Genomic DNA, 72,089 nt, shown 5'->3' with positions numbered 1-72,089 from the left:
AGATCACTATCATGGTGTTTTATGTAGACTCCCTATCAATGACTTAAGGAAGGTTGTATGTAGGGAGTTGCACATGGATAGTTGATAGAATTGCCCATGAATTCTATTTGCCAGTATTTTTCCTTACATCTATTACTTTACTGGATGAATTAATCAATTAATTTATCTCTTTCAATTGCTATCTTGCAGAACAATAATATTGTCTGAACAATTCGATTTCTTTTAAAATACATTTCATTACGTGAATCCTGTGTTTAAAAAATACCCCACCAGCTTATAACACATGAACCCCATTGCCCTGCATGTTATGTCAATGGGAGGTCAGGTGGGGAATCTGAAACCCCAATTTCAGATTTTGGGAGAGCTTCAATTCTCTCGTTTAAACTGGGGTGGGGTTCATTTGACTGCTGATAAGGCCTTGCGTGTAAGTCAATGGGAACTCAAGTGGGGTATCGACACCCCATTTTCAGTTTTTGGGGAAAGTTAAGTTTTTTCTCGTTTAAACTGGGGTGGGGTCAACTGCAGCTGCTGATAAGAGCTGAACAAACACCGCGCTGAAAACCACAACATCTCTCTCTCCCTCTCTCTCTCTCTGCCTGGCCGTATGAAGGTCACTTAATCTCCTTGGGGGAAGGTGGATTATCTGGGAGAGTGTGTGGATGTTTACTTAAGGATTACCATTCCTGCTGATATAGGGGATGGGGGGGGGGGCAGTGAGAGAAGCTTGGAATTTGAAATTGGGGTGTCGGAGGAGATCTGTTTTTAAACACAAATTTTCGTAATGTCATTTAATACTTTCAGTTTATTTGAAACAAATGCTATGTATATTAGTACTACTTCATATTCCATACCTGGTCGGACACAAACAACAGAAGTTCATGAAGAAACTGTGGATAAGGCTTAAAGTCCACATCAAAGAACCCTTCCACCCATACATGAAGAATGTCTATAAAGCATGTTCTGGCGATGATTGACAATGCCAAATCATCTTCTTCATTCCGCAACTTTTGCCTGAAAATAAAAACCAAAACATTTTAATAGTAATAGTGGTGGCCATGTCTGATATGACACTCCTAACACTCCATAGTTAATACCCAAGCTTAAGCATAGTATACAAATAATGAATGTTTATGAGTGCAATAGACAGAATACTTCTCATGATGTATTCTGTCCATTGCACGAATGAAGAAAACTTTCATTATTTGGTTTATATGACACCTAAAAAAAAATTTTTTCATGTGAAATTCATGAATTTTGATGCAAAACATGCTCATGTAGTGCGAGTTCGGTCTGTTGATTGTTACGTCATTACAACATGCGCACTGCTGGTGCATGAGCTGCAGTTTCGGTGCGCGAGTGCAATGGACAAAATCGTATGGGTCCAAAATTGCACAATGAATGGATCAAAAAGTGCACGGTTGATGACGTCATTGCAAAATGGGCTGAATGAACGATATCAAACAACCAATCAATTCACAAGGATCTAACTAGGTGTCATATAACAATAATTTCCTACAGGGGAATTCATTTCTGCCATATACCCAGTTACCTTAGTCTGGCAAATGTATATTGACACCTTACAAAAGATGGTAGTGCCGCAGCAGGATTCAAACCCAAAACCTTGGGGTCAAGAGCCTGGACACATTAACACTAAACCACAACACCTCTAACAGAGCACAGAACCCCCAGAATTTGCTTTGTTTTTTAATAATGACTTGATTTTATTCTGTAATAAATTAGCAAAACAAAAAATATTTTGACAATATACTGTGTATTAGCAGTGATTAATTCATAACAATTATCAGTACTCATACTTACTTGGAAGCGAACAAAAAGCGACTGGTGATGAAGTCTAGCAGCTGTTGTGATGTGGCAAAATAGTGATAAGTGTAGAAGAAATGAGGCAAGTATCCATCTAACAATGCTTGTCTGAAAATTGAATAAAAAGAACAGATATGATAAGTGAAAATAGAAAATAATAATTTTGTTTATCTTGCATGGGTTTATTGGTCAGAAAGCAATGACAATTACATACAAAACATGTGTTACATAATATTGTAGAAAAATTAGTATTGCCTTACAATTACTTACAGTCGTGAAAAGAAATGAATCATCATACTGTTCTACAATGGTACAAATTGATATGACAATGTTCCAGAGTTTTTTTAATAAACTTTATCACTAAACAGGATAAGAATTCCAACATAATGGTTAAGGTATTTATCAGTTTTAGAGAGAAAATATGATTAATACATCATACTGCAATTTTGCAGTGCTTTTTTTAAAACATTGAAATAAATAGCATGGGATAGGTTCCAATGAGAGGAACCAATCGAGTCGAAATTTTTCTTTCCAAATAAAAATGGTGTCTGCCACCTCAACATCTGATATTCCAATGAATAAACTTTGGTACCACTACCCTTAATGGTGGAACCAGTAAAAATGTTAAGCACTTTATTGACAGGTATCAAAGAGTCACTTTGGTACCCCTACCCTCATGATGGCACCAGCAGGAATGTAAACTTCCTTCCAGAATGGTATTAAAGAGTCACTTTCGTACCTCTAATCTCATGGTGGCACCAGCAGGAATGTAAATTACCTTTCAAAATGGTTAAAGAGCCACTTGGTACCCCTACCCTCATGGTGGCACCAACAAGATTTATAAGTATCTTCTTTAATGGTACCAAAGAGCCATTCTTTTACCCCTGTCATCATGGTGGTACTAGCAAGGATGTCTATTACATTGCATAGGAGTATGAGAAATGCACATTTGGTACCACAGCCTTTGTAGTAGTACTAGCAAGGATGTTTATCACACTGCATAGACACACAAGACGGACTCTGTTGGTACTGCTGCCTTTACAGTGGTACCAGTAAGAAGGTTTATATTCTTCCATAATGGTATGTAAAAGAGCTAATTTTATTTGTTATTGCCTTTAAGGTGGTACAATAACAAACATATAACTTGTATTGAAATATGAAAAGGGTTCCTCCGGTTCCCCTGCTTTATGGTAGTACCAGTTAGAGTCTTCACTACCTTGCATATAGAGGTACAAAAGGAACCCTTTTATGCCACTGCCCTTATGATGGTGCTCGCAAAAATATTTCTTACCTTGCATAAAGGTATGAGAAGAGCCCTGTTGGTTCTCCTGCCTGAAGAGTTGTATTAGTTCTCACTGTATGCATCGTGAGTAGTGGATTCTCCATTTGCCTGACAAGGTTTCCATCACCAGAGCTGAGGGCATATGAAAAAAAATATATTTTTCATGTTTGAATGGAATGATCTTTGTGACTTATGCATGCAAAGAAAGACGAATAAATACCTTAAATTGTCTCCACTCCATATAATGACCCATACTACCTTGTAATTGAATTCGAATCATAAAACACCCAAAATAATCAGATCATCTAAATGTACTGGACCAAGTATGGATCTGAAAATGGAAAAGACTGGACAGACAAACTGATAGACGATTCAATAACATAAGGACTCTAGCACAACATCGGGGATCAGAGGCATGAAAATATTACAGGGGGGATCGACCATGAGTTCTTCTCTAAATAATTCTTGTAATCGCTCATCACAGAAACTTAAGATACGAAAAGCAAAACTGAATTTAGTACATTCACAATGCTTACATGGTCGCAAATGAATATAGCAAGGCAAAGTCCAGTCCCCACTGTTCAGCATACAACATCTCAAGATGCCTCTTGGCTGATTCTAAGAACTCAATCTTTTGGTTGGTTTCTGCAAGCTCTTGCTTGACCTTGGACGCGATCCCCTTGTTCTCAGAAGTAACCTTCTCCTGAAGCTTACGGTAGAACTTTGCTGTCTTCTTCTGAGATCGCTTCTCTAGAGTCAGCTGTTGATCTACTTCCTGTCAGTCATAAACAAAAGAAACAGAGAGCGAATGAATGCTTACAGATTAATCCCAGATGCGGTAATGATCTCAAAATGAGTTTTGGCAGAATCCAATAAAATTACCATCCAAGTGTTTGTATGTACAAATATTTAAAAAATATGTGCCAAGTGGCTCTAGAAGACAATGCATAATTGCTGAGAAATTAGCAAAATAAATACAAGATTCCAGCAAATGTCAGGTATATTTTCAGGCAACACTGTCCCATTTGCTTTTCTGTTTTAGTGATCATCGGAATTATCAGTTTGGAGCTAAGATTTCATGATTTCACAAAGATATGTTCACTTTAATGTACCAGATCTAGATATATCATAATATAGTGGTAATTAACCTTGTTTTAAGTCTTTCTCATGAAAGAATTGTTTGCTGCAACTACTTACTTTTACCTTAAATACCAGCTGGTCATCAATAATACAAGCAAGCGGAATAACAATGATTATGCCAAATGTAACCCATCATTTTGGTTCAAAGTTCACAGCCCTCTGAAAAGTTCATCTTGTCTTCTCTGTGCTTAAAGCCACATACATCAACATAAAGCTAACCAGACTCTATTCTATGGCAAAAAGACTTAAAGCACATTTTCATTTAATTTCAGACATTTCAACAAACTCACTTATCTGGTTCATTTCTGTAATATTATTCAAATTTTTAAAACTGCAAAATATGAAATTTTATTTGCACACCATATCCAGTATCTTCTTCCAACTGAAATTGAAAGGCACGCGTTTACAGGTTTATACATACGACTGTACATAAGGTTAATTTCTTTTTGGCTGCTACCCTTTCAGCATAATACTTTATTTATGTCTCTGTTTGATTTATGTCATGTTTGTAATATTTATATTGTTGTTTTTATACAAAGAAATATAAAATGAATTGAATTCACAAGACACTTACAGATATTTTGCTCTCTATTGAGTTCTGGGTTTCTCCACATCCAGTCAGGTTTTGTGCATACTCCGCAACCGATGGATCCACTTTATCCCCACTGAATAACACGCCGCTGGGCATGACTAGCCTGTTTTCCTCAATGGAACTCTCCAGCATGGAGTCTGCTAATGAGCCGGTTGCAAAGCTCTGGTGCGTACGTGAAGATGTTCCCGATGACGTGCTACTGAACGAGGCAATGCTATCACGTCGGGAAGAACCAAGAGGGCCTTGAATGCCACCTGGGGAGTGTCTACCAACTGGGGTAAGCCTAGATTGGATCACTTCTGTTTTGGTTACAGGGAGAGTCTTACTAAGCAATGGTGTTGATTGTTGCTTTGGCAAGGGGAGGCTAGAGGATAGATCACTGGTACTGGAAAGGTAGGAACTATCGTTCAGATGATCTAGCAATGAGTCGTGACTGTCATGGTCTCCATGAGATGAGTCTTTAAATGAGGACAGCAGAGACTCTTGAGATTTCGTATTTCCGTTCTCATCATTTATTTCTTGCAGCTTCCCTATGCGTGGCTTTACACTTGTTTTACTGGTATTCGAAGGTGAAAGCATTTGGATATCCTCTTCTTCTGTAGTATCAAACTTTCTTCTCTGCACACTATCTTCTCTCCTTTCGTGATTTACTCTTCCGGCTCTTCTTTCCCTCCCATCTCTGCTATTCCTACTTTCCCTCCCATCTCTACTATTTCTACTTTCCCTTCCATCTTTGCTGTTTCTACTCTCTCTACCATCCTTGCTATCAGCGCTAACTTTACGGGACCGACTAGCCGAAGCCTCTTCGCTACGAGTTCTCCTGCTTTCCTTTCCACCCTCACTACCATTCTGGACATGTCCACCAATATGTTCTTGCTTCTTCTCAGATTCATCCTTCTGGGTAACCCTGGTCTCCTTCTTTTCCCCAGAGGATTTATCTCTAGCCTGTCCTTGCCTTTGTACCCGTTTTGAATCTGCCTTGATATCCTCTGTGGACTTCTTACGTCTTGTTTCACTGGACCGACCTTGTCCTTGTTGACTACCTTTCTCACCATCACCTTCACTCAACAGCTTCTTTGAGGATGTTGGTCTCGGTGGTTCCGGAGACAAGGTCTTCCTTTCTCTACTTCCCTCTGTCTTTGACCCTGTCCTGTGGCTCTTGGCATCTTTACTTGCTGCAGACTTCCTTTCTGCTACCTTTTCTCTACTCTTTCCTTCTCCTTCTTCATGTTTTCCTCTTGGCTCATTGGATTTGGAAGCCATCTTTCTTGCACTCTCTCCAGATGTCTTCTCGGAGGAGCTTCTCTTTGTTTCATTCCTTCCTCTAGATTGATCTCTTCCTATCTTCAAGTCCTTTGCTGCTAAAGCGGTTTCTTTTGACTTCCTATTGACCTCACTGGACTTCTGTGATGTTGGTGTACTCCTGCAATTCCAAATGGATTTTAATTCATCAAGCACACAATACTCATCAAGCATTACAACTGCCATTTTCCAATTTTCAACAATGGATATTACATAAATTACAGAGATATTACAGTCTGGAAATTAGAAAGATGATGAAATAAAAAGAGATATCAACATACCTTCATTTTTTCCCCAAAAAAAATTATGGGTATTACATAATATTTTGAAAATGTAATTATTCCTATTTGTAAATGATGTAAAATCATGAAATGATCCTTTGTTCCATAAATGCCTAACCCTTTTCTTCTTTTCATTCTTCTAAGCACAATGGGACTTAAATTCTCTATTTTGTGGTATGAGTTATGCACAAAAGTTTTTAAATTATCATTACATAGTTATACGACCCAGTGCCTTTCCAATATATTCTTAATTCTTCCTTGTTTTTACTTAATTTTTCTAACAAATAAAGAAAATAGGATGGCAGAGTTCAGTACAAATTATTTAAAAAATAGGAAATAGCAACAAGGAAATAGCATCAACAAATATATTGACGATTCAATTACTTGGTAGTAGGCTGAGCAGGTTTCTTTCCGTTGACTGCTTCATATAATCCTTCAAGGAGTTCTTCTTCCCAATATAGATCACAAAATTTCTCAGTAACTGCACTGGAGAAGGTTGTATATGTCACGCTGGCCAGGGATGAGATGTATTCAGCTGAACACAAACAAAATATAATAATACACAAATTAATATGTATGATTTTAAATCCCTATTCAGAACAATTAAGAAGTCTAAATGTGAGCACATTTGTATTAAGATTTTGTCAAAATTAGGAAGTTAGTTCATTTGTATGGAGCAAAAAAAATAAGATAATAGAATTACATGATCTGAATGATTCCATGCACAGAATGATTAGAATATCAAGGAAAATTTTAAGAGGAATCTTCAGAAGCAAGTGTAATGACAATAAAAGTATGGAATACATTAAACAAACGGCAGCCAGAATAAGGTGGTGTCGTAAACAGGTACAAGGACAGAATGAGGAAAAGTGTAACAGGAAACGTAGGCCAACAATAGAGAGAATTGGAGTGAAATGAAAATGCAAGGGGACACCATGATGTAAAAACACAGAGATTCATAGGGAAATGTTGAAAGCAATCCCTACAAGTAAACAGACTGATTGATAGAATGAAAGATAGATAGATAGATAAATAGACAGACAGACAGACAGACAGCTAGACAGACAGACAGACAGATAGATAGATAGATAGATAGATAGGTTGATAGATGAGTAGATGACTAAGGATTTGAGAAGACTTTAAACTCACCCATCTGGAGATCTTCCACACCATTTTCAAGATATCCGTCAAAGGCAAAGGCTTGTCTGATCTGCTTGATGACTTTCTTGAGATGAGAGTTACCCTGAAGAGCATCCGCAAGATGAGCCTCCTGGATCAATGGAAGGTCTTCACCGCTCGACGTCGCATAGCGTAGGTGAACACCACTATCCCTCGACGGCGACGACATCGATACCGATACTGGCGAGCTAAGCATCAAGGTATGGTCCACTGGTCGGGTATCATCCATGTCGTCGGTGGTGAGGCGAGCTTGAGTGGACCTTAGGCGGTTGTGGTGAGATAGTTTCATCTGTGATTTGTGGTCCCCTGTTGGGGTAGAACTGTTGGAAGGTGGGGTAGGGCAGCTCTTTTCTCTTGGCTTACTCTGAGACCGGTGACCATGCTCCCGATAAATCTTCTCAACTTGAGGCGATCTCATGGCATTCACTGAAAGGTTTCAAAATAAATTAAAAAGCAATAGATGGATTCTCAGCAGCTGCATGCAATCAATTCACGCCTCTGTCATAATGCCAGATCAGACATATATCACATACCTAGCTTCTAAAATTTCAAATGATGACCTTTGTGATTCTGTTATCTATGACCTTGAGACCAAAATCTAATCAGAAGATCATTCCCATATGCATAAAGTTTATCCCTTAAACAGTTATTTGGTCATTGTGAGAACCAGAAGTTTTCATGTTCACTAGGACCTCTAGGCTGTATGACCCTCGACCTTTGACCTCATGACCCAAATGTTAAATCCATATGCATAATTTGAGTCGAATTTGAAGTTGATCACCAATACTGTCCTTTTGTTATGGTGAGAAACGAGATAATTCAATATATATCATGAACTCTCCAACATTTTACCATTGACTTTGTAACCAAAAATATTTGAAAGTGATCCCTCAAATAATTCTTCAGTTATCACAAGAAAAGGATGTTATTATTGATGAAGTTGTTCATGTTTAACATAAAACATCTTGGATGCATTGCTAATAGTAAAGCTAGTAATCTCAATATTCAAATGCTTTGATTATTATTTCATATACAATGCAATAGTGTCAAGGGTTTAATCCTTATTTAAAGCTTAAGAAAATACTTTAGGAACTTTTAGGATCAATGTAATAAGTTTGAAAAAAGAAAATCTTTACAGTTTGATACCGTTTTCTGAAGGAGAAAGAGATTAAGATCTATGTAAACAAATGCTCACCCTGATCTTTGTGTCTCTCCTTTCTGTGATCCGAATCTCCATGAGAGGAACTAGCCGGTGACCTGGTGGGTTTCTTCCGATGCGGACGGATGTGCGCCTGGCTCTTCTCATGACCCAGGACGGGAACAGGACTGGAGAAAGAGGACTCGCTGCTCTCGGAATCCGTTATCAAGTTGGACAGTTTATTCAACGACTTCTTGTGAGGAGACACGGAGTACTTTGACCGTTCAGTCCTCTTCTTGGTGTGTTCTTTCCTGCGCTCTGGAGGATTTCTATGTTGATACCGATGGGAAAGCGCTGAAGAGTCTGGATCGCTGCTGGTGTCCACAAACTTTTTCTTTCTTGGGGTGAGCTTGTTTCCACCCGGTGAAGTTGATACCAAAGAACTAGGGCTGGGGGTGTGCGTCGTACCCGGAGAAATAATTGCAGTAGTGCTATTTGTAACGGATTGCACAGGAGATGTTGGAGTAGACGAGGATGGAGTAATATGCATGGGTAGCCCTTGCAAGGGAGCTCCCACTGGTAGAACTCTGTAGAGCCCAGTTTCAGGATCTTGCTGGAGTTGAACCTGAATTGGAATGTTCTTATTGGCAAGTTGATTTGGTGTATCTCGTTTCTCCAATGCATTCAAAGTCACTGTAGCTGGATCTGATATTTCAGAAGTCCCTTGAGACAAGATGGATCCTGTCTTAACAAGTTCTGTTGCTGTTTTCTCCTGAGAACCTGATTCACTAGATATGTTGCCCGCTTGTGGTGTTGAAACCACTTTCATGGCCGATTTATTTGACCTCCTTGCTTTGAGATCAGTTGTTCTATCAATATCGGTAGGTTCTTCCTTTAATCTAATGTCTTCCACACTTTTCACTGGATGTTCTACTTCATTCTTTACTTCCTCTATTCTCCCCCTTTCATTTATTCCATATTTAGAAGGATCACTTGCATTGTCACATACCGGCGTAGTCTTCTGTGGTTCATTACTTTCCAAGGAGGACCGGTGTAGGAATACTAAAGGACTCTTCCTCGCTGATACTTCAGCTACTGATAAATTACTAGACAAGCCATCTGATGCAGATTTTTCTTCAGGTTTGAATATGGGAGCAAAACCTACTTCCTTCATCAACGGAGAATGTTGGACCACCGTGACAGGTTCCCTTTTGAAGATTGGGGAAGAAACATTTTGGCTACCTGAAATTTTTCTCTTTGCTCTCAAATCCACTACTGGATCAATTTCTTTAGTTACTTCCTGTTTGTCCATGGTGTCTCTTCCCGAATGTTTAACCGGCACTTCTCCTGCATCACTTGATTGCTTCTCATTCTCTTCAAGAAGTGGTGTGATCCTAGAAACCCTTGAAAGTCTTGATGATCCTGCTGGATTTGGCGACGAGCAAGGAGATGGATTGGGGGATGCAAGGCCGTGTTTTTCAAATAACAACTTTAATTTCTGATCAGTAGTAAGCTCTGATTTAGACTGACTTTCCACATTTTCTGAAATTTGTTTTTCACTTTTGCTTTTTCCACTCATCCCCTCTAGCTCAGCCATTTCTTTAACAGGTTGCAAACTGTTTCCTTGATCTACTGGAACAAAATCAGCTGCATCATTTTCAAGATCTTGTAGCATTGATGGTGGTGGCTTTTCTTTCCTGGACACCTTAAGGTCTGATTTGATGAGCTCCATTGCTTTCTTTGCTTTTACTTTTGCTATATCCATAATAGGTGAACTAACAGATCCTTCAGGTTTTGTAGAACTTAGTACAATTGGCGTGAAATGGGTTGTAGTACTAGAAAATAGATCATGAGATTCAGGAGGTCGGATCTCACTTGCTCTCTTATATCGAAGCTGTGCAAGATCTTTGATATTTGAATAAGCTGAAGTATCATTCTCCACAGTATGTGATGTTATACCTGATGAAGGCTTATTTTCCTCTTCTTGGATTTCAGATAGATGTGACAGACTTGTAGTTGACTTTCTGGCAGTTTTTAACTGGGTTGCCCTAAATGCTGATGGCTTAGAGTTGAATAGGTTGCAAGTCGCGATACTATTTGAGCGTATTCTATTTGAAAGCAGTGTGTCTCCCTCAGGTTCTGACTCTGTTTCCGCAAAAGGATCATCCAGCATAAACCAATCACCATCTGTTTTGTGTCCACTGGAGCATTCATCGTCCGTTCCTCCAAGGGAACTTGAGTAGTCCACGCTGTCTCTACAGAGTCTTTCTGACACTTTTTGAGAATCCTGCGATGCATCTGTTGATTTCTCAAGAGGTTTAGAAACACCACTAATTTTCCTAGACTTGATGAACTTTGTTAATGCACTGGACACCTGAGCGGTTACAGCCGAGTCCAGAGATCGTGCCCTTGGTTTGTCATTTGACATTTGCAGGGGAGGTGTTTCAGATTCAGGCCTTGACACTGTGATGATTGGAACAGGCGACACATTTAACGGTGATGATACAGTCCCAGATCCAATACCCGATATTTTAGAATCAGTATCACTGTATCTTCTTGAAAGACTATGTTCCCTTGGACTTCCACTTAGCGGGCTTAAGAGAGAGTCACTCATTGACACTAACGAGTTCCGTTTTGAAGCTGGATTTGAATGAGCCAACCTCCCTTCACTATCAAATCCAAAATGTTTTACTTCATTGCTGGAAATATTGGAATCAGAACCTACTTTGGATATTCCACTAGTCTCTGATTTAGATGAGCTCTCTGATGAGTAGATTTTCTTCAGGATTTCTTGAGCTCTTGTAGATAAATTCCCAAATGCCTCAAGGCTTGGGGGACCAAGATTGCCGCCTGATGCCATCTTGCCTTGTGAAGGAACAGGTTTGACAAGAATTATGTCTTCCTGAGGTTGCTGAATAAGCTCATTCAAGGTGAGAGGACAGGATGAGTCTCCGGTGCTATCTTTGGTTGACTGGTTTAAGGGCTCATCTCCTGATGAAACTCTTTCTTGCCTACTACTAGTAGCATCCTGTGTGTTTGGTACAATGTGCCATCCATAGTGTTTATCTGCATAAGAAACAATCAAAACAAATACCTCGACATATACTTAAAAATTTCATGGAGATAATTATACTTGTCTCAGACAAGCTGGGAATAAAACCAGTGAGTATTTGACCAAAAGTTATCCCCCAAAAAATTGTCATCCTTAAGGTGGTGGCAGCTGTGGGATGCCTAACATCTAACAGATTTAATTTAGCCATCACCCACTACGAATCTAGTCCCACTTCTTTAATGCCAATTTCATCTCATCTAGGCCAGGGGAGACTTTCATAAACATTTTTTGTCCAATGAGTTGTCAAACCTGACAATTTCCTAGATTTTGATTGGCTGAGCACTGTTCACTGTCGGACATCCAACAAGTCCTTTCATGAAATGCTCTCCTGCTGGTCTCATCTCAAATGGTCTGTCTCTTATCCCCGATCACCTGAGTGTTTGACCTAAATACCACTTAGCCAAGTTACTATTTAGTCTATTTTCTTCTTACACAGAATATTGTTTCATCAAAAACTAGCAATATACATGTACCATAATGACAATATAAAGGATTGCCTTACAAAAAGTGACATTAGACTTTGATGTATGTACATGTAGACCAATGGGATTTGATCTTGTGACAGATTTTCATTTTGAGTAATCATTGAGGCGGTGGCAGTAGCAGGAAGTATATTTTCTACCAGGTAGGAATTTGACCAGTTACACTTTTTTTCAATCACGACCACTCCAAAGTCTTCTAATATTTTGTATGATGGGCATTTTGTCCCATCCTTAATGGGTCTTATCACAGTTCATCTCATACTGCTTGGCCTAATTTCACTTTAGCTGATTCACCATTTGTTATGTCCTTAAAGGTCAAGTCCACCCCAGAGTCCACGCACTATTTCTTTTGTTTTTTATTGTTTTAATCATACAATATCTATTTTTTACAGATTTGACAATAAGGACCAAGTCGACTGAACCATATATTAGTAAACAATGCTAATACCACATGTTCAGGGAGGAATTAATCATTGTTTCACTTGAAAATGGGGAGAAAATTAGAATATTTCATATAAAATACAAAAGAAATAGTGAGTGGATGATGTCATCAGTCTCCTCATCTGCATACCAACCAGGATGTGCATATAACTGTATTGTGAAATTAAGCGAAAGTTTAAAATACCATAACTTTCTTATTCTACATTCTCTTTTTATTCAAATCAATTTATTGTTTGGGGTGGACTTGTCCTTTAAATACTTACTTTCGCCTGAGGGACTATCTCAATAAGACAAGCTGTTAATAAAGTAAACTGACACATGTATGTAAACAAAATACAGTGCTCAAACACTAGAGTGAACCCCACCAGAAAATGAACATATTAAAAGTGTTCATGTTTTAGATATTTAATTGTAAAGTCAAGTGATAACCTATTACATTCAATAAAGTTTGTTTCTCTGTGCTCGCTAAACATTTTAGTTTTGTTTTTTACATTCAACACTCAGCAAGAAATAGTGCATTTTGTGGTGGGGTTCATTAACCTTTGAGCACAACTGTAGATATTTATAGGCACAGTGTTCTTATAGTGCTGTTGGTCTAAAGATTAGACCAACTGGCTAGAAACCATAGTTTTATCATTCTTCTCGTTTTTCATTCATTTTACCAAAATTCTTCCCAATAAAATTTAAATAAGCACACTTGTTAAAGAGTTGTAGATGGGATACCTACCTCCTTCCTTATATTGCCCCGAGAGTCTGTGAAGTGAGTGTTTGCAGATTAGGTCAACTTCTGCCAATGCAAGTCTTTGGTTAGGATCATCCAATGTTAGATTCTGAAGCAGGTGATATAAGGTACTATCTTCAGGCCAGTTGTTCTTCAGATTCAGCAGTGTCTCCCCAAGAGAATATACACAAGACTGGAAGATATAAGAGAAAAAAAACATGATTGAGGTTTTTCAAGAGATATTCAACTTCTGTCAAATTGCAAGTCTTTGGCTAGGATCATCCAATGTTAGGTTCTGAAGCAGATTACATTCAGGTACTATATGCTGGTCAGTTGTTTTTCAGATCTTCAGTAGTGCCTTCCCAAGAGAATATTTACAGGACTGGAAGATATAGAGAAACAAATCATGATTGAGTTTTTCAAGAGATATTCAACTTCTGCAAATGTGATTCTTTGGCAAGGATCTTCTCATGTTAGATTCTGAAGCAGATTGATACATGTATATATGAAGGTACTATATGCTGACCAGTTGTTCTTCCGATTCAGTAGTGTCTTCCCAAGAGAATATATACAGGACTGAAAGGAATAAGAGATAAAATACAAGTGAGTTTTCAAGAGAATTTCAACTTCTGCCAATGCAAGTCTTTGACAAGGATCTTCTGATGTTAGATTCTGAAGAAGATTATACATGTATCTATATGCTGATCCGTTGTTTGTCACATTCAGCTGAGTCTTCCCAAGAGAATATACACAGGACTGGAAGATATATAATACGAGAAAATTCAAAATATAAGCGAGTTTTTCAAAAGTACAATGTAGTTCAACTTCTATCAATGCAGATCTTTGCCGGTAATCTTCTGAGGCTAAATGCTGAAGACTGAAAAAAAGCAGACGATACTACATGTATCTGCAGGCTAGTAGTTCTTAAGATTCAGGAGCGTCTTATCAAAAGAATATACACACTACTGAAAAATATTGATATGAGACCAAAAAAATAACTTACAACCAAAACTTAGCTCTATTTCAAAAATTTACCATAAATTGAAAAAAAAATGAATTAATTGAGCTCTCTGTTGAGTGGAATTATGCACTCAATAAAAATACACTACTATCATTATCATTACCAGCATTGTTTTCACAAATTCTGTAATATATTGGTCCATGCAATTGCATTACATGATCATCATTTCATATGCATAAATTATTGATGCTAAACACTTTCATTACATTTGGTATTCACATAACTCTTGTACCTTTCTGACCATAAAGTTTCCTCAAATTTTATTATTATGGATATGTTCTATATTGGAGTTTTGAGGGGTAGTTTGGAAAGCTAAACAAGACTGACCTGGCTAAGTTGAGTCAGTAGTGAAAATGGGTACCACTGTGGCTTCATTCATACAAAATATGCACATAGTCTCATTAAATATATATAGCTACTTCATAATTCCCACTACCTCTCATTTACATAGTATTTTGCTTGTGCGGAAGAGGGAAGAAGGAAAGAGGTCAACTTTGTTGTTATAAACACTTTCTTCAACTAGTTTAAAAGACTGATGCCCCCCTCCCTCCTGACTCAATTCAATGTATTTTGATAAATTATTCTTTTTCACCTTTTGAGCAGTTTTAAGTGACTATGAAAGTGAATAACATGTAATTCTCCCATTCTTATCTTTCCTTTCTTTCCCTTTTTTATATACTCAAATTTCAAGTCGTTGTTTTTTTTTCTAAAGAAGTTACTAGTTAATCATAATTTGTATTATTTTAGTAAAATATATATGTACCTGTACATTTGAATTCAAATCTGTTTATTTACACGTGGCCATTGGGCTTGGTTGCAGTTTTTATCATTTTTTTAATTGTATTTAATGGAGAGAAAAAAAAGATAAGTACATACAAAGTGATTAAACTGCATTATGTGCATTGGAAATATGGCACACCAATATCCAATGTACGGAGTTGAGGAAAATCAATTTTTATTTCAAAATAGCACTTCATCAATTAATCAATAGACTGCAAATAGGAATATTGCCTTGTTAGAATAACACTATGTTTTTGTGTACCAAACTTCTTACAGAATACTACTGAGTTTACTTTAAATTCCATTTTCTTTTGTATTTTTCTCATTTTTCCTGGTGAGCACGATGATTTTGATATTGACTCAAAATTTATAAAATAAGTAGTACATGTAAGTAATCACTATCAAAAACTGTCATTTAATGAATACAAATCTTCATAATTTGGTAATGATTTGTAATTTGTACTTTATTCAATAACTTCACATAGGTTTATGAGCATTACATGTATGTAAATAAACAAATAAAGTTATCAACATGGATATCAACATCAATATAATAACATAGATAACATATGAAATATACAATTGTTGTTTATACCTGTACTTACTACTTTTGTGACCAGTAAGACTATAACTTACCTTAATCAAGTGGTTATTCCAAGGTATTGATTATATGAACACTCTTTTACCAGCACCTTATTCCAACATAATTCCAATCCAATATGATATCAATCCTTGGTTACATAATCAGATAAAAACATTACCAGTGTCCTGGCATCCTGCTTCATATAACTTTCCAATGCTGTTTAGTTTTTTTTTTTCAATTATACCATGAGTTGAGAGGTATGGAATCCGCTAATGATTGTTATAGCAGTGTACCAATCCATATTTCATCAAAGCCCCTTGTACATTGTAACAATAGTTGCGGTACGCTACCACCACAGAGAGAGGGGGTCTTTCTTATAGCTGTTTACTGAACTGGTTCTTCCCCTGCCATTAAAACACGGATGAAAGGATGAAGATGGGACAGTCAGGTGGTGCACCGAGGCGTGAAGCCGGTGATAACCTGCCGGGGTAATGCGTTCATTGTGTGTTTGCTTGTCTCATTTGCATAACTGTGACACCGCGGTGGACATGTTTTCATCAACTTTCCATATCAGATGCAGGTGTGTGAATACTCAGGTTAAGCGACTGATTTTACACCTTAAATATCCACCCCCCCCCCAAAAAAAAAAAAAATTGTTGGGAGGTACTCCCTGCTTTTACATTTAGCAATAATTATATCTGTCTTCCTGGTTTGTATGTGCATCTGACAGTGCCATTGAAAAGCCGGTCAATGCACCTTTTATGATGACACCACTTACATATTGATTATGTAATCATTTAATGTGGTCCCCCATCTAACATGTATACAGGTCATTCACATATACAATCGATTCACATCAGTTTCAAATTGGGATTAGAGTGGCTCGATCCTGTCTTTTCTGATCTGAATTTAGAATGATCTCAATTGAGGGATTGATTTCAATGTATGTTAAGGCCACCACACACCTTATGACCCGACTGGTCGCTGACTGGCTTGCGACCGAGTGAGGGGAGATGAATCGCAAGGCAGTCATAAGCCTCGACACCGCACACCTTGCGATCCGATCTGCGACTCACGTATGCGCTTTTTGCTTTTTGGCATAGCATCTGAGAAATTACGCTTACTACTGCATATGCGCGTTGTTTATCATAATACGCATTATGCAACTCTGCTGTCTGATTGGCTGGAGGTTGGATTGAGCTTGAGATCCAGTCACATAAGGATTCGACATGTCAAAACCTTCCGATTTTCCTTGCGACTTGTTTCTGACCGGTCTGCGACGCTCAAGCTGACAAGAGCTGTGACATCACATCTCCCCTCACCCAGTCGCAAGCCAGTCGGGTCGCAAGGTGTGCGGTGGCCTTAAGTCTTCATATGAGATGGTCCATAATACTAGAATGCAATAAAAGCAACAATCATATTTAACTACATTGAACATTTTATCTTAAAAGATAGATGGGTTTTTTCTTAAGGAATGCTCACTTTTATGTGACCATAATACTAACTACATGTAAGTTTATAGGACAAGTCCACCCTGACAAAAAGTTGATTTGAATAAAAAGAGAAAATCCAACAATCATAACACTGAAAATTTCATCAAAATCGGATGTAAAAATAAGAAAGTTATGACATTTTAAAGTTTCGCTTGATTTCACACAACATTTATATGCATGTCCAGGTTGGTATGCAAATGAGGGGACTGATGACATCACGCACTCACTATTTCTTTTGTATTTTATTATCTAAAATATGAAATATTCTGATTTTCTCACCCATGTCATTTGAAATTGAACTTTATTCCTCCCTGAACTTGTGGAATTGACATTGTTTAACATTATGTAGTTCAGTCAAGTTTTACATTATTGTCAATTCTGTATAGATTGAAATATAGTCTAATTCAAACAATAAAAAACAAAAGAAATAGTGAGTGATGGACATTATAGACTCTCGCAATTTGCATATCACTGACTTATGCATACCTGTTTTGAGAAAAATATGAAACTTTAAAATGTCACAGCTTTCTTATTTTACATCCGATTTTGATGAAGTTTTCAGAGTTGTGCTTGTTAGATTTTTCTCTATTTATTCAAATCAATATTTTTCTGGGGTGGACTTGACCTTTAAGATTGCATGATTGTACACATTTCAATTCATTATGCACGCTGCGGGCCTAATAGGAAAAGTGTGGTATCTCAAATTGAGTGTTGGAAATGAGGTCAATGAAATTTTTAATCATTTTTCACTAAAAGCAACCAACAAAAATTGATCAAATCATTTGAATGAAGTTTGTTTGATGGAAATGCAATAGTAGAACTTTACAACAAAATGCTTTTACTGTATTACTTTTAATTCAAGACACCGTCATGATTTTGGCCATGTTTGTTTTGTAATTAATATTTGCAATTCTAGCGCAAGAAAATCAGCTTGAACATACACACATATATTCAAAGTCTAACACTAAAGTGTGTGGGGAGAAAGCATCTTTTAAATCTATACAAAAAGCACTTCATGTGATGCATTAGCAAATGGAAATTTTAACGGCTTCATTTTCACAACACAATGACATCACTTACAATGTAGCGCAATGCAGCTTAATATTTTCAAAGGCAAGAAAAAGTTACACCATGATGCAACTTAACAATTTTGTTTTGAACTGCTTTGAAACTGTTGCCACTGCATTTTTTTTTTTTGCTCTACAAATATCGATTTCAGTTGTTCATGATGCTGGCCACATTGCATCTCTATAATACTCTCCAGTATCATAATCCCTACCCTAAAGTAAACTTTGAATAAAAAAATTAAACCACAAAATAACCAAATCGGATTCAGATATGTATATCTGTTACAAGCAAAGCAAAGAGAATGATATGAAAAGGGGTAAATAAGAATCTAATGCAAGCCTCCGAAAGAGATTTCAAAATGAAACAGAGAGGGAGGGAGAAATGGGGATAAGAACAGGGGGAGAGAGAGAACATGAAAAGGGAGGGGGTACCTATAATGGGAGAACGAACTAAGAAAATGAGATGGAAAAAAACTAAAAGAAACAAAGAATGACAGGTGATACAGATACATGTAGATATCTGACAGATAAAGATAGATAGATAGATAGACAGACAGACAGACAGACAGACAGACAGACAGAAAGAAAGACAGATAGTTGGATGGATGAATGGATGGATAGCCAAGTACCATCAAAAGTAAGTAGTTTGGATGAGAAATGAATTAATAATCAGTATCGAAGCCATTAACCCCTATTAAAAACATATCCTGGGGCAGCAATTCGTGCCAACACAAAAGGCATATTTAGACCGCCTCGAAGTTCATGATTGGGAAATCTACCCTGATCTACCCCGATCAGAAAATACCTTGTATTTTGCCAATTTAATAGCAAAATACTTGTAATATTCCCGAAAGAAATACCCACTAAATAGTAGGTAGGCCTACTTGTCAAAATTATGAGGACTTTCCTTACCCAGCAAGTATTTAGGCGCGGGTGTTGTAGGTAGGGCTGCAGAGCTAGTGATTTTTAATCACAAATTCAGGAACTTGCCAGCGAAAGGATCTGCTTCAGGTTGGCATAAATTTATTGGCTTGACCAAGTTCACATATGTATTTTGGTGATCGAGGCAGTCTGAATGTACCTTATCACGAACAGACATTCGAAAGTGCGACAATTTCCAATGATACATATTGTTCTGTTCAACTTGAAAATTAAACAAAACAATTCAAAAATCTAAAACATGAATAATTAAGTTTCTAATGCACTGATGCAGTGTTATAGCTACAGTGGACGGCAGTGGTCGGGCCCAGATGATTCCTGACAACCACTAAAATGTAGCTAGAACACTGCAATCAGACTTTTTGGCTGCTAGTTGTATGTTTTATTTGATATGATACTTTTCTATTAGTATTCTTGCTTTCAAAGACAATTAAAATTTGTGATCTGAGCAAAGTATCCACTAATTTGATGGGATAGAGTCATGTAACATCCAAATTATAACCTGGCCCGAGTCCAATTTGGTGTTCCACACATATCACTGTTCCTGTGTTGCAGGACTGAGTCCAGACTTAATTCGGCCTCAAACCAGATGGACTGAAATGGAGGGGGTCATAATCCACCTTTTCAATTAAAAATATATTACACAAACTTCAACAGGTCTTAAGAAACTAACATCACAATGTAATTTTCTTTTAAAGAGAAGTTATTGGTATATTTGAGAGAAAAATATCCCAAATGTAAATGTTAAAGAGGGCATTTTTTTAAGCTCATATGGTTTATTTATAAATGCTTTTTCAGTAACTAAGAATGCTTTTTGTTTTATCAATATGACTCTGCAGGTTTATATGCACTCAAAGCCAGCGATAATTTTGACATCACATAAGTGACATCACACATCTTTGTCGCATTGTCAATGTGAAGATCTCCATAGCATTAGTGATCGCAATATTCAAATGCTCATAACTTTCTCACTATTTGTCTGATTTTTCTCAAACTTTTGTTGATCTGTTTCTTTGATTTTTCTTTTTTCACCCAAGCCATTTTGTTCCAAAGGTTTCATTCTCCTTGGAAAAGTTAATACTCCTGGCCTTCCCCAGGCAAACAATATGTCAAGATTTGATAAATATCTGAAATTTTATCTGTCACATGACTCAAGAAATCTGTAATTCGATATACATGTATTTCACATGATTCAAAATTTATGTAGCCTCCCTAACACATTTGGTTATGGTTCAATTATGCAAGTTATTGGAACATCATTCAAACATTCCAACGTTAAGCATGTGTAGCAAACCGCTATGAAAATAGGATATATTGCTTCTTTGTCCTGTTTGTAAAATAAATAAAAAATAGCCATTGAGATGTAGAACCTCCCTCAATGGCAAGTTGGTTGCATAGTCAATATTTGTTTGCTTGTTTATTTTCCAATTATTAACACATGACATATATATAAATAAAATAATATAGATGGCATAGAAATAAACAAAATGAATAGCAAATATATCGAATAGATAAAATAATTGAAAGGATTGCCCATTTCAGAGTCATTAACACAATTACTCTGTTCTACTTCTTCCATGGTGTCCATAAAAAACATTAAAATAGTTTACATACAATAACATTTATTTATTTAAACATGATAAAACCCTTCAAAAACTTGTTAATTTAGGAATTGCAAACCAGCAAGCTATTTGGGGGAATTGAATAAAAAAATTGTCATGTTTGATAATAGTGTATAAAGACATTATTGACCCTGTAGTTGTACCAAAGGCAAAGCATTGGTCAGGATTCAAGAATAAATACTTTTATCTCATTCTCAAATAAATTTAGTTCAAATAAACATCCCATGGTCAACTACTAAGTACCAACCTTTTCTGAAAATCCCATCGTTTGACTCTCAGGGGCTTGAAACTCATTACCAACATCACCTTCTGTGTGAATACAAAACAAAAATGAATTTAAATAAGTAATTCAGAGACTTATGACAATAAATATGGAAATGAAAGTCACTATTCTCCCCCCCCCCCCCTGCTTCATGATCCTTCATCAGGAATGTATTTTTTTATTCAGAGATCAAGCCTACTCCAAGAAAAGTGATATCTGAATAAATAATCAAACAAGCATAAAACTAAACATTTTTTTGACAATTTGAGGGAGCCAGTCAGATATGGCATATTGGGAAAAATTATAAAGTTGCAAGCAAGCAAAGCAAGCGAGCAAATATTTCAACATTTTTATTTATAAATTTTGTGATAAATTTTGACATCATTCCGAAAATTATATATTTTATCATTCTCTCTCCTTTTCTTTCATTTTCTCTTTTCTATAAGATTGGTTGTGAAAAAGCCCACTTCCCCCCATCTGTACGCCACTGGAGAATTCTGATTAAAAAGTACTTTTTGCTAAAAAAAAAAGTTGGCAAGTGGCAATTAGAGTAAGTAGGCTCATTTCTACATTTGCTTTAGCACCCCTCTTTCCTGTCTCCTCCTACTTTCTCTTCCTCTCTTCTTCTTCCTCCTCTTCTCTCCTCATGTTTCTTCTTCTTCCTCTTCTTCTACTTTTCCTCTACCTTCTTCATATTCTTCTTTCTCTCAATCTTCCCCTCTTCTTTTCTCCTTCCTCCATCCCCTCCCTCTCCTCCCCCCTTCCTTCCTTCTTCCTCTCATTCTTCTCCAAGTTCAAATCCATGTTTACCTTCTTCACAAGATCATTCACACTCCATTAATTACTGTAGTTCAACTTCTTTTCCGCATCATTGGTTCATCACAGTACATGTACATGTCGGCCTCTAATCCCTCACCCATCAATAGCTTCTTCTCAATGACAAAGGCAAAACAAAGCTTTGTGGTATCTCAAGTTTTCTTCTTGTCGCAGCTCATTTCAATCATGGACCTACTGCTAGTAAGGGGGGAGCAGGGGTTGGGCAGACTGCCCCCCTGATGAGTCACAACCCATGTGCAAGGGACCTATCCCTGCCCCCCCCCCCACGAGAATATGAAGACTTTTTTTATTATCAATTTTTTTATGCTGTGAAATGTCCTTTATATCCTGTTGAGGACCTTTTTTTTTTGCTTTTCTTGCAGACGATTTTGCACCACCCCCCCCCCCTGTACGCTACTGCTCATAATCGTTTTGCCAAAACTACAAGCTGCAACAACCTCATCAATGTTATTTCTTTTATCAAATCCAAGTTTCAAAACCATTCAGTACAGACCAAAATAGCTCATGTTTATCCCTTGGCAGGAGGGGTCTATTACAATGTAGGCTCTATCACAAAAGCTCTAACCATGCGGAAAGAACACGCACGCATGGCTAACCATTCACTGATTTGCTTCTTTTCTTCTCCTTAAAGGATAGGGATGGCCACCAGGTAATACCTTCTACATACAAAACTGAACAAAGGGATATCACAGCAGGCTTTTCAAATGACATCCACAGTGAACACATCAAGTATACTCATTATGTCAATGAAAGTGGCTGTAGCCTGTAGCGCGCACACACACTCTCTCTTTATCTTCTTCTTTTCAAAGTTTGGAACTATATAGTTCATGGTTCCATGACATTTGCTCCAGTGACAAAATTTGCTCTACTCTAAATTTCATACGCTGATGGCAGGGGCGTTGATCCATTTTTCAGATTGGGGGGGGGGGCAAAATCATTAACGTTCCAAAGGCGCTGGATCGTACAAGACACCCACACAATACACACACACATATACAGTAATATATATATATATATATAAACAAAATATGCTGAAGGTAATGCTTTCAATGCCAATATAGTTTTTATTCTTTACTCAAATTTTCGACGGACCTCCGTCTTCTTCAGGAGTATATATTCAGCATATTTTGTTACCATTAGAGAAGCCAATACCTGAAACTTTAAGATATATATATATACATACACACACAAACACACACATATATATATATCATATTTTGACCTGAAAGCTTGATATTCTAAGCATTTTTGGTATCAAAAAGAAGGATAGATGCGAGCGCGAAGCGTGAGCTGAAAATTTTGATTTTTTATCTGAAAAAAAATGACAATTTAATGGACCGTTTGATAAAGAACAAGATATACATGTATATCCAAAAAAAGATGATTGCGTCAGGATCGACGCCTCTGACTGATGGAATGACCAACTTTAACCCTCCAGGGATTTAACACTATACCCTACCCCAGTGCTGCCAGGTAGTACAGATTTTCCGTCGGGAACTACCGAAAAAATAGAAGAATACAGATGGTTTCATGCAAAATACTGATTTCTAAAGTTTCAGTTTTATGTGTTGTCCCGTGGTATTTCTTTGAAAATACTGATTTCCTCACCAGAATACTCATTTTCAGTTTAAAAATACTGGAATGTGCAGCTCTGCTACCCTAAACCTTACATAAAACCCTATCGCAACCCTAACCCTATATCTTTGACCGAATAAAGCCAGGAGCAATTGTCGGCAGAGCAAATGTTGTGTATAACCATACCTGTAGTTCATTAAGAACATATACATTCCAAATCTGACCACTTTCCAGCAAATCTGATGCACTTTCCCAGGCTAACACCAAGCACGCCTCCTCCCTCTTCATTTTAAAGTTTAAAGTTTACACATTTAAAATAAATCTAAATTCCAATAACTCTCTACCTATATTTAAAGAATCTTACTTTTTGCTATCTACCAATAAATCTGCTTCATATACACTTTGGTGAATGTATGCACTGCAAGTTACACTGAGACTCTACTCCTATATGAATTCCATAAATTCTTACATGTACGCAATATAACAATATGGATGTCACCTTTAGTCTTGGGACTTTTGGGTTTGTATGTTCTTACAAAAAAGAGAAATCATTATATGGCTGAACTTGCATACAGTCTCTTTATCTGTCACATTCAATATGTACTCTTTTCATTCATCAAATATTCATAACCGTGAAAACAGATTTGTTATTTTGGTTTCCTTGACAATAACATGGCAGTGTGGCAAAGACTAACTGCTTTTAAATCAATCCTAACAAAAGAATCGCTAGAGGAGATATGGTCTTTCAAACGGTTGGAACTGTGACCCAAATCAATATGGTGTGAACGAATTTGACACAGAGAAGTGGAATCAATAGTCGCTTTTTCTTTTCTTTTCTTTTCAAGGTAAATTTCTTTTCAAGCTTAGTAGATTGAAGTACAATTATCACTTTAGGATTCATCAAGTACAATAGGAATTTAGTCTTTAGTCAGTTGGAAGCTGAGCATATTCGATCGCGTAACAATATTTATGATTCAAATTGTTTGAACCTGATACTGATAATGAAAGTTGTTGACAAAAAAGATGAATTATTTTCCATGGCATCGTTTATTTAGATTTTATTTGGGTGGTTGAACTACTGTGAAATGTATATTGAGCCAAAATTTCAGTATACATATACATGTATTTTTTTTATATTACTTAAATTTTGGCTGATATTCATTCTCTCTTTCTATATCTTATGTCAGACATTTTTTTGTGATAAGTGATAAGTGCTGTAAAAATGTTGTTAATTATTATGCAGTTATTTAGATAACCATTTAGAAAAAAAAAGGATTTACAGAAAAATAGATTAGAGCTTCTGGTTTGTGTTCATTTTTAAAATGACAATTGCTATTTTCTGTTATGTGTCAGCCATGTATACTTGACCTCTGATTTTTTCAATTATCAGAGACAGAGAGAGAGCCATGCCTTGGACGGTTAAAGTAATGGGGGTAGACTTACATTAAGAAAAATGATTTCTTCAAATTAAATGTGAAATAGTTTATCTCCTCTCATAACTTTGATACCATTTTGAAAATTGAGCCAATAAAATGGAGGGGGGGGGGATTTTACAGCTTTCAAGACTCAAGTAATGCTTGAATAGTAATATTTCCTGTGAATACATATAGATAGGCATGTATGGTTCCATTTCTCAGTTCACTCCTATGAAATTTTCTCTTTTTTTAATGAAATTTAACAGTCACCTAAATGTAAACACTTAATCATCTCTTAACTTAACACTTAATCATCTCTTAACTTTGTATGTGTTGATTGAAAATTTGACAGATTCATTTCTTCCTCAAGTTCCTCTCCTCACATTTGCTTTCATCTTCCTTCCACCCATCCTCATTCTCCTTGTTCTCTTCTTCTTCCCCTTCTCCTAATTCTCCTCTTCTCCATTTCTTGTCATTTGTCTTCTAGAAAAATGATCCCTCCTCATTATGGTTCTTCTTACTTTTCTTCCATCTCTATTTCTTTTCTCCATCCTCATAAGAATCATCCCTTTTCTCTTCCATCGGCACTCTCTCATTCCTCCTCCTTTAAGAGTCTACCATTTTCAAGAAGAATGATTTTTATACCTGATTTGATAACTGTGATATTCCCATTCGGATGCAGAATAAAGGAATCGGGGCAGACCACCAGGCCATCTTCATTTCCCGAATCCACAACCCGTTGGAGAGCCGAACAACATTCCTTGCAAATGGCCAAAACTTCTCGCTCACCGAATCCATTGTACGCTTGTTTACCCGGACGGAACGCCGTGATTTGAGCTAGCGAAAGTGGAAGATTTACGCTCGCCGCCTCGTCTTCCATTCGGTTCCGGGACAGCCCGACCACCGGACAGCCCGACCCTGGACAGCCCGACCCGCTGCCCTGGACAACTCGTCCCGGTCGAGTTGTCCAGGGTTGGCTCTGAATCGGACAACTCGACCACTTGAATTCTTCTTCAAAATTTCATGAAATAAGATTTCAAACTTTACTTCAAAAGTATTTTCCCGCATAATCCATGTTTCTTCAATACATTCTCGACAGAAAAATTGACATTTCAGTGCATTTTGAGCTATTTTGAAAGAAAATAAAGCGAGTTCCCTTGCAACGAGAAAAATCCGATACCGCTGGCGAGCTGTGTTCGTGCAACCTGCAAGGTCTGCAAATTGAGTTGATTTTTCCGTCACTTGAGATATTTTAATGGTGAGTGTGTGCTATTTTGTATTTTCATATATCATTTTCACATTTCCTCTACTTATTTAAAGTTATTGCATTTCACAAAACTGATACTTAATGCAAACTTTTTGAGATAGTTCACCTGGAAAGGACACCGATACGGTGCTTCGCCTCGCCGGCCGGCCAGCTGGGCGAGCGGCTGTGCTGTGATTGTGACTGAGTGAGGCAGTCGGCTCAACTAGCTATGCGAGGTCAACTTACTTATTTTAGTTAATTTTCCGTCTCTTGATATATTTCCCATTTTCCAGTGGCGAGAGTGTGCTATTTTTGTATTTTTACGCTTCTTCCACTTATTAAAAGGTTTTTTTAATGTCACTACTAGTAACTAAAAAGGAAATAGATTTGAAAATGTCTCAGTAGCCGGCATATGTACATGTAACTAGTTATGAAGTTTACAATTTTTGTAGGAAAGTGTCATTGTTTATTTTTGTTCTTAAATAACTATCACAATTTTTTATTGTTTTCTAAGTTTTGAAGAGCAGTGGGGGGGGGGGGTTAACAACTGACAATAGATTGGGTATTTATAATTATCAAAATTGAATAGTTTATTGAAAAATGAAATGTATTCTGCCGAAATTGAAAAACTTAACTTTTTATCAAAGTCTAAAAATTTGTTTTTCGTTATCGATTACTGTGCCAGCTTTTTTTAATGCAACTTCCATTGGTAACAACGGGTCTTCTGGAGGATACAAGCACTTGGGCTGTACCAGGGATGAGGACAAGAGGTTTCATACTCGAAAAGCGATGGCCATTCCATTTCTTTCACGAGCAGTAATATTACCGAGTTCCAATGACTTGGGCATCAGAGCGGCAGTCCCCTGATCGATGAGGTAAATACAGCTTTATAGATACAATAAATCAATTTTTGTGCACTTCATGCAGGCATATCAAAGTGAAATTTATTTTTGGGGGGTATTTTGAAATTCTTTAAAAGAAAGAAAGGACAATTGAATTAAATAATGAATTTACTTTTTTTTCTTTATACATTGTTTGAATGGAACAAAAATTTTACTTATTTTACTTATAGGTTTCGTATAAGTTGTAACATTTCAAATTAATTTTTGGGTATGTATGTGGATCCTTTATGTTATGTAAATCTTCCAGAAGATACCAGGTATGGTTCTAGTGTGTTTAGCAAATTAACTTAACTTTGATTATATTTGCTTCTAAATTGTTCAAGACAAGGTGAAGATTGAAAATGGTCGAATTTGTTTTATTATCAAGAGGTGCAGACTGCAGATCTTCAAATATTTGAAATTACAATAATTTTGTCAATAATTCATTTCATACTTCATTTCATCTTTCCAGCTGTTTGACTTAGTTGAGACAACATGGATTGCAAACCGTACTTAGCTTGTTTTTATTTATAAAACAAAATTTTAAGGGAGTGCTGAAAGGACAAGTCCACTCCAACAAAAAGTTGATTTGAATAAAAAGAGAGAAATCCAACAAGCATAACACTGAAAATTTCATCAAAGTCGGATGTAAAATTAGAAAGTTTTGACATTTTAAAGTTTCGCTTAATTTCACAAAACAGTTATCTGCAAATCCTGGCTGGTATGCAAATGAGGAGACTATGACGTTATCCACTCACTATTTTTTTGTATTTTACTATATGAAATATTCTAATTTTCTCCTCATTGTCGAGTGATACAACGATTACTTCCTCCCTGAACATGTGGAATTATCATTGTTTAATGCTAATATGGTTCAGTCAAGTTGGTCCTTATTGTCAAATCAAATCTATTTAAAAAGTGAAATATTTATTATTAAAAAAAAAAGAAATAGTGAGTGATGGGCATCATCGACTTACCTATTTGTGCATATCACTGTTTTGTGAAAAATAAACGAAAATTTAAAATTTCATAACTTTCTTATTTTACATCCGATTTTGATGAAAGTTTTAGCACTATGCTAGTTTGATTTTTCTCTATGTATTCAAGTTAGCATTTTCCTGGGGTGGACTTAACCTTGAAAGAGCCCTCTACGTAAGTTAGGGTTAAGTTAGTTGTCATGGTAATCAAATATATATGCAATAAATTTTGAAATGTATATTCTTAAACCAAAAGGGGCAATTAATTATTACATGTTAATTTGTATGGTTACTATTGTAGTTTTAAGATTGTCTATATTGTTACATTCGCACCCAAAGCAGAGGATTCTCAATCGGAGTTACAAATCAACAAATATAGTATGGGCACACATGAATATGTGAATATGTACAAATAGTATACAAATATAGCAGGCTTTAAGTAAGTATAGCAGGAATTATTTGTCTGAAGTTGGACTGGCAATTGCTTTTTATACTAAGAGGCAAAAGTATGACTGGGCACACATGAATTTGTGAATATGTAAATAGTAAACAAATATACCAGGAATGGTGCACTATTTGATTTTCTTTATGTATGTTTTTTTCAACAGCATAACAAGACCATGTTTTTGTTATGCTAGGCTGCTATACTGTTTGTAAGATATAACAGAAAATTATGTGTTCGTAATTTTAGTTGTGATCAAGTTTATCACATTGTTACATAGAAAATAAAGAGTCTACTAAAAAGTATTGTGAATATTGGGTTCTATTACTCCCATGTATTTTTTTCTGCTGAACATTTCACTATTAAGTGCTGTGGTGATCAAGTGGACATTTTGGGAGAGATGAAGTTGAAATTGGAGGGATGGAGACGGTGATGTGAAAAGGATGGTAATGAAAAGTGGTTTGGAGATGAGAAGGATGGAGATGATGAGAGGAGGGATGGAGATGAGAGGGATAGAGATGATGAGAGGAGGCATGGAGATGAAAGGAAGGATTGAGATGAGAGGAATAGATGATGAGAGGAGGGATTGAAATTATGAGGGAAACGATGGAGGGGATGACGATGAGAGAGAGAGAGATGAAGCTGAGAGGAGCAGAGATGAGGAGGGGATGTAGAGGAGGAATGGAACATCATCACCAGTTCACCACCAACATCTCTATCATCGCCACCATCACGATCGTCACAATCATTGCCATCACCACCACCATCATCATCATCGCCATCACTATGCTATCATCATCGCCATCATTATCATCACCACCATTATCTTAATTATCGTCATCATCACCACAATCGTTATCGCTATATCGCCATCATTATCATCACTTATCATCATCACCATAATCACTATCGCTATCATCATCGCCATCATGATCTTAATCACCATCATATTATCATTCAACATCATCACCAACATCGCCGCCATCAATATCACAATCATTGCCATCACCACCATCATCATCACACCAACATCATCATCACCACCAACATCATTCTCATCCATCATAATCATCGCCATCACCACTATCATCATCACCATAATCTTCATCATCACATCACCATCATCGCCATGCACCATCACCACCATCATCATCACAACATCATCCATCATTATTGTCATCGTATCACCAGTATAATCACCATCATAATCAGCATCATCATGATCACCAATATCATCATCACCACCATCGTCACCGTCATCACCAATGTTCATCATTATCATCAGCATAAACATCATTATCATCATGATCATCATCGCCACCAACATCCTTTTCATCATCTCAGGAATATTATTGAGAACCTCTTGGAAATGATGCAATCCATTGACTCGATCTCATCAGTGCATGAAGTAGCTGGGTTTATTTAGCTTTGGGTGCACTGGGGGCCTTGAACTTTTGTAGGGGGCACCAAGATAAATATGTTGTGGGGATAGTCCTGCAGAAAAAGGTTTAAGAAAATCATCATTTCATTCTCAAAAACACGATTAGCTTATCTCAAAAGGCCTAAAGTAGGACCGTCACTCTCTTCCCCTCTTCTCCTTTCTCTCGCTTTTTCTGTCTTGTATCCTTTTTCCCTTCTTTTTCCTTTCTCCCCCATTCCACTGTTTCATTCGCTCTGTCTTTCCACTTTTTCTCTTCTTTCCCTCCTTTTTTCTCTTCTTCAGGCGCGTTTTTTTTTTCTGGGGGGGGGGTGATTAAAGCCCACCCCCCAAAATAAAATCGCTCAAGCCCTACCAAGATTTTTCGACCACAAAGAAAAATAAGCGCTATATACATGATATATATGGGCCATATTATGTATTAATGTACTATTCCATTCATGTCATCAAGTGCTCTAAAATCAATTAAGTTTTTACTATTCAAATTCTTCAAAGATTTTCTCCCCGGTCACCACATTCCCTCATAACATTTTTAAGGGTGTCATTGATATTAAAACCTTATCCCCTGCCATGTTCTATCCATGTAGGAGTGCAAAATTGATGTTTGAAATAAGGGGGGGGGAGGGGATTGATGTTTGAACTAGGGGGTGCCAAATGATTACCATGAAATTGACTGATTAGGCCGATGATGATTTATTGAATAATTTATTAAAAAATGAATGTTTGATCAAGCAGATTGCACATTGATTGAGTTGATTTATTGATAAATTTTGGACAATTTTGTTTGACCCTTTGTTTAAATGGGAAGTGCTCGCTCAACACATTTTGGTGTCATTTGAAAGTTGGCTTTATTGACTTCCATATATATGTAGGTCCCCCCCCCCCAAAAAAAAAAGTGATATATTTTTTATTCGGCAGCCATGTCAAAAGTTGATATTTTTGGGGGGATCTATATGGTAGATAAAACTAGTATTGTACCCAGGTCAGGGTCGTATCTAAGGGGCACATTCAGGGGGCGCAAATAAAGAAAGGAAAAAAAAGGAAAAATAATGCAAAGGAATAAAAGTGCAGAAAAGGGATACCACTGAACTGAAGGAAATTAATACCCCGTCTTTTGTTATTCCCATGGTAATGCCGTTTCCAACACATTTAGAAAATGAATCTTGCATGTCTTTATCCAAGGATGAATATTCGTGCCACTTTTTGATTAAAGGGGTGGTCCAGGCTGAAAGTATTTATAGCTTAATAGAGTAGAATTTACTGAGCAAAATACCGTCAATTTCATCAAAATCGGACAACAGATAGCAAAGTAATTGAATTTTAAAGTTTAGTAATATTTTGTAAAAATAGTCGTCATGAATAGGTGGGCTGATGATGTCACATCTCCACTTGTTCTTTTGTATTTTATTATAATGAATTAGGTTTATTCAAATTTTTCCCTCCAAGAACTAGAAAAACTGGATTGACAACTGATTTAGTACATTAGATATTTATTGCTGCAACTTATTTCATGATAAGGGAGACATATTATTCTCACAAGTATGAAATAATGGAAAAAAAACATGATTTTATGTAATAATGTAAGAAAACAGAAAGTGGAGATGTGACATCATCGGCTCGCCTAATGAATATTCATGACGACTGTTTTCACAAAATATTGCTAAACGTTAAACTTCAATAACTTTATTGTTATCCAATTTTGATGAATAAGCCATATTTTGTTTGTATAATTATGTATGATTTGTATATACACATTTTTATGGTTGAATAAACTTGAATTGAATTGAAAAATTTTCAGCGTTTTGCTCAGTGAATTCTACTCTGTGTATTAAGATATATTTTCAGCCTGGACCACCCCTTTAAAGATAATCATACCAACTCTCTACAAGAATTCCAACAAACAGCTTTAGCTTGAAATATTCCTTTTGTCAAACGCAAATATGACTTCTTTAGCTGCGAGTTTGAATCTTTATTTTTTACTTTTCATTCTCATTAATATATGACATACATTATTATCTGGTTCCATTTTCAAAGCGTTTTCAACACGCGCTGATTTGATAACGGAGATATAAATCCTATTCATTGATTATTACTAACAATGATTGAAATGTCATTTTTGGGTGAGAATATGTAAAGTCCATCTTAGGCAGGGTAAGAGATGAATGTGACATTAGTACTAGTATCTGTGTATAAAATCACAGATGAAATAATCATGATGATGATCAAGATGTTGTGGTAATGAGGATAATGATGTGATGAAGATAATTATGGACTGGTGATTGTGACGAGATGGGAGGTGGTGATGATAGTGATGGTAATGATGGTGGTGGTGATGATGTTAGTGATGACGATGATGGTAATGAAGCTAGTGGTGTTGATGATGATTATGACGATAGTAGATGGTGTTGGTAATGAACAGTGGAATACAGGTGGTGGGGGATCATGATCTTGGGGGCAAGAGCACCCCCACCCTCAAAAAAAGAAGATAAAATACCCAAAAAAAGAATGAAAGAGAAACGAAAAGAGAGAAGAGTTTTAGTATGATGTCATAATCTATCAAAAAATGAGTTTGTCTAATAAGAATGTCAAAAATTTTACCCGTTCACAATTAAAAAAAAATAACTTTGGCATGATGGGCCATATCTTACCCCTCAAAATCTTTCACTCATTACGCCAATGATAATGATGAAGTTTGTGGTGATGATGATGTCATAATGACGATGATGGTAATGATGAAGTTGGTGGAGGCAATGATGTTTGTGATGATGATCACCCCCCCCCTGCCCTTTCATCTTTATTCCCCCATTATCAACACGCCTCCTGACATCTCCGTCCACATTATCTCCATTCCCGTCTTCTCCAACCATTTTCGCATCTCCATCCCTATTTCATTTCAATCTCTCCTCTCATCTCCACCCCCTACTCCTGTCAACCCTTCCACATCATTTCCATTCACCTCATCATCTCTACTCCTCTCATCATCTCCACCACTCCTCACCTTCTCCATCCTCATCTCTAAACCTTATCTCAATCCCTCCCCGCATCATCTCCATCCATCCTTGCATCATCCCCATCCCTCCTCTCATCATCTCCATCCACTCATCATCCACACCCATCTCAACTCCATCACTCCTCATCATGGCCATCCCACCTTTCACCATCTCCATCCTCCCCCCCCCCATCTTCATCTCTCCAATCATCTCCATCTGATTACCATGTGACACAACATTTGCTCCTGTGACAATTGCCCCAGGCTTAATTTTGTCTAAAGCCCCTTTCACAATTGGTTGCGCAACTACTTACGACCCTTCACCGTTGCAATTCTGTGCAAAATATATTGTGACCAAGTGATCGCAAACAATCGCACGAGCAATTGTGAAAGCCCCTTAAGATAGAGGTTCAGGGTTGCAATATGGTTTTAAGTTTAGATTTAGACCTTACTGGTTGAAGCTGTTCATAAGATTATGGTGTGGAATTTGCCAGAGCAAATGTCATGGAACCCGTCACCACAGCTCTCAATAAAAGGTAAATATTCAGCGAGAAAAGGGATACACAATAGTGCAAGAACCAAATATTCAAACTACTTCTTTGGAGTTAAGTGGGTTTTATTAAGTTACATTAAGGTAAACTTGATCAGATCTAAAATAACAAGTATTACATATTGAACTTCAGTGTATATAAAACATATTATATCCCACATAAAATAAATACTGGTTCAAAATTTCAAATAGGATTACATTACCAAAATTATGATAATAAATATGACACAATTCCAACTGGGAACAATATCCTCTGCTTTTGGTGTTTATGTAAAGCTAACTGCAATAAGGACAATCTTAAAATTACATTAGTGGAAATATAAATTAACATTTATCCAACAATTGCACTTTCATGACTATACAACCTGTTATACATTACTATATTTGGTTTCCATGGCAATTACATGATCCCTAACTTAGCTGGAGGGATTTTCAACCCTTCCTCATCTTTTATTTGGTCTCAAAGAGCTGGAAAGATAGAAATAAAATAAAGTAATTTAAACTATTTGAAGCTCTGCACCTCTTTTGCTACTGAAACAAATCAAACCATTTCAACCTTCAGTTTAGAAGCAAATACATTTTTTAATAATATTAAAGTTAAATTAATTGCAACTAATTCAATCTTAAAGGGAAAGTTCACTCTGAAAAAAAGTTTGTCATAAAAATAGCAGAAAATAATAAAAAATATTGGTGAATGTATGAGGAAAATATTGGTGAATGTATGAGGAAAAGATTAAAATCGTTATTCGAATATTAGGTTTTGGATTTGTGGGTCCATAAACGAGCAGCTGCCCCATATGTTATGTAATATAAAATGTATGAATTTAATTTCTTCAATGGTTCCTTATGACTTACTTTCATGTTTGGTGTGAAATGTTTTGTTTTTTGATATACAATAGGTAGAATAAAACCATTTTCAATTTTCTGAGAAAATGACAATTTCTTGATTTTTACCTTTTATTTATATGTAGAAATGCTGCTCGCATATGACATCACAAATCAAATAATTTAAATTCTATTACTTTTCAATTCTTTGATGGATTTTCCTCAACCTTTGGCAATATTTTTTATTATTTTTTCTGCTGTTTTTACAATAAACTTTTTGTCAGGGTGAACTTCCCTTTCAAGCTCACTTGAACGATACTTGGTATCATCTAGATGTGTATGACATAAATGTTCCACATGAATTAAGCGTAACCTCTACATACCCAAAATTAATTTAGAATGTTACAACTAATAACCTAAAAATGTAGTGGTTACTCACATTTTTAAGAAGCAATTTTGATTTTTTATGAATACAATGTATGTAAGAAAAAATAAGTTAAATTTTTGTTCAATTCAAACAATGTATAAAAGAAAAAAAAATTGTTTAATTCAATTGTTCTTTCTTTAAAAGAATTTGAAAATACCCCCCAAAACCCCCAGAAATTTAACTTTGACATGCCTGCATGAAGTGCACAAAAATTGATTTATTGTATCTAAGAAGCTGTATTTACCTCATCCATCAAGGGACTGCCGCTCTGATGCCTAAGTCATTGGAACTCGGTATTATTTCTGCTCATTAAGGAAATGGAAAGGCCATCGCTTGTTGAGTCTGAAACCTCTTCTCCTCATCCCTGGTGTAGGTTAGGTACCAACCCAAGTGCTTGTATCCTCCAGAAGACCCGTTGTTACCAATGGAAGTTGCATTAAAAAAAGCTGCGACAGTAACCGACAGGTAAAACATGAGAGACAAGTTTTTCGCTAACGAAAAGCAAGTTTTTAGATTTTGATAAAAAAGGTAAGTTTTTCATTTTCGGCAGAATACATTTCATTTCATTTTTCAATAAACTATTCAAGTTTGATAACTATACTTACCCGATCTATTGTCAGTTGTGCACCCCACCCTGCTCTTCTAAACTTAGAAAACAATAAAACAAATTGTAATAGTTAGGCCTATTTCAGAACAAAAATAAAGACACTTTCAGAGGCCGGCTACTGAGACATAATTTCAAATCTATTTTATTTCCTTTTGTTAGTGACATAGGAAAAACTTTTTAATAAGTGAAAGAAGCATGAAAATACAAAAGTAGCACACTCTCGCCACTGGAAAATGGGAAATATGTCAAGAGACGGAAAATTAACTAAAATAAGTAAGTTGACCTCGCATAGCTAGTTGAGCTGACTGCCTCACTCAGTCACAATCACAGCGCAGCCGGTCGCCCAGCTGGCCGGCGAGGCGAAGCACCGCATCGGTGTCCTTTCCAGGTGAACTATCTCAAAAAAAGATTGCATTAAGTATCAGTTTTGTGCAATGCAATAACTTTAAATAAGTAGAGGAAATGTGAAAATGGAATAGGAAAATACAAAATAGCACACACTCACCATTAAAATATCTCAAGTGACGGAAAAATCAACTCAATTTGCAGACCTTGCCAAGGTGCACGAACACAGCTCGCCGGCGGTATCGGATTTTTCTCGTTGCAAGGGAACTCGCTTTATTTTCTTTCAAAATAGCTCAAAATGCACTGAAATGTCAATTTTTCTGTCGAGAATGTATTGAAGAAACATGGATTATGCGGGAAAATACTTTTGAAGTAAAGTTTGAAATCTTATTTCATGAAATTTTGAAGAAGAATTCAAGTGGTCGAGTTGTCCGATTCAGAGCCAACCCTGGACAACTCGACCGGGACGAGTTGTCCAGGGCAGCGGGTCGGGCTGTCCAGGGTCGGGCTGTCCAGTGGTCGGGCTGTCCGGACCCCTTCCATTCTCGTCGCTTGTGGCAGCTTTTTATGTCAATAAACATCAAACAAGTGGCAAGAAGAATTCCATTGGTTGAACTAAGTGACATATTCCATTTATAATTCACATATATTCCTTCTGGAGCAGACGCTTCACGATGAATTCAGAGTTTCAGACACGGTTCACATTCCCGGGAGATTTTATAGAGAACGCAAATAACTATCGGATGGAATTGATTATTGTTGTTACCCACGCGTGTTATCGCATCCGAACTTGAGAAGGTGTTGGGGTTACTGGTAGGAGGGGTGGTAGAACGGGGAGAGAGCTAGGGGGAGAGAGGCATGTTGGGAGGGGTAATTGGGATATAGACAGTAAAATGAGGCTCAGGCAGAGCGGGATGCAGAGACAGAATGAAAGGAGGGGAAAGAAAGAAAGAAAGAAAGAAGAAAATGAGGAGATCATTTAGGGGAGTGAGGGGGCAAGCGAGTGGGGGGAGTTGGAAATTAATGGGAGAGAAGAAAGCAAAAAAGAGGAAGAAAAAGCCAGAGAAGTATGAGTGCAGAACGCCATTTCTTTATTCAAGTGAGATTTTTCAAAATTATTTCAACCTAAGGTTGATCGTCCCCCCCCCTATAAAAACACTTTTGTTGCTGTCAATAGTATGAGACATTTCCATCAGTAAAATGAAGACCTCTCTCTCTACTTGTGTTTGATGGGTAAATCTACAATTACATAATTTACTTTTCACCAATGACAAAGCAACTACTATAAAATAATTTGTGTAACAGCATATTTCTTTTTTATGACTCATTTTGATACTGATAAAAATGACATTAAGCAATACTGAGCATTGTTGCTGTTTGATAATTTATACAACTGAATAAAGCACATGATACCAAGTCAAACTATAATGAATAATACTTACAGTTTCAGTATTCAAAACCACACAACAGCTTGATAAGCTATTGGCATACTGTATTTTGACCCAAAAATATCAGCATATTAAAAAAAAGCAACAAGCTGCCGTGGATCCACTGTTGAATAAAACAAAATGAAGATTTGACTCATTATGCAATTCATCCCGAATCCATTAATGTCGAGGCTCTACCTAGAACTTATATATTTTTGAGAGTAGAGTCAATGCATCATGGCTATAATTCATTGTCATTTGACTGCATTGTATGGTGGCTCAGTGGTAGAGCGTCCACCTCATGAATGGGAGGTCGTGGGTTCGATCCCCGGCCGAGTCATACCAAAGACTTTTAAAAATGGGACCTTATGCCTTCTTGTCAGGTGCTCGATGTATAGAATGGAGAAGGGTAATAATAACACATTATGTTATGCAGGGTCCGCTGGAAGAACAGCTTACAGCTGAGAGTGGCTACCCTGGGTAAATAAGAGTTATTATTATTATTATATTTATTCTACATTCAATATTTCATGAACAGACAATTTGAATAAAACTTGTTGCTATAACAAATTTTCTGTAACAGTTTAAAACTACTGAAATCAATAAATTTGACCGGCTAACAGGAAACCTGTTATAGAAATTATGCATTAGTTATTATAACAAGTCATTATGAAACAGGATCCAACTGCAGGTTACGGCTTTGAAAATAGTCAAAACAAGCGATATCTAATATAATGATAATAATAATAATATAGGGTATTTATATTGCGCACATATCCACCTTTTTAGGTGCTCAAGGCGCTCCTATATTAACCGGCTAAGCTAGATATAGCGCACACAGCTTTTTAAGGAATTACTTCCTACCGGTACCCATTTACCTCACCTGGGTTGAGTGCAGCACGCTGCGGATCAGTTTCTTGCTGAAGGAATTTACGCCATGGCTGGGATTCGAACCCACGACCCTCTGTTTCAAAGTCCAAAGACTAATCTACTGGGCCACAACGCTCCACATTGGTGCCAAGAAAATAAAACAAACATATCTCTATTGAAGGGTTTAGACCAATATTCTGCAGACTGGTGCAGAATTTCCCAAGAGCGAAAGATAGATGGAAGGCAGTGGCAAAATCCAGGGGGGCACAGCCGACCCATGCCCCCCCCCCCTTTTGAGAAGCAATATTAAAACTTGTAATGTAAAAATGCCATTGAAATAGAAGTGTGCCCCCCCCCCCCCATTGAAAGTGAAGACCTGGGGGTTTTTTTGCTCGTCATATTTTTTCAGGCATGAAGTATCCTTAATTTTTGGTTTAAAACCTCTTTTTTTTTCTTGTCAAATATTCTTTGGGTAAAATGTGCCCCCCCCCCACTTTGGAAAATCCTGGAGCTGCCAGGGGGGGGGGAGCATGATAATAACGGAGGCAAAATAGGATCAGCTTGGTATAAACATGTATTTCAACATTATGCTAAAAATATTAAAGTACAGACCTATATTATTCTATATTCATCCATTTTCTTATTTTAACTTTTCAAGTGATGTCTTTCTGAGAATGTCTTGAAAACTACGCTTTCTAAGTAAAGATAAAATAGTACTTTACATCTACCATCACCCCCTCCCCACCTCTCTCTCCCCCTCTCGTTCTCTTGTTTTCTCTCCCTCTCTTTCTCTCTCTCTTAATTGATGTGTCTCAGAATAGAAATGTTGATAATAAGTCAAGTCTCTGGCTCTAACCCACTTATACATTCCTTGTGAAAGGATTCCTCATTTGGAACCTCTACTGTGTCACAAAAAATTATGCCATAATTACTTTCACATAGATGAGCATGGAAATATACACCTACAGATAAAATGAACACATGCTGCATAATTTTTATATGATTTTTAATAGAATAAATTGGCCTGGCATATCAACAGTATATCACGTTGCTGTAGATTCAATTCATCTGAATTAATACTGCAAAAAGAATACTCCATTGTGAAATCAATTTGATTCGAATAAATGGGCATTTATGAACGAAATAAGTGAGAATCTCATTAAAATCAGATAGAAAGTCATAAAATCTTTAAAGGGATGGTCCGGGCTGGAAATATTTATATCTACATAGATAGAGTAAAATTCACAGAGCAAAATGCTGAAAATTTCATCAAAATTGGATAACAAATATCGAAGCTATTGAATTTTAAAGTTAAGCAATATGAATATTCATTAGGTTAGCCGATGTTGTAACATCACCACTTTCCTTTTTTTATGTTATTACATGTAATCATAATTGTTTCATTTCTTCATACATGGGTAAATTATGTGTCTCCATTATGATGATATAAGTTATGGCAATAAATAAATCATGCACTTAATGAGTTGTTTTAGTCGTTGGTAGAAAATATTTGAATAAATCTAATTTCATATAATAAAATACAAAAGAACAAGTGGGGATATGACATCATCAGCCCACCTAATGAATAATCATGAAGAAATGCCTCGAACTGTTTCACTGGAATAGTGCAAATATTTAAAATTCAATAACTTTTTTTTTTTGTAATCCGATTTTGAGCAAATTTTAAGCATTTTGCTCTGTGAATTTTACTCTATCTATTGAGATATAAATAAATCTAGCCTGGACTAACCCTTTAAGATTTTCTTTAACATGTGGAGCAGCAAGCCTCTAAACATTTTCGTTATCAAAAATGCTAGGGATGATTTTGATTTTAAAAAATAGGAAAATATCATATGAACAAGAGAGCACTGAGTGGTAAAGTTTCAGGTTCCTTCAACCAAAATCATGAGTGAGGCTCTACAAATATATCATTAGCTCACTATTTGGGTTGTTAGTTTTTTGTACATATTACTTTATCAACTTGAGCAAATTCAAATATCAATTGTAAGCTTAGATATATGTTTCTTACTAGTTGAACATCATGTTCCAATTGATTGTAAGTTTGTTACTCTTTCTGCAATAGTCCCCTGAAATATCTATTTCTTGAAAGATGCAGATAAACAGCATCTCCATAATAATAAACATAGCTTACAATAAGGCTGATTTTACATCAATTCAATGGGAACCAAACCATATTTACATTCTGACATGGAGGAGAAAAGTGATATATTTGTTATTCATATCATAAATACAAAAGAAAAATCTGCAGTGACAACATCTAACCAATAATTTAGACTGTTCAAGGTTTATCAACAATGAACACTGCTGAACACTTTCATCCAACTTTGATTAAATTCTCACTCTTTTCCCTCGAATCACAATTTTTTTTTCCTGATTTCAATCAACTTGATTCCAAAATGGAGTATTCCTTTGAATTTGAACCCCATACCGTGTAAAGGTCACCGATTCAAATAAATAATGACTTTACAATGGAAATCCATGTGGAATTCAATTTCTTACAATTTGAATATTCATGAACCACATTAATAATGCACACACAATTCCTGCTTGAATATTCATGATTCTTTTATAATAAAATACATTTAAAATGATTGTAATCAATATACCACATGTAGCTCAGCGGCTTCGACATGTTTGATCATTTTTCTCGGTGCTCGATAAAAAGCAGGAACATACACGATCTCTTTAAATATGGAGTCTATTTACATCTTTTTCAATATCAAATGGCAATGAGCAGATCATATCAAGACACATGTTTGATGAGGTTTTGAGTAGGTAGATAGAATAGGAAGTCGCAAATTGTTAGTTTATACGAATAATTCAGAATAATGATAATTCAGTTTTTAATAATAATAACAATATTCCGCATTTATATAGCACTTCACATATCAGAACGACGTCTCTAAGCGCTTCACAGATATATTATTACCCCGTTCATCGGATATTTACATGCCCGCATGCAATGTATGCACCTTCTCCACTCCCTGGGGAGCATTCAAACAGGAGTTCCAAGACTTGAATGCTAGGCATACTACATAGGCTTTCGCATCCTACCGGGTACCCATTTAACACCTGGGTGGAGAGTGGCAAAGTGGGGATAAGCGCCTTGCCAAAGGACGCTAGGCCATGGTGGGATTCAAACACACGACCCTCTGATTACAAGGCGAGAGTCAGAACCGATACGCCACAGTGTTTTCTTATCTAAAAGATTACATTCATATTTTACTCGCATTATCCCTCTGAAATAGGAAGCCACTAGAATAATATGTAGCAGATAAGAACGATGACATGATCAAAATGGAAATGAAAGATAAGCGGTTTCTACAGAGATTCTGCAATGTGAGATTGAATAAGCTCCTAATGAACTCACGACACCAACAATGTGAGACTGAACATACTCCCAAGAGTTTCTGCACACATGAAATTACCCTCCAAATACACTGAGCAATATTCCACAGGGAAGATGGTACATTCTTGTGATAAATAAGAAACATTGCATTTACCCTGCAAATTAAAAGCAAAATGTAAAAAAAAAAAAGTTGAAGATATTTAAAAGAAAATGAACAGTATTCATCACTGGAAATTCAGATAAAATCAACTTGCGGATGATTACTAGTATTTATAGTAGGTCTGCCAAATTCATTCCATACACAGAAAATCCATGAACTGGTTCATATGATTACTCTCTAAGCAAAACAGCAATTTCATGAATATTTGTTAATTTAAAAGTTACTGGATAGATGGGCAGCGCTTTAAACTGGTTTTCTTTACATTGGTTTGATGATTCATTAACAGGTATTAGCTCATATCAAAGAAAAGTTACTAGTATTCATGTTAACAAATTAAAGATGGTGAAGAATTTACCCTGGTGCTCGTGTTACTATTTAGCTTTATATAAAATGAATACATTCGAGTTAATGAAACCTTACACTTTTTTTAATAACTTATTATAGTTACATTTGACATTAGTGCTGGGCAATATTTCAATATCTAAATTATGCCATAATGAAAAAAAAATTCAATATTCAATAATTTTTTAATGAATATGTTGCTTTATTGCGATAACACAATATGACCTTTTAAGAGCTATCAAACAACCAAGAAAGATTAACAAATAGTCTTTTTCAGGACTATATACATGGTGTTTACTGCAAAAAACTTCCATTATTGACAAAATTTTTCAGACTCTGCAACATATCATGTTATCGGCAAAATCTTAATGGCTAACAATAGGCTAAAGCCTATAAAGAGATGTCACAAAAGATGGTAATATTACAAATGTAGTTTGCTTTAAATACATTTAAGAACAAATAATAAAAATAATAATACTAGTAATCTATACCTTATTGTTGAAAATAAAAATCAGAAATAGAAATGTTACTGGATGTTGGCATATTTCACTTTGCTTTGCTGTTAAGATTAGTCATGAAGAGAATCTACCTCAGCTTTCCGTCAGTGATAAACAATAATGGTTGCTAAATGCGATTTAGCCCTTTAAATGTCGTAAGTATTAACTGGACAATTCTCCCTGTGGACAATTCCCATTTTAACATGGTGAACATTTGTGGAGGAGAGCTCCCCAGAAGTGGTCTCCCAGGAGAAATCTTGGAACCCATATTCATTACAGTACTAAAACTAGTTTAGTGGAAACGAGTTTTAACCGAATCTAGTTTAACGTTTGATGGGAATGGTCGCAGCCGTCTTGGGAGCGATCTTTCAGATCAGTTTGGAAAAACCACCTCGCAATGTGGTTTTCAAGACTGCTTTGCCTCGTTAAACTAGTTTAATCATAGGTAAGGACACAACCATTCTTCGGGAAGCGATCTTCGCACATGTCGGGCACGCTACTCCACACATTGTGTGTAGAATGTCTACGCTGCTGTTTCAAATTTCAAACGAAACATGTCCCCCACCGACAGCGATCCCGTAGCAACAAGACCGCTTAACGTGAAGCGGTTTTGAAAACCACTGTCAGGCGATCAGATGGGAAAGCCAGCAAAGCCATCTTCCAAACCAGTTTCCTAAACCGGTTTCCACTAAACTAGTTTTAGGATTGTAATGAGAACAGGGTCTTACTTGACAAATCATTAAAAAACAATTGATCAGTCATAGGAAGGGAGGAGGAGGGTGTCCTGAATCCATCCAAAATAGCCCCCATTAATTACCATTTGAAATCCATGCAAAAGGTTAACAGGTGTTGACTACTGAAAAACCCATATAGGCTTAAACATGGGCAATGGGTTGCAGTCAGCAACAAGTGTACTCTTGAGGGATAATCTCTCTGTCCCGTATTCTGAAGTCGGGTTAAACTTAAACTCAGGTTTAAAGTTGTGGTTTAATTATGGGAAGCCCAAAATATCAACATTTTTATTAAGTTGTATGTTTCCTATGTTTACTGTGCTCTTTCCTGATTCATCAATGGTGAAGACTAGTGCTGTTGTCGATAGGCCTAATATCGACATTGATGTCGACATACGACAGATTTTCAATGTTTCCGACATGTCGACATGCACGCACCCTAATTGACATGTAAACATGAAAAAAAAGGGGTCTCGCCTATTAAGTCACAAGTGTAAAGCTTACCTGATAAGTTAGAAGCATTTATCCACAGTAATTGGCGCAATTTAATGGTTTATTCAGCTTTTTTTAGCCTTAGCAGCGCATTAAATTAAACAAGTGGAATGCCTCTGGCCGTCTCACCTGCATCACGCTGTTCAATATAGCAGCAGTGCTGACTTTGAATACTACTCTAACTCGCACAAGATGTTCAGTGATACATGGTTACTCTTATGTCCACTTTTTATGAACTAGACCAATAAACTTACAGAGATATGATGGTTATTCAACAAAAACCCCAACATGGCCAAAGTTCATTGACCTTACATGACCTTTGACCTTGATCATGTGACCTGAAACTCGAACAGGATGTTCAGTGATACTTGATTACTCTTATGTACAAGTTTCATGAATCAGATCCATAAACTTTCAAAGTTAGGATGGTAATTCAACAGATACACTCAATTCGGCCAAAGTTCATTGACCTTTGACCTTGGTATGTGACCTGAAACGCGCACAGGATGTTCAGTGATACTTGATTACTCTAATGTCCAAGTTTAATGAACTAGACCAATAAACTTTCAAAGTTATGATGGTAATTCAACAGATATCCCCGATTCGGCCAAAGTTCATTGACCCTAAATGACCTTTGACCTTAATCATGAGACCTGAAACTTGCACAAAATGTTCAGTGATGCTTGATTACTATTATGTCCAAGTTTCATGAATCAGATCCATAAACTTTCAAAGTTATGATGGGAATTCAACAGATATCCCCAATTCGGCCAAAGTTCATTGACCCTAAATGACCTTTGACCTTGGTCATGTGATGTGAAACTCATGCAGGATGTTCAGTGATACTTTATTAACCTTATGTCCAAGTTTCATGAACTAGGTCCATATATTTTCTAAGTTATGATGACATTTCAAAAACTTAACCTCAGGTTAAGATTTCGATGTTGATTCCTCCAACATGGTCTAAGTTCATTGACCCTAAATGACCTTTGACCTTGGTCATGTGACATGAAACTCTAATAGGATGTTCAGTAATACTTGATTAACCTTATGGCCAAATTTTATTAACTAGGTCCATATACTTTCTAAGTTATGACGTCATTTCAAAAACTTAACCTCAGGTTAAGATTTGATGTTGACGCCGCCGCCGTCGGAAAAGCGGCGCCTATAGTCTCACTTTGCTTCGCAGGTGAGACAAAAATGAATGTGGATTAAAATCGGTAAATGTGGAAGTAAATTCATTCTAGCTTAGTTAAAATATGTTTCCCTGAACTGAGCCAGTATTCTAGATATAGTGTGGGGATATCACTCGTGTCAAGGTGAATACATTTGATTGAGTGTAAATGCCACGATCAAATGATGTTAGGGAGCCTAACTTTAGGCTAAATTACGGTCCCTTTTTCATGTCGATATTGTCGATATCAATGGATTTTTGTTCCCGACAACAGCACTAGTGAAGACAATAATGTATTTACACTTCCTAGACAATTATGAATGAACTAAAGTATGATATATCTACTGTTAGTGATTTATGTAACAATTGGCTATCCATACTTAAACCACAACTTTAAATCTGAGTTTAAGTTAAACCTGCTAACAGAATACGGGCCTCTGTGCTTTGCTCAAAAGAGCATTCTTCAGATGCCATTTCTTTGTGTCATCCTTTACGTGTTGCTTTTAATGGCGATCTTCCTGCATCAGTTTTTTTTTCTTTCTGAGCCATTGTAAGAACGTTCATGCAGTCTTGTTTCTGTGTAGCTTTACAACATACGTCTGTATATTCCGTTTCGCTAAGTTCATTCGGTGGCATGTGAGAAGGTGTTCCTGCATCATTTCTCTGTGCTGTCTGGTTTGACGATCTGGAATGTGATAAGGTACTCTGGAAATGCCTGTAAAAATAACAAAAATATGTAAATTAAAAATATGATTACAGGTAAAATAAACAATTATTTCATGAGAAAGTCTTAGAATTAAGGTTAAATGCCACCATATCATGATAGATCTAGTTACGGTACATTGATATAAACTCATCTTTGTGAAATCATGAAATCTTAGCTGAAAACTGATAATGCTAATGATCACGAACAAAAAAGGCACATGCGAGACAGTGTATTAATATCATTTAGAAAACTATCCAACATTTTATAGAATTCCATGCTTATTTTGCTAATTTCTCAGTAATGACCTATTTTTTTCCAAAGCACATACTGTATGCATACAAACATTTGGGTGGTCATTCCATTGGATTCTCTTCGAACTCATTTTGAGATCGTAACCACAACTGGTATTTATCTTTAATCAAAAGAAGAATGATACCACATAACATAGGCACATTTTATATGAAAAAAATGTATCTCCCATAAGCAGATTCATTGTGAACAACTTTAAAAGGAAGTCATCAGAATTCTGCCCATCTTATACAAAATAGCCGATACTGAAAAGAAGATAAATTGTAAACAAATCTCAGATTATGTTATTGATCTCTTCCTCCCAGTTGATGACATACTCTGCATAGACGATATAGCTTTTCTCATCTTCTATCTTCTTCAAATTGGCAATGTTTCTCAGATTGTGTTATTTACCTGCTCTCCCCTGCAGATAACATATTCTGCCTACGCCAATCGTCCTGCACTAGGTCTACCAATAATGGAATAGTGACCAAGTGGAGCATGGGCTATTTTTGAAGGAAAATTTAGTAATTTGAATTTCTTCAAATTGGCAAACATTTCTCAGATTGTACTATTCACCTGTTCTCCCCTGTAGATAACATACTCTGCATACACTTATCCTCCTGCACTAGGTCTACCAATATCTATTCTCAATGAGTATTAGGTCATTTGAATTTCTTCAAATTGGCAACGTTTCTCAGATTGTATTATTTACCTGCTTTCCCCTGGATATAACATACTCTGCATACACTAATCCTCCTGCAATAAGTCTACCAATATCTATTTTAAATTAGTATTTGGTCATTGGAATTTCATCAAATTGGCAACACTTCTCAGATTGTACCATTCATCTGCTCTCCCCTGTAGATAACATACTCTGCATATGCTAATCCTCCTGCACTTGGTCTACCAATATCTATTCTAAATGAGTATTTGGTCATTTGAATTTCTTCAAATTGGCAATGTTTCTCAGATTGTACTATTTACCTGTTCACCCCTGTATATAACATACTCTGCATACGCTAATCCTCCTGCACTAAGTCTACCAATATCTATTTTAAATTAGTATTTGGTCATTGGAATTTCATCAAATTGGCAACACTTCTCAGATTGTACCATTCACCTGCTCTCCCCTGTATATAACATACTCTGCTTACACTAATCCTCCTGCACTAAGTTTACCAATATCTTTATTAAATGAGTATTTGGTCATTTGAATTTCTTCAAATTGGCAACGTTTCTCAGATTGTACTATTTACCTGTTCACCCCTGTATATAACATACTCTGCATATGCTAATCCTCCTGCACTAGGTCTACCAATAACAGAATGATGGCCGGGTGGAGCATGAGCCATCTTCATCGCTGAGAATTGAAGAAAAGCCTTCCCTAAGGTCACTCTGCAGAATAATAATTGTCTGTTAAAGAAAAAAGAAGAAAAGGACAAGCAGATTTTTAGCACAAGGAAATTTGATCTTTAGGAATACCACCACTTGGGCTGCATGGTATCAGAAATTGTGGCACTAGAACTTAAATAAATATCAATGTTGGGTTTGGTAATGAGATGATATCTCATATCTCTCGTAATATAGTGAATAAATATTGAGTGAAGACACACTTCTGACAACTAACATCTTGATACATCGATAGATAACCATGAAATCCACAAAATAGCATCGTTTCAGTTCATCAAGAAATGGAAAGGGTCATGAGAGCATCAACACAAACTTCCTCCCATATGGTCACTGCTGTGCAAAAAAAAACTGCATAGCATATATAAACAGAGTTCGAGACATTATACTGCCTCAATTTTACACTAAAGTTGGTGATAAATAGGCGATATTCTACCAATTACACTTTAAATGTGTCATACATATATGTTTTGGATGGAAAGCAACTAAAATCCCGGTGAAGTGAAGGGAAGATCCCATTGGAGAAATTAAGATGATGTCTCAATGCATGCGCACTCACCTGTGGCATACATAGCATGATCTATCTTTGTGGGCGGGGCAGCCCGTCCCTCCTCCGATACCATACACATACTGGTTGCTCTTGGACGAGTCCTCAGCAAAGTAGATACCAGCTCCGAACATGCCCCCGATGTAGGCATGGCGCTCATCGAACCCTTTATTCACGATGGCATTGATGAAGGGTGATCCTGTGAATGCAGACAGAGTTATCGAGTGAAAACCTTTCCCCAAAGACAGATTTTTATTCTAGTAAAGAACTCTACAGTGTTTACATACTTGTGCTAATTAAAAGCATGCGGTTTTGTCTTAAAAATAGCATGGCGCATGATAACGAAGCTTACAGGCCTCTTGCATATTTTTGAGATGCTAGTCACAAGCCTTAACTATACGTCATGATGTACTGCAATTTCAGACCTGGCAGTCTATTGCCAATGATTTATGAATTTTGATTTTAAAAAAAGGTTTATTTTAACTACAACAAATACAGATATAATAAGATCAAACATGGATTACAACTGCAGAAGGCCTTATTTGCATTGACACATTAAATCTTTAACAGCCACATCTGATTGATCTTCACTGTAATGGAATACTTGGTCCCTACATTACATGGATGTCTTGTAGGTTTTGGGCCCAACCTCATAGAATTACCCATTTAACACCAACATAAACGGAATCAAAATTACTAAAGTGTGACAAAGCTAGTCTTACCATGGAATAGCATTCTCTCGTTATCATGATTATGGTTCTCATCGGCCACCTCTTTCCTGCGATGTTCGTATCGATCCCACAGCTTCTTATTTCTCACTTTCTCTATCTTGATAATGTTATACCGGTTGAAGATGCCACCGGCTTGGCCGTTATCCCGATGCTCGCGAATCGTCGTCTGCATCTATACGACAAAATGAAAAACATGTTTGCAATCAATTCACAATAAATGCCAAAACAATCAAACTGTGTAAGCGGCCACCTCTTTATACCAGCCATCTGCCTATAGTGACTACTAAAACTGATTCTGAAGATCAAATACTATGTGCATAAGAATCATGTTTTCCTTGCATTGGACTGACTTAACCAAGATGATATATACAAATGAAAAAAATTTAAAGACATGCCTATTTTGAATAGTAATACAATATTCAAAACTTGTATCATCATTTAACATTTCTAGGGACTTTCAAAAGTGACTTTAGATATTATTTAACTGGCTTTAGCCTGGGGAACCCTGTTTTTCTAGCGATGTCAAATAAATAATCCTTACCTCGTCAGCAACCGATTGATATTCCTTCATCTCGGGTTGCATATCGATGAGGGTGGACCCTTGGTTGTTGTGGATGGTCAGATGTAGACTGGGAGTGCCCTGTCCACCTATTAATCTTTCTAATCCCTTGATGATCTTATGACGATGTCCGAAGGCATTGATTCCTATCTCCTTCAGCTCCTCGTGTCCCATCTCAACTAAGACATCCATCGTGATCTGGAGATGGTAAAGATTATGTATGAAGTATGTGTAACCCTTAAGCTCACAAAGTCATGTGTACTAGCCAGTCATGCATACTGGCCAATTATGAAGTAGATATATAACTAGCACTGTGTTTATTATACTGCATGCATGAATAATAAAAATCAGTTCATCCAACAGCCTTCCATTAGGACTGTCTTTAAAAACAAGATAAACTGGTACTGACTAATGGCAAATTTACTCTTTAAAAATGTACCAAGCACTGGTGAATGATCACAATGCTACTAAACAGCTTCAAAACCATTGCCATCTTCTGAATTAAAAGGAATTTTAATAAGCCAGAGAAAACACAATAAACCAGTTCAGTAGACAGTTTTAATAATAGCCTCACAGCTATGCTAATTTTCACTTCTTTCAAACATTCTATACAGATATTGTTTACAGGGCATCTGTCAAATGAATCAAACATCTAAAAAATTTAAAAACACACATGGTGATTGCATTATGATTTACCTGCTCCTTTTCAAAGATATCCCTCAGGTGATCCAACTGAAGATTGCTGAGGAATGAGCCAACACTAATGTCCATAGGATTGTTGCCTTCTATGGCTAATCGTTCAAACTGTATTGCACCGTCTCCCTGAACTGCCTGTCCAACGGGTGCCATACCACCCACAGCACCGCCGATTCCCTTACCGACACCGCCGATGGTACCACTGGCACCTGGCACCTTACTGCTCGCACCACCAGCCATTGCGCTACTGCTTCCCGTCAGAGCCGGGAGGCCAGTATTACCCATGGATGAAGCCCCGACGGCCGGAGCCGACGTCGGTCTAAAGTTTGTCGTGGGGGGTGGGGCACTGACCCCCATGCCGGCAGTCCTGATACCAGGGTTATGAGTTTGTGGGCTGGGTGTGGTGGGCGTGGTGGTAGGGCCGGATGACTTGATTGCGGTAGGTGGAAGGGCGTCCAGGAGTAACGATCGGACGTCATCCGCTGTTGAGAGGTCTAAAGGAGTTTGTCCCTCCTGGTTCTTCATGGTTGGATCAGCTCCATGAGCAAGCTTCAAAAGAGGATGGGAAGATAGAAAATACAATAGTGTAACAGATCTTTCATTAGACACATATAAAGTAACAAATAATCCAATTACAGGCCAAATCATCTTATCTAGCTAAAAAGAAATAACTTCATAAGACAAACTGTTTCGATTCCATAATTAAATTCATCAAAGAAACCAAGATTTTCAATATTATTGTTTTGGCTGAATCAAATTGTTCACCTGGACGAAGTCAGTGTAAAAAAGATTTTTAAAAAAGAGAAGTTCTTGTTTGGAGTCTATAAACAGTAAAAATCTACAAGTTATTTTAAAATATCACTCTTAGTTTTTACATAAGGATTTCTGTCAAAAATCAGTAGTTCCAGTAAATGTGATTTTGACAAGATATCATATGTTCAGAGAGAAAAAGAGGCTGCTTGAATATCAATTCAACAAATCAATGTCACTTACCAGCAGAGCACAAAGCTGGGTCCTGCCTTTCTGAGCAGCTTCATGAAGCGGAGTGAAGTTCCATCGATCAACGGCATTCACACAGGTTTTATGCTTGATCAATAGGGCTGCTATATCCAGGTGCTATGAGTGAAATAAGAATTCTGAGTCACATTTTCGCCTTTCACTAGTTTAATCTCCAATTTTTTAGTTTAATTCAAGCCAAATTCTTTGTTATAACAAGATGTAGAAAAGGTGGACGATTTTTCTGATGACTTTAAACGACACCTGTCAAGATCAATATCAAAATTTCTTTACTACACCAGTGAACGGGAAGCAGTAATTTGGGTTAAGTCATCTTCCAAAGAGACTAGCCCTCTAGGGGAATTCTTTTCAGAAGCCGATGGGATGGGGGGGGGTACTGCGCTCAAGAGGAATGTTTTCATGAGAATCATGTTAATAATGTAATCACCATGTTAGGTGTCCATTTATTGGACAAAGTCAGGAATGCGGACATCAGGAGTGGATTACAAATCACAAACACAATATGCGAGGAAGCTACAAAATAATGCCTGAGGTGGTTCGGGCTCATATGCTGTATGTCACAAAACTGCTTTCCAGTTCAGGCTTACAGAAAGGACTTTGAAAAGAGGAGACCAACAGGACGTCCCCCTTCCAGATGGAGGGACAAAGTCAGACGTGATGTGGGACTCCCTCTACTGGATGCTGAAGACCTAGCCCAGGGTAGAACTGAATGGAAAAGGATCACCCGCAGTAGGCGAAGGGACACACCGTCCTATGCACTTAAGTCAGTCAGTAAGTCAATGTTATCAAAGGGATGTCAGAAACTAGACTTACCCCATATGACGATGCATTGTGAAGAGGGATAAGGCCACCTTTATCGCGAGCGTTGACATCAGCACCATGCTCTAATAAATATTCAGCTACCTCAACATTGTTATAACCAGCTAAAAGAGAAAAAAATATGGTAAATATATGTTAATTGCTATCTAATCATCATCATCATCATCTTCATCATCACCACCATCATCATCTTCATCATCATCATCATCAATATCATCATCAACTTCATCATCACCATCATCATCTTCATCATCACCACCACCATCTTCCTGATCATCATCACCATCACCATCATCAACATCATCATCATCAACATCATCATCATCTTCATCATCACCACCATCATCATCATCATAATAATTTACCAATGGAAGGTCCCTATGGAAGTGTGGGTAATTACACTAATGCCCATGGAAACATAATATGTAATTGAATAAAGCTGTGGATCTGTTTTCATTTGGTAGATCATCCTAGGCTAAGGGCTATTTAAGACAATCACCCATCATGGTCCTCATCTTTATAACCACCAGTCGTTATCAAGCATAACTAAAATGTGCTCAGAAAACAAATGCCTTGGGAGAGTTTCATGAAAAGCTTTCTTCAGTGACTTTCAGCGACTAATTTGCTCTCGGCCAATCAGATGCCAGAATTTCAAGTAGCTCATAACATTTGTCAGTGAAAATCATCAACAAAATTCTTTGTGAAACACGCCCCTGATTACGAGTCAACTTTCAACCAAATACACGTATTCATATTGGATCTCCTTCATCACCATACAATAAACAATACAATAGACAATCCAGACTTTTTGCATTTCCTAGGAGGAAACTCTCTACAACCAATTCCTTTGAAAATACAAGACAAATCACAATAAAGAGCCGAGAGGCTTTCTTCGAAAGTTGCAGAACCGGACAGTATCGGAATCTCTAGAGTCTGGACAATGACATATTTGCAATCGTTCTTCAGCGGCAAATCTTTGTATGACCTGCTGTCCCAGTCCACCAACTTTCAAGAAAAGCCTCATTGTTATTTCAATTGCATTTTCAAAGGAATCGATGTGTTGTAAAGAGTTTTCCCGTAGTAAAAGCAAAAACACCCTTATTTGCTCATTTGAACTCACCGGCAAGGTGTAACGGCGTGGAATTCCTTCCTTGTGAATCCCTACAGTTAATATTGTCTGACGAGACCAGCTTCTGAACCCTCGCTAGACAACCTTTCTTTGCGGCATCCAAGAGGGCGGCATCACCCTTGAGCAAATCTTGGATATCCTGATCGCTATCCTTTACCAGGTTGAGAGGGGTATGACCATCACGGTTCTTCTTGTTCACATCGGCCCCATGCTGCAAGACAAGATGAAACCAATACCGTGGGAATGTCAATAGAAATCATTTTTGTTGTAATTGTTATTAAAATAAAATTATCACCATTATGTTTCATTACTATCATCATTATCTTTTGATATAATTATACTTCTCCTCCTCCTCCTGTGAAAAGAAGTGTAGAAAGGCAAAGAGATCAGATGAGGGGACATTCCTGCCGAATGACTCGTCTCAGAAATGGAAACCACTTATATTTTGAGCATGTAATATCCACTTGAACTTTTTTTGGGGGGGGGGCTCTTGCTTCGAAGAGTTATCATATCGATTTTTGTCAAAGACTGGTAAAACACATAGACGTATCTTACCTGAAGGAGAAGTTTGCAGATGTCATATTTTCCCTTGGCGGCGGCTTCGTGAAGAGGAGTAAACTTCCATAGGTCAGCAGCGTTGACGAGGGCACCTCTCTTCAAGAGTAGCTCAGTGACCTCATAATGCCCAAATGAACAGGCATTATGCAGAGGTACCAGGCCACTGGAAAGACAAAAATGAAATATGCATGTTTCATAACATTCAGAGCATGATCGCAGGGCAACACAAGAACCTATCATATGTGCATATATATGATTTTGTATAATTTGTATTGACAAATATTTTGTAAAAAAGGAAAGAAAATAAATGCTTAGGTGAATGGAAATTGAGTTGAATGAAATTAAGTTGTATTTGACAATCAAGGCAATGGGAGGAGATGCAACATAGAGAAATATGCAGAATATTCACAAATGATTGCATATTTCTGTACATGATTTGCAATAGGATAATATTAAAGATAAATACCAGCTAAGATCTCAAAATGAGCTCAAACAGAATCCAATAAAATGACCACTCAAGTGCTTGTACAAAGAAATAAAAAATAAGTGCCAATTGGCTCTGGAAAAAAATGTGTAATTTCTGAGAAATGAGCAAAATAAGCACAGAATTTCATAATACTTCGGGGATTTTTGCAAATAATATCAAAACACTGTCCCATATATGCCTTTTTGTGTTAGTGATCAACAGAATTATTGGTTTTCAGCTAAGATTTCATGATTTTAAAAAGATAAGTATTTTAATATACCAGAACTAGATCTATGATAATATGGTCACATTTAACCTTGATTTTAAAGATTTCTTATGAAATAATCATTTGCTGCAGCTACTTTCCTCTATCTTCAAGCTTAATTTAACAAATGATCCACCTACCCTTTGTCTTTTGCATGAACATAAGCACCATTACTTAGGAGATACTCGACGACTGCTACCCTGTTATAGCCCGCTGCAAAATGAAGTGGAGTTGAATGCCTGCCTTCTTTATCACAGCAATTGACGAGATGTTTACTGCTATCCACCATGGTCTAACAAAACAAAAAAATGCATTAAAAAATCAAATAAAAAGGTTTCTAAAGAAACAGAAATGAAACATTATCAATGTAGTAGGCATTTAAGAAAATTAAAAAAAACATAGGAATTCAAGCACGAAGGAATTACAAAAACAACCAAATCAAACTACTGTAATTTTTTCATTTTGTTTGTACTAGAGCACTAAGAGACTTAACTATAATTTGCACTACATGAAAATTGAGAATTATTTTTATTATTATTTTATTTATTAATCATTATTAGGGAAATTCAACAGATTTCTTTACATAACCCATCACACAATATCTCCTCCCCTCTAATGCTGCATTCTCCTTTCTCTGCATAATGAATAATCTTGCTTTAGATTATATGTTGCAATGCAGAACACTATGGCCCATATTCTGAAGTCGGGTGTAACTTAAACTCAGGTTCAAAGTTGTGGTTTAAGTATGGAAAGCCAATTGTTACATAAATCACTAACAGTAGAGATATGATTATTTCAGCTCATTTGGCTCTCAAATCATTCATAATTGTCTAGGAAGTATGAAAAGAAGATTGTCTTCACCATGGATGAATCAGAAAAGAGCACAGTAAACATACGAAACATAAAACTTAATAAAAATTTTGACACTTTTGGTTTTTTTCCATAATTTTTGCACAGAGTTGGACCATGGTTTCAGTTTAACCTGACTTCAGAATACAGACCTATAAGTATTTAGCACCACCATACATGCCAGGCAGGATTGGCTGAAAACACAAAATTGTCCAAGAGTGGTTATGAAATAATTTTTTCAATGAGTTTTACCTTCATTTTATCAAGATCACCAGCTTTGGCAGCTTCTAAGAATTGCATAGTTTCATCTGACATCGACATCCTCTGATCCTCGGCTGAATAGAAAATGAATGAACAGAAGATATAGATGCAAATTCAGAGATCTCATTCACAATAAATTTTGCAATCCATACTGCCCCAATTTGACAAAAGGAAAAGCGAATTACCTCTTCACCCCACCTCGGTTTTGAGATGCGTTTGCACTTTACAAAATTATTTCGTCTTCTTCCATGTCAAACTCTTAGAACTTCTTAGAAAAGACACTACACCTGCTAGAAGATATGACTAGTTAACCATCATGCTATAACAATAATACTAATAGTTACATTCATATGCAGTAGGATCCATAGGATCCATCACTTCCACACATAAAGTGCACCCTCTCCACTCCCTGGGGGAGTATCCTGACCAGGCAACCGTTTATTGGTGCACACGTGCCAATCTAATCACATTGACATTTATATCCTACATGTACATGTATGTGGCGTCTAAGTAAATTACAGACACCTTTATTAGCTCTTAAAAGAAATTACACTGATATAACCTTGCTTCCTTTTGTGAAAGCAGAACAGTAGGCCTATATACAGTGAAAGCTTTATACATGATGACTTAAAGGTAAATGCCAGTTGTGGTATAGACATCAAAATGAGTTCGTACAGAATTCAATGAAATGACCACTAAAGTGTCTGTTTGCATAAATGAAACATGTGCCAAAGGATTCTGGAAGAAAGTGTGTAATTGCGGAGAAATCAGCAAATAAACACAGGATTTGGGTAAAGCGTCGGGCCCCACATTCAAAGCAATAATTATACACTGTCCCACGTGCGCTTACCTGTGTTGGTGATCTTCAGTGTGAACATTTTTCAGCGTAGATTTAAAGATTTCAAAAAGTTCAGTTTATGTAACTGTACCAGATCTACATGTAGATCCTCGATGATATACTGACAATTAAGCCTGGTTTACAGACTTTCTCATGAAATCAGTGTTTACTGCAACTACTGGCATTTCTCTTTAACACAAATTTATCACAACAGTAGGTTTGAGGAGACCCTTTTGGACATACCTTGCAGAATTTTTTGGATATTTTCTGAAGCCAGCTGACTAGGGGAAAGTCCTTGCCTGCACAATGCACCTGTATCGGCCCCGTAGGACAAGAGTAGCTTGCAGGCTTCGGTCAAATCATCACGAGCAGCATGATGGAGAGGTGTCTGACCAAGGTTATCCGTTGAATTCACCTAAATAAACAACATTTTCAAAAATCGTATTTATTCATTTTGATTTTCTTTTGACAGGGAGGCCTGGTAGGTATTTCATAAAGCTGTTCGTAAAGTTACGCACAATTTATGCACGACAGGAACATGATCTTAAGTCCTAACTCAATTACACAGGGACATATCACTTGGCATGAGAAAGGGTTACCAGTCGTGCATAAAGTCATTCATATCTTACGAACAGCTTTATGAAACACCCACCAGGTGGATGTTTCATAAAGCTGTTCGTAAATTAAGGGTGACTTTTAAGAATGACTGGTGAACCTTTCTTACACGCTCGATAATCACCAATGAAAATTTAATGGTGAACATCATTTACCACAAGAAAGGATCACCAGTAGTTCTTAAAGTCGCCATTAACTTACGAACAGCTTTATGAAATGGCCCCGTTCATATAAAAACTTGTTTTCAATACAGCCCTTTACATATACAACAATTGCATCACAGTGTATACAAAAAAATTTGAAAAATGAAATGAAAAATATAGAAAATAAAAAAACTCACTAGTATAATTCACTCATAATCAAACATGCTATGTAGCATGGCCATCACATTGCACTTATCTTTAAAATGTTACTGAATTGTGTTCTAAAAGGTTGAAATTTCCTTCTATAGTTAGTTCCGATATAAACATCAAACTTTAGTTAGATTCTTGACTGTACAAATCCTAATTTTTTTCCTCCACTATTGATGGATCTGAAATATATTACAAATTTCACAAAAATAAAATCACATGCTCTAAATACCTTATCAGATCTTCACTCCAATATTTATATAATAACCAAGCTTAGAGTTGGTATCTCAAATGATTCTTTAGATATGGCATTAATATGCAATTTTCAGTTATGTGATAACCTTTATTATCTTTAATCCCCCACATTAGTTGTATCACTAGCACTACAATACATAAACATGAAGTCTCTTTACCAGGCAACCAGTTGCTGAGAATTAAATGGGTGATCCAGGCTGGAGATATTTATATCTCAATAAGTAGAGTAAAATTCACTAAGTAATATGCTAAAAATTTTATCAAAATCAGATAACAATTAACGAAGTTATTGAATTTTACAGATTTGCATTAATCCAGTGAAACAGTTCTCGGCATCATGACGGCATGTCATCATAAATATTCATGAGGTGGGCTGATGTCATATCCCCACTTGTTTTTTTGTATTTCATTACCAGTATATGAAATTACGTTTATTCCCATATTTTCTACCAAGAACTAAAACAATTGGATTGACAACTGAATAAGTGCATTAGTTATATTGCAGTATTAAACTTATTTCATCTTAATTGAGACACATCTTTTATACATGTATGAAAAAAATGAAACAATTATGATTTCATGTAATAACATAAGAAAAAGTAAAGTGGGGACATGACATCATCAGCCCACCTAATAAATATTCATGATGATGTGCATATAACTATTTTCACAAAATATTGATAAACTTTTAATTTCAAAAACTTTTTTTTTTGTTACCAAATTTTTATGGAATTTTCAGCATTTTGCTCTGTGAATTTTACTCTATTTATTTAGATATAAATATTTTCAGCCCAGACCATCCCTTTAATAAGAACGAAATCAGAATCAATAGATGGACATTCAAAAATATAATGCCTCTGGTAACTATCAAAGGCAGGCAGAGGCATGAAAATATCAAGCATTATGAACATGTTTTGAAGGCACAACCTCTAATATCATGCCACCAAAATTGGTATATCAACAGACCTGCAAAATTCTGGCTGTGGCACAAGTGCTCATCGCGGTGCTCAAGTTGCATGCAAGTTGCGCACTGCTCTTACAGATGAAAAAAAAAAATTTAACATGTGTATATCTCACCCTGGTTTTAAAAAAATGATTGAAAAAGAACAAGTTACCTTAAATTTCATTGACTTAATAAAAATAAAAAAAATTAATTCTTTTTTTTTCTACAAAATCGTATTTTTGAAAGAAAAACTTACTGTCGCATTTTGGTTGCAAAAACGTACTAAATACGCCAAAAACGTACTGATTGGCAGGCCTGCGCCAATATGAACTCACCTTAGCATCATGCTTTAGTAAGATTTCCATTACATCAAGGTGGGATTTAGTGGTTGCCGTGTGAAGAGGTGATAAACCACTATACAAAAAGTATAAAAAAAAGAACACAGAAAATCGTTATTCACCAAATAACATACATGTTCGCTTTACAACTCCCTCTTTTTAATCCCATATGATTTTACCTTAATCGTAGAACAAGTTTAACGATAGTAATATAGAGCTCCTATATGGTAATTCTTAAGAGAGCTGTAACAATTTGTACACCAGAGGTTATCAAATCATAGGACCCTTGAACAAAACATTAACACACAAATTTGAGCTTTGACCAAATCTTTCTCCCATACATATTAAATATATGATCTATATTTTCTCATTGTATCTTTAAAATAATGAAAACTCATCTAAAATTACTAGAGAAAGAAGAATCATGGGTCCCATTACAAAAAACAAATCTACCGATTGTACAACTGGTACCATCAATTTTTTTTCTATAAAATTTGGCATCGTAAAAGAAATCTATTAACTGTATATTTTGGTTAATGGAATAAATCATAAAATTTGTACTCTGTTATCAATTGTTACACTTTTAAATGTATTTATTTATTTTTCAATAATTTCAGAACATTTACAACAAATCAGCAAATCAGGTATTTTAGAATGAATATGTTTTCGGGCTGTGTAATATTAAACAGATACAATCAATGTTCAGAGACTTCCTTCCAATTATTTGTACATGGTTTTTCATAGACCTAAAATCAAAGTCAATTGCTCGATTGATTGTATACTTTATGCAACAAGGTCCTAGACTAGGAGGGCAAACATGAAATGATAATAGACTCACTCGCTATTCTTATCAAGAAGATTGGCTCCTTTCCTGATGAGGAGGTCGACGACCTGTCTGCGTTTGGGAAACACCGATCCAGATGCGCAATGCTGTCACAGAAAATATAGAAAGATGAACAGTCAATAACATGAAAATATTTGAAGGACCATCACAGGATTAGTTGAATGCAGGAAAGCGGATGAACATATCTATGAATTTTATGATAACAAATGATTCACAACTGTACGTCATTCTGTAGCATGAATGTAGAGTGCTCAAGGCGCATAAAGAGCTAAGAGTTAAATAAAAAAGTTTTTAGAAGATTTTTTAAAGTCTCGATAGAGGTACATTTTTTATGTCTTCAGGAAGGTTATTCCACAAAGTGGGGCATGCAAAAGCAAATGATCTTTCCTCCCAAGTTTTTGAAACTTTTGAAATAACAAGGTAGCCAGGAGTGGATGAGCGCAAGGACCTGCTTGGTCTGTAGTAATTGATAAATGACAGACTGTATTGTGGTGCTGATCCAAGAATACTATGAAAAGCAAGCGACAAAATCTTAAAGTTAATCCGATTTTTTATGTGGCGGCAGTACAGCGAATTCTAATGTGTAATTTCAGTGTAACGGACCTGTGTGTTGGCTCATTTGGATAAAGCAACATTAATCTGGCGCTGCTTAAGTGGCTGCCTAGCCCGCCATCTATTGGGCAAAATGAATTTTTGGAGGATTTCTATTTCTGATATCTATTTCGAACCATAAAATATGGATTACTACTTTATCATATTTGTTACATTCTACGTTTTCAATGCATCACACTTACAGTACGAACCAGTTCTTAAAAGTTTATCAGCCATATTTAACATTCAGTTACGCACTCAATGAGCACTCAATGAATTTTAAAAAAATTATTGAACAGTTATAGAGAATGCACTTTGTTTTAAGCATAACAAACATGATGTGAAATCTACAACAGACATGAAACTTTCCAACATGCAACATGTCATGTGAATTAAACTCGAAGCAAGAGCATTCTCTAAAACTGTAAAAAACACCAGATATCCAAACCGAGACTGATATTATGAGGACAAATGCCATTGTTGCCAGAGATAAAGATGTATCCTGACCTGTGAGCTTGGCTGTATATAAGGGTCAGCTGATTTCCACATGGCACTGAAACCTACCCAGTATATTCATGAATGCAGCAGAAACTATTGTTGTTATTAACAAAGGAGCAAAAATAACTTCTGATTATTGATGCACCTACAGTGTTTACATACAAATACTTAAACTTACCAAAGGACGGTCCATAGTGTGCGGATGCATGAAGTTGACCACGTCGGCAGTTAATTGCTTCTTAACCTTGGCCAGATCAGCCTGCCTACATGCTTCGAGCACTTGGTGTCCTCGAAACTCATCTGAACGAATAATGAAAAGTGGGATCAGTACAAATTTTATACACAACCTGGCGATAATTAATTATTCTTCAGGTACAAGATTTTTTTCATATCTGGATTTAAATCAGTTAGACTGCACATTCAGAGGCAGAAATTCCTGCATACAATAATATGTCCATTTATATAGCGCTGGTTCTATGTACATATACTCATCTACTCAATGTCCAGTTGAGCGAGGACAGATCATGGTCACAGAATGAGCTCTTCCGCATATTATTCAATGATCTTACATGTTTGATATCATGAGCACTTCAGCATTTAAGCATGACTTTCAGTCAGACTTATCTCTGTGTAACCCACGTTGAGTATAAAGCATGACTTACACTGCAGAGTGTCTTTGAGTTCTCTAGTAGGAGCGGCATCAACGGCACTCTTAGAATGGCAGTTCATCAAGAATGGATCAGCTCCTTTACTCATCAAGAAGGAACATACTTCAACCCTGTCATACACAATCAGCGGAGAAACAAGGCAATCGGGACAATCAACATTGTGAATGGGAACTTGACCTAGACATACGCCCCATTTACAATGAAAGGTCGGCCAAATGCGGAACCAAAGTGGCAGCTCATTCGGCCTGGCTCAGGAGGTTCTCTCTGCCCAGCCCAGCTTTTTTTTTTCACTGCAAACATGTGGAGTCCAAAATGTGTTACCATAATCCACTATAGAGTGGTAGTTAAATATCACTATTCTAATCATTGACTGCACAATGTTCTAGGTTGTATTGTTTATATCAAATACCATTACAATTTCTCTGAAAATCTGATCACGATGGATCATGCAGTATTTTATGGCTATAATATGTTTTATATTAACATAGTACATTTGCCAACTTGTCTTGCCATGTTTGAGCACCATGAAAATTTGAGCACTGTCGCACCAAATCTCAGGAAGACTTCATGAAAAATAGTACATTATTATGGCTCAGATCCAATTAGTCAGTGAAAATAATTGGCATGCTTTATAAGACACTACCCCGACAGGGCTTCAGGAGTACACGTACCTTGATTTTGAAGCTGCTTCATGGAGAGGGCTGAACTGCCACAGGTCTACCGCGTTCACACTGGCACCATGCTTGATCAACAGCTGGGTTACTTCAAAGTGGCCGTAGGAACAGGCATTGTGCAAGGGAACCAAACCCCTAAAACAACAATATAAAGGTTGAAATCAATGAAGGATGGGATGGATGAGGAGGATGATGATGATAATGATGATGATGAAGATGATGATGTTGATGATAATGATGATGATGTTGAGGATGTTGATGATAATGATGATGATGAAGATGATGATGTTGAGGATGTTAATGATAATGATGATGATGAAGATGATGATGTTGATGATGATGTTGATGATGATGATGAGGGTGGTGATGACAATGATGATGATGATGTTGATGATGATGTTGAGGATGTTGATGAGGATGATGAAGATGATGATGATTATGTTGATGACGATGTTGATGATGATGTTGATGATGTTGATGATGATGATGTTGATGATGATGTTGATGATGATGTTGATGATGTTGATGATGATGATGATGTTGATGATGATGAGGGTGATGATGACAATGATGATGATGTTGACATTGACAACAATGATAATGATGATGACAATGATGATGAGGATTCATACAGTGACTATATCATTGGTAGATACTTAGTACTTAGTAGAACTTTACATCGTGGATTTTCAAACACATGTTCACGCAAAACAAAAACAGAATTCAAGTTCAATCAACCACATTCAATGGTGATATTTCGAAGTAGAAACTGCAGGAAATATATCATCAGTTTGAAACGATGTCTCTGTTCATGTAGAACAAAAAAAAGCTTGAATTTGAAATTAACAAGTTGACTTCAGATCAGGCTTATCAAAATCATAGATGAACTAACCCTTTGTCTTTGGCATGTACGTCAGCACCCTGTTGTAGTAACATCTGAACTATGGAGATCCTGTTATAACCAGCAGCAAGATGCAAAGGTGTTGACTGTCAAGATAAAATACATATAGTCTCGGTTTTTAGTAAATCACAATCAAATCACAAGAAATTCAATCAATTGAACTCACTATTATGTTTTTATGATATGATTACCAATTTTGTTTAAGGGGAACTTCACCCTGGCAATAAATTGGTTTCTTTAAAAGCAGAAAAATTAAAAAATATTTGTGAAGGTTTGATGAAAGTCCATCAAAGAATAAGAGAGTTAAGGATTGTTAAATTTTTCATTTTGTGACATCACAAAATGATTCTTAAAAAATTTCTTATAGAAAGGGGCATGAAATTATTTGTCTGATGATATATACACTGCACAAATAAAAGCACTTTAAATTTTTGAGAAAATGGTAATTTGTGGAATTTGTATTCACAGGACACATGGAGAAGCTGCTCGCTTGTGAAGTCACAACGCAAAAATTAAAAAATTCATGAATCCACTATTCTTTGAAGGATTTTATCAAACCACCAATATTTGTTTTTTATTTTCTGCTTTTTCTTAAACCTACATGTATCTCATGTGAACTTTTCATACAACAATCTATCCTGGCCATATTTTACTCAAAGTGCAAGGCAAATTAAGTTGAATAGAAAAGGGTAATGGTCACAACATATTAACATTCATACAAGCATTTTTTTCTAATCAAAGCTAAAAATCGATTTCCTACATCACAAGATATGAAGTCAAATCATTTTATTTTAAGCCTAAAGTACAGGTCATCAAAACAACCTACTACTACACTACAAATTGGACGTATCCGAGAATGAATCAACATTGGCAAGCAAGGCTTCACGATCTGACATGGGAGTTGGTAAATCATGTAATAAACTACTTGTATCCCTACATAATGTAATCTATAAAATTTAAAGTTAAGGTCTCCGACATCTCATATTATGAGGGAGGTGCAACCAAAGTATATCGGAAATAACTTCCTTAGACTCACTATGGGAACAGTGAAGAGCAAATCTCATACTACGCTTAATTACCATGGTGGAGATATGACATTTCCATAAATTTCATCTTTTGTTTTGTGATCTCTCCAACTCATATTTTGTACCCTCACTAAAAGTCAAGTATATGTGCCATCTAGTCTACCTTTTAAGGACTTCTTGATTGTCCATGTTTCTGAACCATACAAAAGGATACTTTCTACAAATGTCCTAAAAAGGGAGAAATTTGTTGACAGAGAAATATCAAATGCAGCTTATTGCATGCATTCCATGAAAGAGCTTTCCTAGATAGAAAGTCTTTTCTTGAGTTGATTACATGTATGTATGAACCCAAATACAAAGACCAAGATTGATTAGAACAAGGTATGTGACATCACTCAGGGTGCTACATAACTTTTTAGAAGCACCTGCCCAGCTGGGCAAGTAGATCTTTAAATAGTTGGAGTATACTTGCCCCAAAATTTATTTCACTTGCCCCCAAATATCCTTGAAAATAACCTTTTACCTCTTCAAAAGAAATTTATGCATTTTTTATAAACCGTTCACCCTATTCTCTCATTTTGACATGAACTGAACTATTATTGTATTTCCTTTTCCAAAGTAATTTTATCTTGCCTGCCATGACCAAAATCAGAGTCAATATCATAATTTACCATATCACATCATTGATCCTCAATTTGGTCATTTTTTCTGTGAGAATTTTGCTTGCCCAGATTGGGCAAGTAGTTTTGGTCTTTACTTCAAAACACTTGCCCAACTCTAACTTGCCCCGGGCAATCGGGCAAGTGCTTATGTAGCACCCTGCATCACTGATCACAACCACTCACCCTCCTCCCATCACACGCATGGCAGTTAACATTCAACGGCGTCAACAGAGACATCAGCTTGTCTTCGTTTCCACTTCGCGCTGCTTCCAAAAGTTCATCTTTCTTATAGTCTCCTGTTAATACAGCCCTCGCTGGAGGATCAGCTAAATCTAGAGGTGTCTTCCCATCGGTGTTGCGTATATTGGGATCAGCACCGTGCTGTAGCAAAACTGATCAAGACAATAATAGTAATAGGTACGAATTAAGTTTGGGGAAAAGGGGAGGGAATATATTACACTTCTTTTTTTATATGTTGATTTGAACATTTAAAAAACATGACGGTCTATCTTCATTCAATCATTCAAAGATGGATAGTCCATGTAATTAAGGTTCTTTAAGAATTCATCTCTATTATTACTAGTCAACACGATTATGGTTATTATCATTGACATCATCATCATCAACAACATATTCATCACGACCATCATTATCATGACCATCAATCATTATCATCACCATCATCTTCATCATCAACAACAGCATCCTCAGTGCCAGAACTATCATCTGCATCACTACCACCACCACCACCATCATCATCATAATAATCATCATCTTCATCACTACTATCCCCATCATCAGCATCATCATCTTCTCTATCATCAACATCATACTCATCATCACTATCATCTCCTTAATCACCAGCATCTTCTTCTTCATCACTACCGTCATCGTCATCACCATCACCATTACACTTACCAATGCACACATCGATTTTGCCTTTAATTGCAGCTTCATGGAGAGGAGTATAATTCCAGTTATCCCTGGCATTGGCATCAGCACCATTCCTCAGGAGGATCACTACGACCTCTGCATGCCCAAAGGAGCATGCGTTATGAAGCGGTATCAAGCCTCCATCATCTCGGGAATGAACATTAGCACCACTCTGCAAGAGGTGTTCCACTACATCTTTGCGTCCAAATCCTAGATGAAAACACAGGGAAATGAAGAAAAATGACATTAAATTCATGATCACCCATCAACACTCAAGTAAAAGGGTACATTTTGTATGCACACATTTTTTATTCTTATAGGGACCTATATAGGGACAGTGATTTTCCGTTTCAAAAAATTGCCTTTTCCGTTTCAGAAAATCTCAAATTCCGTTTCAGCACGTCAGAAAACGGAAATTCCGTTTCCCCATAGACTTTGTACACACGGAAAAGTGACAATTCCATTTCCAAATTGAATAGCAAAATGAACGTACACTCGCACTAGTCAAACTTTATATCTGCTACTGTACCAACAACACAATAGAATCCATTCTAATCGGATCTATGCGGGTGTAAATATTATTTTTACAAAGACATTTAGCATGCATACATCCTCACCTCTCACATCATTAGCATTATTTCACGGTGAAATGATTTTTCATCGATAATTTGGGGGGTTTTCTGACATCGTTATCATCAGTCAACGGCCTTTGCCAATCCGCCATCTTGGATTTTAAGACCACGATATCGTGCTGTTACATCTTCAAACGTAGAGGGCAGCAACACACGACCGTGCATAGTTGGAACAATATGTGTACAGTGCAGTGAAGCCCATCCCGGCTGGCCGGGTACGGGCGTGGGGTACTGTACAATCGAGTGTGCTGATGTCGGGTGCAGTCATTATTTGTGAATTGTCATGATTGTAGCGAAGTGAGATCGTGTTTTCTGGGGTTTTGTGGCCATTTAATATACTCATTTTGTTGTGATTTTGGAGTAATTTCTGTTGCTATTCTGTGTATTTTGAGGGAAAATGCGTTTTCCGTGATTTTCCGTTTGAAATGCCACTTTCCGTTTCAAAAAGCATTTTCCGTGAATTCCGTCCGTTTTCCGCGATCGCGGAAAATCACTGTCCCTACCTATATCACAAGACTCTTCTCAATCTCATCTTCCTCATTCTTGCCTTTCATTTTCGTCTCTTTCATTCCCCCACCCATCAGTCCTCATTTTTTGGGGAAAACATAAGCTTCTGGTAGTATTTAAGTAATTAATTTCTGTTTACTCCTTTCAATATTTTATGCCATCAATATTCAATACTTTCATAACAAAAATACAATTCTAATTCAATAATTACATTTTTGTTTAAGGGAAATTATTCTTTGCCTTAATTTTCATTACAGATTGAGCATACCGGTACAGATCTTGTTTAAATAGGACTTAGGAGAAATGCCGAAAATTTGCTAGCGATTTAAATTGTCGAAATTTATTGCAGCGCAATTTTATCGCAACTTTACACGTCCGATATTTGGAAACTGCATCCGATTTTTGGCAAAAAACAAGCTTCTGGTAAAAAGTAATTTCCGTTCACCATTATTTTTTTCATGACATTAAAATGATTAATATTCAACATAATTTGTACTACAGAAATAAACATGATTTTATTTGATTCAATGATTGTATTTTGGTTTTGGTCCAATTATGCTCAAGTGTCCGATATTTGGGCAAGTTTACTGACTTCCAAAAGAAGTTCCATCCATGACTTCCTGTCTTTGTAGATGATTTTGAATTAATTTTGTGTGAACTGTGCAAATTTTTGCCATTGAAAATCAACTTCATGGTAATTTCTGAAATGTACACAAATTATGGTCACTCCATCATTCTTTAAATTTGTTTACTAAAATACAAATCTTTGACTCATGCTAGACTAGTTGTGAAGCCGGTTCTTGATCCTGCGCTGCGCCTAGTCTTGAGGACGCAATGATGATGATTTTTTTAGATATGTCTTACATTTCTTCATCATTGACGTCTTGACACTCTCTCCATAGTGCCTTCAGCGAACGACCAAAACAAAGATGGATTTCCCCCAAAAATCCATCTTTTTAAACCGAAATGACTAGAATTTTGTTAATTTTATTAATTCTTACACCTTCCTACGCCTAATGCGTAGGAAGGTTTTAAATATTACTTTAAAAAATGTAAAAAAATGAAGATTTCTTACCTAACTGATGCCGCGTAGACCTCTCGTTCCACATGTAAACAACGGAAATACAATAGCGTCGACCCTTGAACCGCTTATGTATGACGTACTTCCGGAAAGCAATGCCGTCTTAACGAACAATTTAGAGATAAAAAATCTTATTTAACAAATATTAAAATTATTTCGTGATCATAAATAATTTATATATATTGATATGAGTTATTTATGATCACGAAATCAATTTTAATATTTGTTAAATAAGATTTTTATCTCTAAATTGTTCGTTAAGACGGCATTGCTTTCCGGAAGTACGTCATACATAAGCGGTTCAAGGGTCGACGCTATTGTATTTCCGTTGTTTACATGTGGAACGAGAGGTCTACGCGGCATCAGTTAGGTAAGAAATCTTAATTTTTTTACATTTTTTAAAGTAATATTTAAAACCTTCCTACGCATTAGGCGTAGGAAGGTGTAAGAATTAATAAAATTAACAAAATTCTAGTCATTTCGGTTTAAAAAGATGGATTTTGGGGGGAAATCCATCTTTGTTTTGGTCGTTCGCTGAAGGCACTATGGAGAGAGTGTCAAGACGTCAATGATGAAGAAATGTAAGACATATCTAAAAAAATCATCATCATTGCGTCCTCAAGACTACGCTGCGCCCGCACAGCAGACTTTCAAGCAGTAGGCCACCCTACCGCACCCGGCATTGCCCGAGCATGTAACTTTCAACATGCTCATCGTAGTCATAATTCATAACCTTACCTGCTGCGAAATGAAGAGGGGAACTCTTTCTTCCAGCAGTATCCCTTGCATTTATGTTACTTGAAGAGACAAACTTTTTTACTCTGGTCAAATCTCCATTTCTACATGCCTCAAACAGCTCACGATTCGGTTCACTGTGGGCACCGTGCTGACTGCTACTACCAGGCAAAAATGACGACAAAGGTATCCTTCTTGTCGCCATTTTGACGATGATGTTGTTTGTCGATGGTAAAAATTTGTGTACAAAGTGAATGGCATATGAAAGAAATAAGACGATGTTTTCTGACCCAACCCGGGATGCCAATTTTAAGAGTACAGACTGCAAGGATTTGGGAATAAAAATGTCAATAATGATAACGAAAGTAACAATAATGATAATAGATATGTTGATAGCAATAATATTGTTGATTATAAAACTAGACATTAACAAACATTACAATGATGCTAAAAAAATAATGATACATGTAATCTTCTTTTGTTTTGTCCTGATCTTCAAACGGCTTTAAAATACATCTATACAGTGCGTATAAAAAAACCGGACAGATTTGAAAAGTCTAAAAAAAAAATTGTTTCAAATTATGATGTCTATATTTTGGTGTTAATAGGTGCTCTGAAATCATATCTTTCGAATACCATTAAAATATTTAGTTTCGTTCATGCTTGAGCGAACACGGAATGTTTTTGTCTGGGGTTGAAAAGGAACTTTCGCAATATAAAATTATAAATATGATGATCGGACTTACATGCTAATCAGCAGACCTCCTAATATTCCTTTTTTAAGCAAAAACAAACATTTTTCAATCAAAGTATGGGAGAGCGTGTATTTTTGTTTCAAATCCTTTCATTGTGTGCTACAAAGGCTGTGGTGCTTTTGAACAGTAGCATACAGATGGGGGGGGGGGGCTCGGGTGCTCCCCCAATAAAAAAAATGAAAGGAAATAAAAGGAAAGATAGAAAGTGAAATATGATTTAAATGAATATTGTATCAAAAAGTGGAAATTTTTTCTCGCTTGCTTCGCTAGCTCACAAATTTTTGATACATTTTCTCCGATCTGCCATATCTAGTTCTTCAAAATTGACTCAATACACCATTGCCATTGAAAGACTTTAATCCTTCCTGTCAGTGTCCTGTCAAGCACATTAAACTTGGTCGAGGAATCAATAACCCTTATGTTTTTTAAAGATACAATAATTCGTTTCACATAATAAAAGGATTTGACTAATTACAAGTTCTCCCAATTGATAATGCAAATCGACCAAAAGTCTTCTTTTCTTCCTTATGAAAGAAAATTCAAAGGTAAAAGAAGTTTTAATAAAAAAATAATAACTTCAAGTAGGCCTAAATAAATGAATTTGTAAATGAAATTTGACAGCATAATTCGAAAATCATGGCAAAGATAATGAATAGGCTAAAAGGAATTCTGCTGATTAGCAAAAGTCTGATCATCAAATTTCTCATTTCTGCCATTTTGGCGGAAGCCTTTGAGCCCCCGGCAAAAACGTCCCGTGTTCGCTTAAATGAACAAAATTTATTTTCTTAAATGACATTTCAAAGATACGATTTCAGAGCATCTATTAACATCAAAATATAGATATCATAATTTGAAATAATTTTTTTATAGACTTTTCAAAAAATGACATTAGCAATTGATTGTTATTAACAATACTCAAAGAAGGAGAAGACGGAAAAGAAGGAGAAGAGAGGATGAAGGAGAAAAAGAAAAAGAAGAAGGAGGAGGAGAAGAAGAAAAGGGAGAAGAAGAAGAGGAAGAAGAAGACTTTTTGACTTTTCAAAATGAAACTTTATTTATAATCAAACTATAACATATATACAAATAAAATACCAGAATAATATACTTAATAAGTACAATAAGGACTCATATAAGCAAACCAAGAAATAACATTAAACAACCATGTAAGTAGGCCTACAATTCCTACATTCAAAATGACCAAACCAGCTCAAAAGAAGTGCCGACAGAACAAAGGGCATTGTTCACGCACCATCGCTTTACGAAGACAGTAACGTTATCTTTTAACTTAAAAAACTTATAATCAAGAAAAATCCCGCTTTGAATTTGGATTTCCAAACCAATAGGGGATCTGAAAAATTCAAAGTACGATACAGCCAATAAAATTCCTTTTGAAACTAATTAACACAAATTTACATAAATGCACGGCTTCCCTGCAGCGGCCCGAAGCATGAGGAACCAGTGCCCAGTATAGAAGTCAATATTAATGTTCGGAATGAGTCGGTGAATCAGAACTGATGATGCAAAACGTTGAGGGATTCCTGGATGACCGGGCACTGCATGTATGAAGAGATGGATGATGGTCCCAGTCTCACCGCACCATCCGTACAAGAGATTGAAACCGATGTAAATGATGATGATGATAAAGTTGATGGTGATGATAATTATGATCATGATGATCATGATGATCATGATTATGATGATGGAGTTGACGGTGATGATGATGATGATGATAATCATGATCATGATGATCATGATGATGATGATGGAGTTGATGGTGATGATGATGATGATGATGATAATGATGATAATGATAGTGGTGGTGTTGGTGGTGATGATGATGAGCGGGGTACTAAGGAGATTAATACCGATGTTAATGATGATGATGATGGAGACAATGATGATGATGATGATGATGATGATGATAATGATGATGATGGTGATGATGATGATAATCATGATGATGATGATGATGATGATCATGATGATGGAGTTGATGGTGATGATGATGATGATAATGATGGTGGTGGTGATATTGAGAATGATGATTGTGAAAATGATGATGATGTTGATACTGATGTCGATGCTGATACCATGGACCTACTACAACATGGTGATCCCGATGTTTATTAAGGTAATGACGATGACCGGGGTACTATAAGAAGAAGATGACGGCGATGGTGGTGGGATTTTAAAGTTACTAATGATAAAATCAATGATGATGATCATGATGAACATTCGGTTCCATGACATTTGCTCCGGCGACAATTGCCCCGATGATGATCAAAATCTAAAACCTAATCTTCAAATAAATCCTAAACATGCTAAAGGCATGGTCACACCGCCCGAGCGTTGTTGGAGCGGTCGTGGAGCGGAGAGAAAAAAAACATCCCCGCTCGCTACCGTTTACCATTTTCGATTTCGATTGTTTTTTTTCGATTTATGTTTTCGATTTTTTCCCCAATTTTGTGAGCGAAATTTCGGCCCTCTTTCCCTACCACTCCATGACCGCTCAAACAACGCGGTGTGACCATGCCTTTATCCTCATCTTTGAATCATTCTGAACCAAAACTTGAACAATATTACACATGCCCTCTGAGATAATAAGACCAGAGCAAAAGTCGTATTACCGACGATTATAGTGATTATGATGAGGATCATGGCTTGTCTTCTTTCTCTTTTATTCATTTCCTATATGGTGTTATTTTTTCCTTCATTTGTATCCATATTTCTTTAAAAAAAAATATTCTTTCATTATTATTGTTCTAATTATTTCTTAAAGTAATTTATATCTGCAACCCTATCTAATCTACAAGATTTATCCCTTTTACTACACTCTACAAAACCTCCTAATCAATTATTTTCTTGCTTTACTTTCCCAAATAATAAAACCAAAATTTTTAAATAAATATGATGATATTTTAAAATAATGTATATAATGTTGTGTTTTCTTTGTGATTGAAAATGCAAGTCAAATAATTTAAGTTCACTCCTTATCTGCAAAATTTTGTAGTAAATTCGATATACAAGTGGCACTCGACTACTTTGTTCGTCGCCTATTTGAATTTTAT

General features: G+C 36.4%; 2 protein-coding genes across 2 annotated transcripts in view; both read right to left on the bottom strand.

Annotated features, from left to right (window-relative positions):
* Positions 1–36,753, bottom strand: part of LOC121425125 — a 45,334-nt gene extending 8,581 nt beyond the window's left edge. The window contains exons 1-12 of the mRNA XM_041621111.1: positions 36,349–36,753; positions 25,731–25,958; positions 21,244–21,305; positions 13,498–13,684; positions 8,793–11,801; positions 7,568–8,023; positions 6,803–6,953; positions 4,818–6,258; positions 3,640–3,878; positions 3,113–3,235; positions 1,819–1,929; positions 852–1,011 (exon numbers count right to left, since the gene is read on the bottom strand). Of these exons, the coding sequence (XP_041477045.1) occupies positions 852–1,011; positions 1,819–1,929; positions 3,113–3,235; positions 3,640–3,878; positions 4,818–6,258; positions 6,803–6,953; positions 7,568–8,023; positions 8,793–11,801; positions 13,498–13,684; positions 21,244–21,305; positions 25,731–25,958; positions 36,349–36,355 (6,174 nt within the window). The 5' untranslated portion in view covers positions 36,356–36,753. The remainder of the gene's footprint in view (positions 1–851; positions 1,012–1,818; positions 1,930–3,112; positions 3,236–3,639; positions 3,879–4,817; positions 6,259–6,802; positions 6,954–7,567; positions 8,024–8,792; positions 11,802–13,497; positions 13,685–21,243; positions 21,306–25,730; positions 25,959–36,348) is intronic.
* An 8,500-nt stretch (positions 36,754–45,253) lies between these two features.
* Positions 45,254–71,552, bottom strand: LOC121425248 (poly [ADP-ribose] polymerase tankyrase-2-like). Its single transcript, XM_041621268.1, has 23 exons — positions 71,517–71,552; positions 68,270–68,588; positions 65,297–65,521; positions 64,562–64,770; positions 62,683–62,777; positions 61,788–61,925; positions 61,111–61,226; positions 60,627–60,748; positions 59,354–59,445; positions 58,513–58,591; positions 56,258–56,429; positions 55,168–55,250; positions 54,207–54,358; positions 53,333–53,498; positions 52,769–52,988; positions 51,643–51,752; positions 50,806–50,928; positions 49,813–50,361; positions 49,099–49,314; positions 48,549–48,729; positions 47,839–48,025; positions 47,129–47,285; positions 45,254–45,590 (listed from the first exon to the last, which is right to left on the bottom strand). Exons 1-23 carry the CDS (start codon positions 71,550–71,552, stop codon positions 45,531–45,533), a joined length of 3,807 nt encoding a protein of 1,268 aa, XP_041477202.1. The 3' UTR covers positions 45,254–45,530.
* Between the last annotated feature and the right edge of the window lie 537 nt (positions 71,553–72,089).

This window comes from Lytechinus variegatus, chromosome 12 (assembly GCF_018143015.1).
Source record: "Lytechinus variegatus isolate NC3 chromosome 12, Lvar_3.0, whole genome shotgun sequence".
NCBI lineage: Eukaryota > Metazoa > Echinodermata > Echinoidea > Temnopleuroida > Toxopneustidae > Lytechinus > Lytechinus variegatus.
The sequence above is the reverse complement of the archived record's forward strand: the minus strand, read 5'-3'. Positions and strand labels throughout refer to the sequence as shown.

What these genes read in the sequence shown, in the direction of transcription:
- LOC121425248 (XM_041621268.1), bottom strand. Translation starts at nt 71,552, where the DNA reads ATGGTCACACCGCGTTGTTTGAGCGGTCATGGAGTG. An exon ending in TACTAAAGCATGATGCTAAG is followed by an intron (nt 56,430 to 58,512) that starts GTGAGTTCATAT and finishes TTGTTTATTTAG; the next exon opens with GTGAATTCAACGGATAACCT. An exon ending in CGAGAGAATGCTATTCCATG is followed by an intron (nt 48,026 to 48,548) that starts GTAAGACTAGCT and finishes CTGCATTCACAG; the next exon opens with GATCACCCTTCATCAATGCC.